Raw genomic sequence first — 60,948 nt, 5'->3', positions numbered from 1 at the left:
AACCCCTTCTTTAAGTTTTGTTTTCATAGTTTTATCTACCATTTTGTCCTTTCTACACCTATATTCTGCCACTCAAATATGGCCATCATTATTTCCATAAAAAGAAATAAATTACATCTAGCAATAAAGTTTGCACGACTTAATACCTCTAGAGAAGACATAAATCACTTATGCAAATCATACAACTAAAGCTAATATTTCAAGGGTTTCAAGACTACACAGAACCATAGACTGTATATGAATATATATTTATTTATAATATTTATATCCAGTCTATGGACAGAACGGACAGTGTGTGTTTGTAACTGTACATTTTCGACGGAAGGGGGCAGCATCCTATAATACAGGCACTCTTCGTCCTAAATCGTAGAAGAAGAGTAAAGAGTTGGGGGGGAAATCGTGCTAGTTAGCGTAAGCCTCACGAAAGGAGAAACTAAAACTAAACTTAAAATGGTAAGTATTATCATGTAGCAAGTTTACGTTGTTTATTACTTTATTACTTAAAAAGGCACATTTACGATTTGCTTTCAAAACTGCGTTAGTAAGTGTGGCGTTGTGGATCAGGCAGCTAGATAGCTAACAAATGTTAGCAGCTTAAGCTAAACATAATTTAGAAAAACTAGAAGCAATGTTTTTATTTAGACTGCAGACGTAACTCGAAATAGAAATGTTGACTACCATTGTGAAGACAATATTGACCTAATACAATCCCAAGTTTTTGTAATTTGTAGTAAGACATTGAATAATTAAAGTAGCGCCTTATTTCAGACACAGGTGAGTTATCTGGTTAGTTGTCTCGTCTTCGTGCCGCTTATCCGGGGTCGGGTCGCGGGCGCAGCAGCCTAAGCAGGGAAGCCCAGACTTCCCTCTCCCCAGCCACATTTGCCAATTCTGCGGGAGGGATCCCGAGGCGTTTCCAGGCCAGCCGAGAGATATAATCCCTCCAGCGTGTCCTGGGTCTTCACCGGGGTCTCTTCCCAGAGGGACGCGCCTGGAACACCTCACCAGGGAGGCGTCCAGGAGGCATCCTAACCAGATGCCCGAGCCACCTCAACTGGTTCCTCTCGATGTGGAGGAGCAGTGGCTCTACTCTGAGCCCCTCCCGGATGACCGAGCTCCTCACCCTATCTCTAAGGGAGAGCCCGGCCACCCTGACTCATTTCAGCCGCCTGTATACGAGATCTTGTTCTTTCGGTTACGACCCACAGCCCATGACCATAGGTGAGGGTAGGAACGTAGATCGACTGGTAAATCGAGAGCTTTGCCTTCTGGCTCAGCTCCTTCTTCACCACGACAGACCGGCGCAGAGTCCGCATTACTGCAGACGCCGCACCGATCCGTCTGTCGATCTCACGCTCCATCCTTCCCTCACTCGTGAACAAGAGCCCGAGATTTTTAAACTCCTCCTCTTGAGGCAGGACCTGACTCCCGACCCGGAGAGGGCAAACCACCCTATTCCGGCTTAGGACCATGGTCTCAGATTTGGAGGTGCTGATTCCCATCCCGGCCGCTTCACACTCGGCCGCGAATCGCTCAAGTGAGAGCTGGAGATCACGACCAGATGAAGCCAACAGGACCATGTCATGTGCAAAAAGCAGGGACCCAATCCTGAGGCCACCGAGCCGGATCCCCTCAACTCCTCGGCTGCATCTAGAAATTCTGTCCATATAAGTTATGAACAGAATCGGTGATAAAGGGCAGCCTTGGCGGAGTCCAATCCTCACCGGAAACGAATCCGACTTACTACCGGCAATGCAGACCAAGCTCTGACACCTGTCGTAAAGGGACCGGACAGCTCGCACAAGGGGGTCCGGTACCCCATACTCCCAGAGTACCCCCCACAGGAGCCCCCGGGGGACACAGTCGAACTCCTTCTCCAGGTCCACAAAGCACATGTAGACGGGTTGGGCAAACTCCCATGCCCCTTCCAGGACCCCAAAGAGGGTATAGAGCTGGTCCACTGTTCCGCAGCCAGGACGAAAACCGCACTGCTCCTCCTCAATCCGAGATTCAACTATCCGGTGGACCCTCCTCTCCAGAACCCCTGAATAGACCTTACCAGGGAGGCTGAGGAGTGTGATTCCCCTGTAATTGGAACACACCCTCCGGTCCCCCTTTTTAAAAAGGGGGACCACCACCCCAGTCTGCCAATCCAGCGGCACTGCCCCCGATGTCCACGCGATGCTGCAGAGGCGTGTCAGCCAGGACAGCCCCACAGCATCCAGAGCCTTAAGGAACTCCGGGCGGATTTCGTCCACCCCCGGGGCCTTGCCGCCAAGGAGCTTTTTGACCACCTCAGTGACTTCAGCCCCAATTATCTGGCCCCAGTTATGGTTAGTTATCTGTGTCTGAAATTTACAAGATGAATTATTCATATGAAATGTGTCTGAAATAGGATATTTGTGTATATATATATAAATATAAAAAAAATTTTAAATTTTTTTTTTTTTTTTTTGTAACAGGTAACTTACAATACTTCTATTCTGCTTTGCAAACCAAATCCAACTGTTGGCTTTTATTTAGGTGAAAGTGTAGATTGCATTTTCTTATGTGTATTCTGTGTTATTTTTCAGCTTCCCCTATCTCTGCTAAAAACTGCCCAGAACCATCCTATGGTGAGAAATCACTCTTAGTTTACACATTTTTTTTTTTTTTTTAAAATACAAATGTGCACTTTCAAGCGAGAGGATGTGTTATAACAACTGTGTCCTTCAGAAGATGAGGAGAAAGTGTACTTGCATTATTTCTTTTTACTCACCTCTGAACTTTCCAATCACATTGACTTTTTCTGTTGCTGGTTATTGCACATCAAAAGTTTTTACTTGTTTCCGTTATCTTTTCTCTGTTTAGCTGGTAGAGCTAAAGAATGGCGAGACATACAACGGGCACCTGGTCAGCTGTGACAACTGGATGAACATAAACTTGAGAGAAGTCATCTGCACCTCCAGGGTAAATCATATCTGCTCTCACTGTTCTGTGAACACTGTAAACATATTTAGGGTGAAAAATACATCTATGGTTACATTTGAGGACCTTCTAAATTTTTTTTTTTTTTTTTTTTAACTCTTGTATCATTTTTCCATCTTTAATTGTCTGGGAAAAAATGTGCGTTCATTGTCCAGATTTACAAGATGCATCAGTCATATGAAAAACTTTGCATTAATTTGATAAAATCTTTATTTGGATACAGCTGTTAATGTGGCTCAGAAAAATCTAAATGGCAGTAAAATCTGAATCTATAATATTAATATTATTATTAAGCTCGAGAGATATTGAAATATAAATCTATTTTTGATTTCTTTTACGGTTTAATCTTTTGAATGCCAGTACTCATGTATAAGTATATGGTACACAAGATGGAGAATAACATGACACTACCTTAAAAATATGAACTTTATATTGTAAAGCAAAAGATGGAAAGTTCAGACTTTAAGGCTTCTGGTACCAACTGGCAAGATGCAACCTGTGGCCAAAACATTGAAGTCTGAAGTTTGCATTTCCTCTACAACAGGTTGATACTTTGTGCTTAAATACATTTTTAAAAAACAGCCCGATGTTCTGTCTGATACATCTGTGATCCTTTCACTCAGAAATAATTTGCAAGTAGTTTTTATTCATGTACGACAGTTCACATTCACATATGATTCACATATATTTTTTAGCGATTTCCATGTAATGTGTGATCAGCTACAGTAAAACATGTCCTAAACCGATTTTAGGACCGATGGTGGAAAAACATGAATCTATCCTGCACTGCTGCTAAAATTAACCACTGGCTGGGCTTGAGGTTGTTGGCCAACAGCACACACAGTGAACACTTTATATCAAATGACTGTGTAACCTAAATCGTAGTTGCATGTGTTTGTTCACACCATGGATCTTTTAGCAGATGCAGAAGAGTAACAGCCTATATCTTCTTTTCTAACCTTTTGTGATGATCATAAATGCCACGTTTGTGTAACCTGTGATGGAGCTGTAATTTGAGACTGTACATGTTGATGCCTAAATGAAACCAAATCAGCCAGTTGCCATAACAGATGAGCTATATTTTTTACGTGAATTATTACCTAGTCTCCAATGATGTGGTAAAATGTGCACATCTTTGGCCATCATCTTTAATATATAGCCAGTGTGATGACTGTCAAATGTTTGTTTGTGTGTGTGTTTTGCTTCATTGTGTGTAAAACAGACATGTTTAAACTAGATGGCGCAGGATGACAATAGATGCTCCAACTTCTTCATTTGGGAACCAACATGAAAAACTTGATGCTGTGCACATGCAGCAAACACATGGAAGAATTTCATGTAGTTCATCTGAAACTATATGAAGGGGGGGGGTTATGGTCATTTGTCAAAATTCATTATATTAGTCATGGGTCGTGTGGAAACACATTCCAACACCACTTAACCAATGGTGTATACATGTTTTTCTGGTCCAATGCTTCCATTAGGCTTTCCTGTACATTGCAGTGTGGTATGAAGAAAATACTACCGGAACTTTATTTATTTGAAAGTTCAATAGAAAGAAAGCATTTTTAACAATGAGAACATTTAGCCGTCACTCTTTAGTGCATGATGTATATATTTTACTCCTGCTTTTATTTAAGCACTTTCTTCAATCAATATGATGAGACACACATCATAAGGTTTCATATCCCACAAGTTTAACCTAAAGTCTAAGTTGTCCTCAAGAAATATCCAAATAAACTTTAAACAGACTGATACCCCTATTGTTAAACTGCAAGTTATTTTTTAATAAATGCATATTTGGGGGGGGGGGGCATACATTTTTTTTGTGAGCCATTTACTTGATTATCTCTGCAGTGATGTTTTTTTCTTCAAGCTTTTTTTTTTTTTTTTTCTTCATATGTCAGTGTTCCTGTGAGACTATCATCATGTTTATACAGACAGAGTGAGTGGTGAGGCAGATGCAATGTGTTTACACAATGGCTGTCTCTCCCCCCCACAGGATGGAGATAAGTTCTGGAGGATGCCAGAATGCTACATCCGAGGAAGTACCATCAAGTACCTGCGAATCCCAGATGAGATCATTGACATGGTGAAGGAGGAGGTGGTGTCAAAGGGCCGCGGACGTGGAGGTTCCCAGCAGAACAAACAGCAGGGAAAGGGAAGAGGAGGAGGAGCAGGCCGAGGTGAGAGGAAGCAGCTTTGTTATATCTGTATGGGGTAGTATATATAAACGTATGTTAGCTCACCTGCTTCGGATTGTTTATAAATTCCTTTCTAGAAATGCGAACTCAGAATATCTAAAAAGTTTTTTTGTTTTTTTAATAAAGTTGTCAATCACTAATGTGAGAGTTGCAATATCCCAACTACATTTAGTTTCAGATTTCTTCCTAATAATAAAGCCAGCAATAATTAGTTAGCAGGGCGAACATGAATCTCCTCTCCTTCTGCGTCTTCTCTGTAGGTCTGTTTGGTGGCCGTGGCAGAGGTTTGTCTGGTCCTGGTCGGGGCCAACAGCAGCCAGATAAGAAACCAGGAAAACCACAGGGGATGAAAAACCAGCACTGACAGCAAGCGTTACACCTTTAACCACACATCTTATTAACAGAGTGATTCCTGCAAATGAAAACTAATCTCTGCTGTGATGTTGAGGACTAATGGTTGCAGAACAACACTGGGATACACAAGAGAAGCTGTGCGTTTGTACAGAATGTTTTTTTCCCTTCTGAAGACATACATTTTACTATTTAGTTTATCTGTTATTTTATGTTTTGTTCTGGAGTTTTTTTTCTGACTTGTTTCCAGTTGTCTGTTTTTTTATATAATCAAGAACATTTTATGTGATTAAAAAGCACCAGGACTCAGCATCTGTTTTCACAAATGTTCGTACACTTATCAATCTTTTGACATTTGCTTCATTACATGAAGTTTTCATGGTGCAGAATTCGCCCAGCTCCCAAATTTTCTCTCATGATTTTTTTTTTAATGCAATTTTTTTTTCTTTACATTATCATTAAAACTTTATATCTGCACTCCTGTGTTTAACCTGATCACAGCAGGTGAACCGCTGTCTTGACAGCTGATAGGATTCAGCCTCTGAACATCTTTTGTTAAAGCATTTGTATGACCAAGCATGATGATTAGTATTTCAGAAAAAAGTCTGAGAGACTTCCATTTGTTTTATTTTTGTAACAAAGACTGTAAGTTATTTCCACAAGAACGTGAGAATAAAAGTTCTTTTGTTTAAGCTGCTGTCTGTCCAGAAACTGCCCACGTGCTTGAAGCGTCGCCTCACTTTGCTGCTCACAAGCCTTGGAAGTTAAGTTGTCATTTTAAGTTGTCTATTTAACAAACCGTCACAAAGTAGCTTGGCTAAAAGGCAAAAACTAGTCTAGTCTAGTGTAGATGGCTAATCATTTTGTCAAACATCTCGAAGTAAAGGAGAGGTCAAGTCTTTAATGGACAGAAGTTTCTTTAATGGAATATTCACAAAGGGGCTGTCAAGTTTTTTTGCTTTACTTTGCTTAAAAAATGTAAACTCACTAAAAGCTGATGGGATTTATCACACAATTTTATAACGATTGCTATTGAGACAGAATTTATTTTTGTCCCAATCGGGTATTTTATTTATCAGCCACATTTTCTATTTAAAAGCTTTGTTTGTTTTTTGTTTTTATAAAGGATTATTGAATTTTTTCCTAAATTCCTCCATATGCACATGCAATGCTTTAGGCCTACTGGAGCATGCTGTATGAAAATCCACGATGCAAAATATCAGGTTATATTTCCTTTAACATATTTTTTCCAGGTAGGAATGTGTCCTCTTTCCTTGTAATCATATACAATGATTAAATGTCCTATCAAATATGAAAAATGAATATGTATCATTTCCATTACAATAAATTTAAAAAGTCCCTTCATGTAACATTTTTAAGGAAATCAAACTTAAACAAATCCACCAGCTTTCAAAGAATTTTATTTTTAAGTGATGCGCACGTTTATGTCTGCATGTAGCCTTACAGGTGCACGCTCATGATGTAGTAAATAATAGTCAAATATAAGAAAACTTAGATTTGTCCTTAAACATAAAATACAATAAAACAAATGTTAAAATTCATCTTTCTGAATAGTTCCTGATATTCTGTTTGACAAAAAGTTGTGTTGTCAGGTTTTACTTTTCCTTCACTTTTATTTTCAGCCAGAAGGTTAATTTTTTATTCTCATAATGCATAATCATAAATAATAAAGCACAAATGTAAAAGTAAAAAGTATGTAAATGTAAAAAGTAATTTGGCTTCTAAAATGATTACCTGATAAACTAAAATCTCCACATTCATTGAGATTGTCTGGCCTAAAATTATTATAAAAAAGTATAAAGAATAATACTTAAATGATCAAAAGGAGGCTTTTATCTATAAAGCTTCTTTTTTTTTTGTTTTGTTATAATAAAAGCTTCTCTTGGCGCAGCAGCCTGACCACCATTCTGCCTGACATGATGCAACCCAAGTCAAAACAAAAAAGTATTTTGACCTGCTCCAGTAGGCCTAAAGCATTGCAATAATCACACAAATAAATGGTCTAAAGAGGGATCTGCTCTATTTTACTTTTATGTCTATTTACTTTGAATTTTTTTTTATTGTAAAGTGAGCTGGGTTATCTGAAAAATGCTCTAAATAATATATATAGACATTCTCAACATTGTAGGTCCTCAAACTAATATAATGAAAATAATATTGAAATTGATGTAAAAAAAAAACAAAAAACAAAACAACTAATTTCTAAATGTATTAAAATCTATTTAAAAGGTAATAACCGAGCAGATCACTTACACTTGATGCAATGCTAACTTTTAACTAGTCTCTCTTTTTTAGCCTCCAGAGCCCTAAGATTCTGTCTTAAACATTTGAGAAAAAAAAACTTAATAAAATCACAAAAAATAAGCAAAATGTTAAAGTAATAAGTTTGAAAATGTCTACACAGAATGAAGAAATCCATCCATTGCTCAGTGTGTCACTACAGACTGCTGGGATCATGTTTGAGCCCAAACATCTCATTCACCAAACGACTCTAGAAATCAGATTGTTGCTCTTTCAACAGACTGACATCATGTTGTAAATGATGGCTGCAAGCAACATATAATGTAATGGAGGCAATAATCATCTTAATTTAGCATTTAAAACACTTCATATTAAAATAGAGTAGAGTATTATATCCATATCCATGTTTTAACTTTAACATTTTAATAACATGATCATAAAGTTGAAATTCCTTTAAAAAGTAGATAATAAAACAAAAAAAAAAACATTTTTCTTCCTATTTTCAACATCTGATGAGAGGCTGAGCGTTAAAATCTCCAAAATAACATCCTGGTCATCCTTCCACCATTAACTCATGTTTGGCAATGATGACATATTTCCAGGTTTCCACAATCTGGGAAAGCTGCAGATTTTCAGGGAAGTGTTCTTCCATGTGAGAAGGCAGCTCCATGTCTTTACACCCCATATAAAGACTCATCCCCTCTTTTATGCTGAGAAAGAAAAGATATAAATTTTAACATGAATAATAGTTTTTTAAATTGACAAAAATTTCCATCCCTGGTTTAAATAGTTCAATTTGTTTGCCATAAACTAAAACAAATAATTAAAACTATACTGAAACTCATACAGTATTTGGGAAGGTAAACCATATTGAGAACATGAGGACATATTAAAATAATCAGCAGAACAGTTGGATCTATAATCTTTAGCACAACATTTCACAAGTAATGAATTACTTTTACCTCCAGAATGGTTTAAAGACATCTGTGGCCTGCAGGCGACCCAGACTCAACAGGAGAAACTCGTGTATCTCCAGCAGACACTGGTCCATGTTACCCCGGGACATGAAGCCTCTCAGTTGGGCCTGGTTGTCCTCTGTCAGCAGCTCCTGGTACTCCGCTGAATACCCTGAAAAAGGTTCCTTTTGAAAAAAACAAAACAAAACATGACAATACTTTATATGTACATGAGTTCATACAGTAAAATAGTAAAAAAAAAAAAAAAAAGTGTGTTGGAAGTTTAAATTAGAATAAGTAAAGATTTAAAAAAGAATTATGACTAAAGGACAGAATCACTTATTGAAAACTGAAAGTTCTATAGCAAAATAAATATAATGACATGAAAACAATGAAGTTTGTGTCTTCTGACGATTGAATTTACCAGTTATAAAATTTACCAGTTATTGAATTTACTGGTATAAATAAAGTATTTTAATTTGATTAAATTTGATTTTCTATCTTCACATTAAAAATGGTTTTAAAGATTGTTAAGCAGTTTTGTTGGTCTTAAAATCTCTTGTGTAAGATGTACAACTATGTACAATTAAATTACAAGATTATCCACAGATATTACTGAACTTAAATCTAAAACACTTTTATTTGAATAATGTAGATTTAAATGCTGTATTAATATTTAACAAGCCCAAAAAGCAACACTGAAAAAAATCACTGCATACCATTTTGAGACGCAGCATGCTTTCGGATTTGAGGGAGGACAGGAGTTGCCAGAGAGAAATGCAATGTGTGAGGGTGCATCTGCCCAAAGCCTGAAACCAAACACACAGTTAGGGAAACATCTGTTCATTAACATTTTAAGTACTAAAGAGAAAATGATCATTTACATTACTTTCTAAATGCATCCATCTATTTGTCCGTGTATCTAAATGATTTTACTCGTACTGACCTGCAGTATATGATCATCAATGTTTTGGCCCATCTTCAAAGTATCCCTGAGATAAACGCTCAGTCGCATACCGGGATCACCTCCAGTCATTGATAGGAAACCCAGGAGAAGCTCCACAATTTGGAGCCCCTCACACACGTCACTGTATGAGTCGAGCTCTCTTGATACAGCGTTCCGGGTCAGAGAGGAAAGCCCAATCTAAGAGATCAAAGAAATATCAGCCGAGCTTTGAGTTACATTGACTTACGGGAACAGCAGTGATAAATAAACAGCATTACTAACAGCTTGTCCATCATTGCATCATGCTGCCGCCAGTAAAATGCTGCCTGTTGTTATAGTTAAGATCACCGCCCCCCCCAGTTTGGGAACCACTGAGCGATGATGATGATGATGATGGGCTAAGGGAGTGTAAAAAATCATGACGAGCCAAAAATTGGCAGACTTGAAAGAATGTGTGCTACCAAACACACATGACAAAGAAACACACATAGTAAGAGTGTTTGTAATTTATTAAATAAAGTTTTCATTTCATTTATTAGTCCTATCAAATAATCTGTTTTTAATTCATCAAGAATTAAGCATTTAGTTTAAAGTAAAAAGGAACATATTTGAACATGAAAAAAAAAAAGCAATAGTTACTGTGACTGAAAAAGTGACTTTCTTAATGCTGAAACTCAGTGACTTTTTGGGAGAAGTAAAAACAAACTAACTAATTACTTCTATTAAAGTGATGTGGTCAAATTATGGTTATAATCTACAGGAAGTGAATTAAATCAAACTGCATAAAATTTCACTGTTTCCTGCTTGACATCATCATTATGAGGGTAATCCAGAGGACGTTCAGAGCTCTAACATTCATTCATTCATTTTCCGAACTGCTTATTCCAATTCAGGGTTGTGGGGAAGCTGGTACACCCTGCCTGTCGCCCAACCACACACGCACTCATTCCTAGGGGCAATTTAGAGTGACCAATTAACCTATCATGCACCTATCTTTGGATGGTGGGAGGAAGCCGGCGTACCTGGGGAGAACCCACGCATACATGGGGAGAACATGCAAACTCCACACAGAAAGGCCACTGACCAAACCAGCCAAGGATTGAACCAGCAACCTTCTTGCTATGAGGCCACAGTGCTAACCACTGCGCCACCATGCAGCCCGCTCTAACACATATTTGATTTGTTAAATTACAGAAAAGAGATAAGCTATATTGTATCCATATTTATTTATTTATTTATTTTTTTACAGAGGAGATATTACTTTTGGTTCATGGATGATAGAGTTTTGTGGGCTCATTCACACCAGGCTTATCCTGGGGATTTTAGACTGGCAGAGGATTCCAAAATGTGCGCGGCTTCATTTAGTTTACTTTGTTTGTACTCTCTGCTCAGTTGGACCAAACTACCTGGACAACATCACACAGTTACAACTTCCTGCTAGGGGCTGTAGTCCCTGACACAAATGGTGACCAACAAGAAATAAATAAATAAAAGGAAATAAGAAATAAAAAGGAAAACTGGCGCCTTGATTGGTCGGACAGAAAATGGCTCGTTCACTGCAAGTAAAGAATGGTGGAACACCAAGTTTCTGCAGTCTTGGGTGACCACTTCAAATTCAGTTTTCACCAGAATCCATCCAGAACGAGCATTAGACATGTTGCCAAATGACACGTTCTACGTCATTTCCTGTCTTTGGTTCACTCAATGGTCCGTTTGCTTTCACACTGCAAGTGAATTGCACCAGGGTTCTCCTGATGTGAACCATGCCCCCAGTTTTCAGGCGGAGCAGTTAGTCTTTTTAGTATGCACTAAGTTCAAATGTGCATCCATATTTTGGATATTACATATCCATAAGTAAATGGTATTATCTGTGGAAGTGGGCAAGTTTTTTTTCTTTTTAAATTATAAAAAAGACCAAATGTGCCAGTGTGAATATGCCCTGAAACCATCGATTATGATTAAATGAAAGAAAAGGTATCTTATATGACTATAGTGTTAGTTACTGTACCTGAGGCACTCTCCTTTTAACAGTTGAGAAAAGGGTTTCATAGTCTCTCTCTTGTGTGTTGACCAGAGTGGGAATTCCCTAAAATAAATAGGGAAACACAAAAAAAACCAAAAACGATTATGAAGTAATATAGATTACAAAGCACATTGGTACTGATAGAAGAGAAAAAAGATTTTGATGATAAAAATTGTTTAATATTCTTAGAAACAAAATAGATCTCCAGGCGACACCGTGAGCCCAATACCAATTAAACTGAGTTATATGAAATCTTGGTTGATGCCACTTGTGTAAAGTCTGTATTACTTTTTGTGCAACATGGTGGAAATTAAATGTGCCGCTGGCCAAGGTTTGGACACAGCTTGTGTTGTAGTTTATGCTCCTTCATTGATTGATATTGACTGAACCAGGCTCTGTGAACTCACTTTGCGGGTGATGAAAGGTTTGCTCTGCAGGAAGCGGGTGAGGATCTGTTGTTGGATGCGTGGCAGGTCGTACTGGGAGATTGTCTCATGACCACGCTCCAAGCTGTACTGGCAGTTGGATAAAACCAAAGGAAGCAGATCCTTCCCCACATCATAGTGGATCACATGTTGCTCCATTAGCTCTGCTATATTCACCTTGTAACTGCTGTAGACAGTTTTTTTTTTTATATCACAAAGAAAAAAAAAAGGCACAGGTAATAAAGAAACAGTGGTTTTAGTTTTATACAGTACAAATACTTTGTGTTGGTGATGAATATGTGTTTCACTCACCTCTTTTAGTATGACACACACCATATATAACATATTTATAGGATTAAAGCTTTTCTAAAACCTACACAAAGAGATCCGTGACACCCAAGAGGATCTCCTTCTTGAGTCCTTCAGATCTCTTTCTGTGTTGCATTTTGTTTTTTATTTTTTTACTCATCTAAATCTTACTCTAAAGTAATGTAAGACTCGTCTATAGTTCAACAAATGTTTTCACCTGCTGTCCTCTCCTGTGTAACTGTCCACAGCATTCACCAGCTCATTCTGCAGGGCTGCAAGGTAACTAACCAGTCCAGTGGCACAAAGCCCTGGACCCTGCCGCCGGGGCAGAAGATACTGCAGGTCACTCTTCAGGTCCAAATCCTCACTGCAAAATTCTTCTGGAATTTTCATCTCATCTATTTTTGGAAATAAAAAGAAAAGGATGTTTCATTGTGATGAAAAACCACATTGACCAAATAGGTCTACTTATAAGTCCACCATGTTTTCACCAGCTACGTTGTATGTGCACAAAACCACAACGCTGCATAATAATCAGCTGTTATGCTTCTGTGTCTTGTGGAGAGAAATGTAAATGTGTTGAACTTACTGCTGGTTACAGACACTCTTAGAAGATTCCAGGTTTGGAGGAAAATGTTAATGTGCTTTTCATACCATGTCCTCATTTCTGAAATTAAAAAAGTCAGAAAACCACTTGAAATAAAAACTAAAACAAACAATGACATGAGAAAATATAAACTTCTTTCAAGCTTTCTTTTTTTCTTGGACTTTTACTTAAATATTGGATTTAGTAAATGTACCTTTTTGTGTTTCTATGAACTCTGCAATGGAACCCACTATCTGTTCAGATGCGTTCTGGTACTTTCTCACCAAACGCTTCTGCAGGATTAGAATGTCTGGTAAAAACTTAATCTGACGAAATTCTTTCTCCTGGGAAGAAAAAAACCCAAAACAGGTGTCAGATATGTACATTTACACAATTGTGCACTTATTTATTAATATACATTCCTAAATTACATGTCTGACTAAAAACTGGTTGTTAAAATGAAATTGACTGGAAGTTTATACAAATATTCTAAGCATGAAATACCTCTAACCATGGTTTTAATATACCAGACTGGTGTTCTACCTTCCCTGACAGGTCAAAGACCTCCAACTTTGATTAAGTGGCTTTTTTTTCTTGAATCATGTTGGTAATAAAGTTGATGCCCTTGTAAAATGTTGTGAAGTGTCCAAAATACAATTCACAATCAGAAAGAACATCGAAGTCATATTCACAAACTCTAATCAGGTAATTATCAGCTTGTGTTGTTCTGGACAAACCTCTGTGTAGAGAGGTAAACTCAAAGGCCTTTTGCCACAAAGCTTTGCACTTTGTATGCTTTTACCTTCTGCAGAAACCTCCAGAGCAACCGCAGCTCCTCTTTTTGATCATTATGCTCTACTGTGTGTGTGAGACTGAGTAATGAGAGCCTCTCCCTGCAGCTCCACACTGCTGAACTGTGGACTTTGGAGTCATGTGGTAGTGATGTCAGGAAAGTACAATCATCCCTCAGGGCCAGCCTCATGATGCAGTTTGAAGCTACACGGGAGTCAGATCTGATGTTTTCTTTCACTTCTTGCAGAAGCTGATCGAGGTCCTTGTCAGAAAAAAATGGAACCAATAGTTACATTTACAATACTGAAAAATATCTTTATTGCTTAACAAAAAAAATGAAAAAATATCCTCAGTAAAGAAAGCAAATGGTAATTAAACTTATTAAGGTGATAAAAAAAAAAGAAGCAGTTTCTTGTTACAAGAAGTAGCAGAATATAAGAAGCTTAATGGTATGGTAAGCAGCTTACATTTTTTGTCAAATATAATAAAAGCCAGCTGTCAAATGTTTTAAGAAAATTACAATAAACAATTACCTTTAACTTTGGTGTAATAACATCTGCAGCCACTGTTGTCTCCCAGTTGTTTCTGGATGCTTTTGTTGAAAGGTGATGATCTATATTAGCTAGACAAAGTCCATTGACATATAATTAAAAATACGCAAAAACTATTACATCATATAAATACATGGTTCTGAAAGTGTATAACCTGAATATATACACATTTGTGTCAAGTATTCCTGGCATATTTCACAGTAGTAATTTTTGAGTATATTTAACAGTCTTAATATGTGTTGAAAATCTCTTCACATATTATAAAAAATACTAGATAAAGTACAATGCAGCTTTTTCAAAGTCTGAACACTCATTGTGGTTTGTGACTAATTGTCTACCTACTTTGATTGATCTGCAGTGGCTCTTGCAGGAATCTGAGTACCAGGTGAACAGTTGTAACGGTGTCATCTGCTCCTTTTCCCAACGCCTGTGTCAGCTGATCCAGATCTTTTATTATGTGTGATCTGAGAAACAAGCAAACATCCTCCACCAGTGGTTGGATGATCTGGTGGACAAACTAAAAAAGATGCCACCATTAGATTTTAATGAATTATCCAAAATGATTAGAAGTCATAATTACAAAGCAAAGTTACCAGTAATTGCATAGAAATTCCTACTAAATGATGTACATTGATACTTGTTTGACTAAGTGATCGTGTTGAAAGTGCTTTATCTACTTTAATGTTGCTCACAAAGCAGTGAAACATCCAAAACCTGCAGTTCAGTAGTCCTTGAAGACCGCATTTTGGACAACTCTGGCAATAGCAATGCAATAAGAACTCATTCATTTTAAAGTATTATTATTGTGTAGCATATTTTTCTTTTGAATTTAAAGGGTGTCAATCCTTAAATTTCTTTTCATGTCATGGTCTTATATGTCTTACTTTACGTACCATGCTTTCTATCCTAATTAAATTTCTCACAGTTATTAGACTTCAGATTTCTGGCTTTCTGATTTATATGGTAGAACTTTTCACCCTGCGTAGATTGTTTAGTTTGTCTTGCTCTTGTTTCTCACCAGGTCTCAGTTTACATTTTCACCCATATAATTTGTCATTATACTTTCTCTTATATACTCCTCTTGTTTTCAAATGCTAAAGCAATTATGAGAAAATGTATTTTCTAATTTTTTTAAAGGGTATTTCTCTTCAGCTGACCTCATGTTTCTCTGAAGCTCCCAGAGACATGGCCAAGTGTGTAATCAGCCTGACCAAAGTAAATGGAGTAAGAGACATGTTTTTGGTGTCAAGGGCGTCTGGGTTGTCTCTCCGCTCAGGGTCTCCCAGGATATGGCCATGTCTTGTTCGGTCCCTGAAACAAATCAGCAGCAGTTGCAAAAATAATATGAGGAGGATTTTTTTTTAAACATGAAACCATACAATATTTTGTAAAAAATAAACATGAGTACACATGGAGTCCACAGTGTCAAATACATCTGGTGAAAGAGAAGAAACGTCATGAACATTAAGATACTGTGTAGGTTATAAAATCACACATAACAGAGATAACATAGCAACTCTGCATTCTCTGATCTGTTCAGTGTTACCATTTTACTATTTTACCATTACAAAATGCTCTTTGTTGCCTTCCTCCCAGAACTTTGATTACCAAAAAATTAATCTTAACAGAGGGAATATTTTTTAAAGTCTGATGTTATTAGAGTGTGGCGGTCCTAATGCTAAAGACACTCACTGCTGTAACTGAATTTGTGTGAATCCATCCAAAGCTTTATGATGTTCCCCACCAACTTCCTCACCACACTCCAGACATCGACCTCTCTCCATGGGCAGGCCACACTGCAGAACAGGATAACAATATTGTTTCCCTGCTTATTGTATTTATTTATTGTGGAAATAAATCAATAGGACTAAAAAAGAATAACTTACCTCATCAACAAAGCATGGATGATTGTTTCGACACACTGTGGGAAAAAAAGAAGAAACCAGATCAAATCGTTTGAAGTCTCTCAGTTATTCCTCAGTTATTCTCTGACATGTGTAATGGTGCAAACTTAGGCAGTAGATGGGGTTCACCATGGGAGGATCACCAGTCCATCACAAGACCAACACAGTGACAAACCAGGCAAACAACTATGCACATGCACTCTCTCTTAGGGTAAGTTTAGTATATGTTTAATCTGCGAAGATATCAGAGAACCTGGTGGGAACTCATGCAAGCACTGGGAGAAAATGCAGGAAACTAGTTTTGATGCATCAGTGCAATCCACCATTCAATGGTGTCGCCCCACATGATCTAAAAGTGTTGTTGACAGTAAGATAAAAACTTACAGTCTAAGAGGAATACTTACCATACCAAGTGAGTTGCCCATAGTCCTGCTGTATGGCCGCTTGTGCAATAGCCACCATGTCATCAGGCATCGTGGGAATAAAAGCTCCCTACCAAAAGAAATAAAATTAAAATGTAGGAGGAGGCAGTTGGCTTACATTAAACCATTTAAACCATTTTTTGGACACCACTGCAGCAATTAGACATTTTTTCTTTTCAACTGTAAGATCCTGATTTTAAAATCCACAGTAGAGTTCATGGTCAGATTGACACAAACATATTTAAGTTTTTTTTATTCAATTTCAGCAGCTAAGTTCTAATTCAGATTTAAAAAAAAAAAAAAAAAATCCAGGAAAAATGGTCAGGGCAGGAAAAAATGAGACATATTTACCTGCATGCTTTCAGGAAACAGACCAAGCTGCTTGAGCGGCATCAGTAGGACATGATTCCCAGTGAGAAGTACAGCTGCCAGATGGATGACCAGCTCAGTGATTGTGTTGTCAAGAATAGTGTGTCCAGGCTGGATGGTCAGGGCTCCCAATCTGTTGTGAACCAAGGCTGATGCAAAGTTTCTCGTTTCTTTTTGATGCAGATACCTTGAGCCCTGAATGAGGTCTCCGAATGCTTGGCATTGCTACAAAGAAAGAAAACAATCAGCAGAAGTCAATAAACAAAGATTTTAAGCAAATGACAGCTTAATATCAGATAAAAATTTATGCTCAGCAGCGTTAGGATTAGCAGTTGTTAAGTAGTGTTGACTGGCCTGCACAGAACGCATTTCCTCCACAAAAGTGTCAGACAAGGATGCAGGTATGTGTTTATTTATTAAATGCATTCATTTGTGGCGCACAGAGGACCAAAATCTATGGATGAGTATTTTCATATTAGTTACATATGGGATACGTTTATCCTTCTTTTATTAAATTATAAGGTTTTATAAAAGAGCATGTGCTCAAATGTTTAATGTTACTTCAGTGTTTAATATTACTGTCCTAGTAAGTCAAATTCTGCACAGGTATATTTGATAATTGGTCATACCTCAGGAGTGGGTTGAAGACCTGCAAATCTATAAAGAGTTGTAAACTCTCGGAAAAGAGCCAGGAGGAGAAACACTGTCCGATTCCTTGGTGAGGTTTTGCATCTCTAAATCCATCAAAAACATAAAAAGTACAATCATGCATCTGGTTTCAGTTCTAAGGAATTACAATGTTCATTTAAATTATCTATATACTAAGTGGGTTTTGCTAGAAAACAGAAATAAGCTGGTGAAAGGTTTAAATAATGGAACATTTACAGTCAAGCAATACCTCGCATGCTTCTTCTATTTGGTCCACATTGCCATCCAGTACTGCCATGGCAACTGCATCCCTGACTGCTTTGTATTCTTCTCCATACACAAGATACTGGTCCATGTGACCTCCACCGTTGTTCTGTTTGGAACATGAATGAGGTTTAAGGTGCAAAAATGTCACAATTATGTTACTGCATTGATATGAATTAAACTGTTAAGATTAGGAAGGACTCTGAAGTCGAGGAGAAAAGGACAATAACTAATTTTGACTGAGATGTTTTATACTAGCAGATGGCCCCACTGTCTGCCTTCTGGAAAACTGGTGACTGGTGTTCTGGTTGTAGACTAGGTAGTTGTGTACCTGTGTCTTGATCTCTTCAGGAAAAAGCCAGCTGAAGTCTGGTTGTTTAACCAGTGTCTGGACCAGCTCCACACCCTGCAATTCACTGATCTTCCGGATCAGGTAAACACGGTACCAGTCATTGCCACCGTCCTCACAGAGTTTAACCACATTGTTTAGAAAGACATCTAATCCATCTGGAACTCTGTTGTCTGAAACAGCAATTTAGTTCAATAAATGTCTTTTTTTTTTTTTTTACTGAAATCCAATGCAAACTGTTTTCATCAATGAAATTGTATCTCACCTGAAAGTTTGTCACTAACGAGCTGGGCACCTAGGCTGAGAGTAAGGCGCAGCTGGGCGATGTGCTGCAGGTGCTGAATAGAGACTGTTGACGGAACAGCAGCAACTTCAGTCAAACAGTCCTGAAGGAATTGTGCTTCTTTGTTGTAAAATGGAAGATCTGCAGCCTTATTGCCTTCCAAAGGCATCTTCTCCCACATTGAGTCCTACAAAGACAGCCATGTCATTGTCTGTTCAATGGACCAATCAGGAGCAATCACAAAATGTCATCAGAGACATATTGTGTATCTACTGTCCAAACTTCTACAGAACCTGCTATCACATTACACATAAACTTGTACTTGGAGATGCTAAAAGCAGAAATGGTTGCTTTTTCATGGTTCAATAACAGCATTTTAAATGCTTTTTCATGGTTCAATAACAGCAGTTAGCAGTTCAGTTTAAAGTAACATTTATTTTGTTACGCTGTTGCTGTGAGTCCAAAACAAAACTGAAATGGTCTTACCTCCAAGCAGTTGATGTATAAGGCATAAAGTTCTGCTTTATCTTCTTCATCCACAAATCTGCTGCTTTCTATGACTGACAAATGCTGCTGCAAATATTCTTTGACTTCATCAAAGCTGAAAGAGTTATGTTAATTGTCACCCGGATGCAGGGAAAGATCTATTTGTAAATGAGCTGCACAAAATCTATACATGTGTGCACAATCAAATAATTTTTTGTTTTAGCGTCACAAAAGTAAAAAAAAATTCTTGGCATAGTATCTACCAGGATGGCACTTATCTCCCAGACAATCTAATTTATGATCATTAATATTCATATTATTGTTCACCTACCTGAACTTCAGGAGCAACTTGAGGATCACAGATCGCACAACTGGGTTTTTATCAGGTGACTCATCAAAAGGTGACAGAGCTTTAGTGTGAATTTTTTCATGCTCTAATTTCAGGAAAAAAGAAGTTTAAAAAACTTGCCAGCAGACTGAACACGTGTAGCATTTAAAATGAAAAAGTATAATAATTTTGCAAATAGAAGCTATTTAAAAAGGATTGACTATTTTGATAAAAGGAACCAACTTGCATTATCACACAGTAAAAAAGGAACCAGTAATATGAGAGTGTGTACAATGTCTTTACAACTGGCATATGGAGTGTAAGAAAAAATTAGCACCATTTCTCTTGATGCTTTCTTGTCAAGGAGCTATACCTGTCTCAATCTTCAGGTAGGAAAGCAGTTGTATGATGACGTCACGGCTCGGTGGCTTGTTGTCCTTGAAGCAGACAGTTGAGAGCAAATCAATGAAGAAACCATTGCAACGTCGCCTGAAATCTCCATTTTTCTTGAGAGATGCTCTGTAGTCATGAAAAAAATGCAGTATAAAAAGAAATGAACATTGCAAGTAAAAATTTACAGTGCAGATTTAGTCTAAAAGACACTATTTCCTAACTTTGTAAAGATAATGTTGCTGATTCAAAATTGAAACAGGATGGGTGTGTGCAATGCACAATTACTGCCGCAAAGCTCTGAACAATGCCAGAAACAAATTCTTGCACACTTGACCCTGGTAGTGATGGGATTAATGAAGGTCATGGCATGTAAATCTCTTATCCAGAGCATAACCTGGTCCTGGGCTGGTTAGCTATTCAGTATATGTTGCCATGGTGATTTAACCCGGTAAGAAGTGAACCAGTTCTGTTGTGATGTCACCTCAGATTTGATGCTTATTTTGTTTCACTTAAAGGTTTTTACTGATTTCAACATTGAGCCACATCTGAAAATTGTCACCTTATATCTTCAGAGACATTTGGCTGAAAATCATTTGGTAATGGTTGCCTGCAGCTGGGACAGGATGTCTGCGCTCCATCAAGGCTTGTTTTGATGCACAGAAAGCAAAAGATGTGATGGCATGGCAGCCCTATAGGGTCCTCGGCTTCTCTCATGCACACTCCACACTGAAATCCATACCTTTGAAAAGGTGGCCAGCATTTATTAAAGTTGAACATTTAAAGACTGAAATATCAATTAAAAGTTAAACAAAGGGATCACCTGAAAAGTTCATCAACGGCTCCTTGTTTACAAGACTTTAGTTTCTCAATGACAGCTTCAAAGGCCTTCTTGGATTTTACATCCGAGTTTCCCTCAAGAACCTTGAAATAAGGTTTTAAAAAAAAAGCATATTATATATGTATATATATATATATATATATATATATATATATATATATATATATATATATATATATATATATATATATATATATATATACATATTTATATATATCAATGATAACAATAACAATAGTTATTAGTGTTTTTTCCCTTCTTTCATTATTTTGTTAAAACAGAGTAAGGGCATTGGTAAAGGTGCTACAACATTTTTATATATAAAATGAAATTATCCACAAGGGAAATACAGGAGAAACTGAAGATAGCAAAGGACATTAAGTTAATAACTTTAGAGATGTTGGTATATGTTTGTAGTGGAAAACAGTGGTCACAATATATGTACTAACCTTGCTTAAGGTGTTCATGTGTTTCAGCACAAGTGATTTGAGCTTTTTGTCTTCACTTTGGAAACCCACCAGCATGTGTTCCACGAACAATGAAAGGATGTGGATGCGTTTCCAGCCATGACTACAAAACATAGCAGATGATCCCAATATTAAATATATCTCCACACATCATCTTTTTTTTTTTTTTTTTTTTTAAATTGTTAAAGTGATTCTTAGTTTGAGTAAAGTCAAATCAGAAGAAAAGTCTGCAAATCAGCCATGGTTTGAGGTATGTAAGGAAGTATATTTCATCATATTATGTTGTTTTAAATGTACTGTCTGTGTTCATGTTGGTGATCTCAACATGGTTGAATACTTATTCAGTCTTTGAATAAAAGGCATTAAAAATGCACCACTACTCCTGTTCATACAAACGATTTATTTTCTTTGTTTGGATAAGTTCCAAGCATCTTTTGAAGGTAGTGAATAGCTGACATGATGTCATCTGCTTTGAGCAGCCAGTCTGATGCCTATGGTAGACAAACTTATATGTTCAAGTGAGCACTTCATATGCCTACACCACTTTACGGGCATTTATTTTTCCCACTACTTCATCTCTGAAAATTTTTCAGAATAAGAAGATAATTTTTTGTGTCAGCTTCATGCATCAGTATGGTACCTGATTTCGCGGATTACTTCCTTGCATCGCTCTCCATATGGATGGATGCCAGTTTGGGAGCAAATCAACTCCAAAGATGCCTGCAGTCTTTTCACTTTTCTCAACCAGCCCAGACAGAGAGCATCGGAATCCATGTTTGGAGGTTCCAGGGTTTCAACACATGCCTTTGCTGCATAGACGTCCAAAACCTGAAGAATTACAAATGTTCGGATTTAGCATTTTTGTGGTTATTCCATAATGTGGAGCACAAAAAAATAATAAAAGATGTCACAATATGAGAATAAATCAACAGTGAATTTTGTTTAACTTGTCAAATTCTGGGGTAATTAGCATTTATTTAATAATCAAAACATCATATTAATAACTTCACTCAACTGCAATAAAAAAAACATGCCCTTGACATTTTTGTATATAGTCACTGTACAACAATTTCTACAGTCTTTCTTACAGTACATTAGAACACATAGATAGTTCAGTAAAGTAAAAAGTCTCTTCAGCACATGTTTTAAAAAATGTAGAAATGATTTTACCATCTCAGGGGAATGTTTCATATGCAGATTTCTTCTTCGCAACAAGAAAACAACTTCAGAGTGAAGAGAAATCATCCGCAAGAGATTCTGAAGACGGCTCTGATAAAAGTGAAATGCAATGTGTATGTGCAGGAGAGAAAGCTCTTCCCGGTTTCGTTCTTGTGTCCGTACTTCATCAACACAGCTGGCCAGGGCTTCGACCAAGATCTGGCAACAAAATGCATGATTGATGATGCAGCATTTGCTGCAGTAAATGCCACTATCAAAAAGTGGGATACAAACGTTTTTAAAGAGAGTTATATACATTTACATTATACACATATATACATACATTTTTTCGGACAGTTTTAGTAACATGTAATATCAAAGTATTATTTTAATGCTCAATAGTTTACATTTTTCTTTTCTAATTCTTTTAAACAGTACAGGCACTAAACAGTATAATCCCTGATTAGCACAGAGATTCATAAGCAACACATACCCACAAACACACACACACACACACACACACACACACACACACACACACACACACACACACACACACACACACACACACACATAACATTCATTCATTTATTCAATTATTATCCGAACCACTTAGTCCGATTAAGGGTCGTGGGGAAGCTGGAGAACACAAAGAGACAAACAACCACTCACATGCACTCCCATGGCCAATTTATGGAAAGCGATTAACCGAGCATGCGTGTTTTTGGACGGTGGGAGGAAGCCGGAGTACCCGGAGAGAACCCTCACATACACGGGGAGAACATGCACATACATAACTTGACATCTAATATTTTGCTTGGAGACACTAAAGATGAAACCAAATACCAACAAACTATTACACAAACAAGTGCTCTTAAGTAAACGTACATATGAGAAAAGTTAGTAATTACATCACACTTAATGATACAGTCTTTCAGCACTTAACTGACTCTCACCTGTAGTTCGTCATCTGACGCTACTTTCATCGTCATGGAAACAAAATCCTGCAGGTATCTGTCGAAGAATTCTTTCTTCATTTTGTCATTTACATTTTGGGCCATGTAAAGACCGATTGGAGTGTTCAAGTACAACTCGTGGAAATGACGTGAGAGACCTGCAGAAGTAGTTGAGAATGCCACTAACATGTTAGTCAGTCTAAAATAGCAAGGTCTTTTAGCTGTAATGTTATTATTTTTTTATATAATTTTATCACCAAACTGTTATCTAAGTTACTAATCAGTTTATTTACTTTTGTGTCTGAGTGTTTGCATCATAATTCCATCCAAGAAATCTTTGATCCACCAGCTGAAGGGCATGAGGCAGCGCATGGTGTTTTCGCCCATGGTATGGTTTTGTACTGTTAATACCCTGGAGATGTACAGGAGAAAGAACAGAAATTACATGAATAATTTGTAGATTTAACATTGTTGGATAAATAAATGACTAATTTCATCCTGTTTTAAAGAGTTTTAGTTGAAAATTGACAACATATATTAAAATCAAGAGATACTAACTTGTTTTCTCTCACATGCGGTACACTGAGCATTTCTTTGCTGGCAAATATCTTAAGCCACAAGTTCCTGACTTCTTCCTCTCTATCCAGCAGAAGCTCCAAATTACAGTCTCTGTCAATGACGGAGACCAAGTTGGCAAGAAGTGGAGTGACAACTGCTTGGATTTTCTTCCACAGTGTGTGACTATAAATAATAACCACATGGTTAAAATCAAACTTACCGTTGAGGACTTGTATAAAAACTAAAATCTCAGAAAAAACATATAAGATAACAATTTTGTTGTAGTGGTTCATAGCTAAATGACTTGTTATAACTGCAAATCAGAAAAAGTTAGGATTGTGTACAAAATGCTCTGACATAATAACCGTTAAAAAAACAACAACAAAAAAAAGCTAAACTGAACTTAACTGTGAACCCAAATTATCAAAAGCTTTCTCTCATTAAATATGCCCTAATTCCTTTAATCTGTTTCACAACATATGAATACTAACAATGTTCTGATAGGGGCCCTAATTTAATTTAATTTAATTTAATTTTTTGGACTGTGTAGCAAGACTAAACTGCATAAATACTAACAAAAAATATAATAGATGAGGCTAATGAGACAAATCAGGAAAAATTCTTGGTTCAGATGATCAGCAATGAAGGTCAAATGAACTCCTCAATGCCTGTTGAGACAAACCATATTTTAATCTTATTTATTCATTTGCTTTTAGTCTATTTAATTCTGCATTTAATTTTTTTATTTTTTTATTTATTTATGTTTATTTATGCAATTCTAATTAAATTATGCTCTTATGAGGTTAATTGCAATTATTTTTTGTTTTTGTTTTTATTTTTATTTTCCACTCTGTTTCAACATTTTCTGATTTCGGATTGAACACTGATGTTCACACTGATCGGAACAACAGCATATTTATTAATAAATAATGAATAAATACCATGAACTGAAGTCATAAAAAAGAGAATTCCATGTGGAAGAATTAGGAAAATGTCACATAAATGAGAACTTACAGGAATGTTCCTCCCTCTTGGAGTGCACTGACATTAGACGCCACATTAAGAATCCAGTTTTTGGGATTTGGGATGCTGGATTCGTATTCTTTTAACAAGTAGTGGAGACGCTTCCTCACAGTGTTTGCAAAGACACCTTAAAAAAAATTTTTTTTTTTTCATTTATATTTTTTTATCTGTGCTCATTTGCTTAATGTGTATACAACAACTGTATCATATAAACGAGTGACTGTTATTCTGACCTTGTGACTGACTTTCATCCAGAAGTGTTAGCAGGTTCTCAACTCTCCTTGTGCTCAGTTCTCCGCCCTCTGCAGCATCTCTGAGCATGCCAACAGCACTTTGCACACAGCTCCTCACTAGATCTGCTGTATCAAAAGCGTCTCCCAAAACCTAAAATGTCATGGGATATTAAGGAACTTAAAAGCAACTTTGCATCTCAATAAGGAAAACTGTCAAACATCTCAATCCCATTTCAAATAATGTTTGTTTTTAGTTATTAAATATAGAAGTTAATTTATAAAAAACATAGTCAGAAAACCCAGCTGCTTATACGGGATATATTAAAGGCCACAAGACTTAGATAACTCATGTTTTGCTAATTAAACATGACTTGAAAAAACATTACATGTTAAAAGAAGTCATGTTGCCTGAATTAAGAGTAGGAAATTACATAATACAACTGACACTTCACAATTATTCATTAGTGGGGGAGTCGGCAGGGGCGATGGGGTCCTCCCACGCGCCTATTTCTGGGGCTTTGCCGGGGGGTTCGGGCGGGGGAGGTGCTGTCTGGTAGACCTGGGCCTGGGTTGGCTTGGCTGAGGGAGGGCGCTGCTGGCTCTGGCGGGTGCTGGGTCAGCTGCATTGGTGGGGGGTTGGGGGGTTGGGGGGGGGGGGGGGGGGGGGGGGGGGGGGGTGCAGGGAGTAGTGGGCATGGAGGCCTTGATCGGGGTCTACCTGCCCTCTACCCCCAAGGACATCTCACATGGGGCAAGGACAGATGAGGGTGAGTGGGAGTGAATGGATGAAGTTGTGAATGAAAGGTGAGAGGTGTGTGTGTGTGTGTGTGTGTGTGTGTGTGTGCACAAGTGTGTGGGTGTGTGTGTACATGGGCCTGTGGGAATGGATGGCAAGGGGGGTCTTGGTGCTCGGGGAGAGCAACTGGTGCGCTGGGGTGCGGCCTGGCTGCTGCTTGGTGGTGGGGCCCATGCTCTGTCTGCCTTGGATAGGTGGGGCCAAGCTTTGCCGGTCCATGCCCGCTCGGGGCCTGTTCCCTCTGACTGTGGGGGACTCTGGCTGCCCCCCCCCCTGCCACCTCCTGGGTGGGTGCATGGCCCGCTTCATACCGGGGCGATTTGAGTCTGTGCTTGGGGACAGCTGCTAGCTGTCCGGGTCTCGGGGTTCTATTGGCCTGCCTGTAGCCTTTGTGTGGGCAGGGCCACATTGGCATGATCATTTCTCTAAACACATTCCACTCTGTATGCTCTGCATGTGACACAGTCACCGAGTCGTCTGCAGGTTTATCCACTAACAGCAGCTTGCTTTCTTTCTGTGTGTCTGATTTAGCTTGTGAGTTCTAGGTTCTCCTGACAGTTGATGGCTTCACCCTCCCGCAGGGGGAACATGACTCCAATGTGTATGGGTGTATGTATATGTGTATATATAGACGGGTGCGTATTGATGCTTATGTATATGCATACATATGTAGGTTGTTCTCTCTCTCATTCTTTCTATTTTTCTCTCTGTGAGGTGTTTTTCTGTTTTCTCTTCTTCTGGATTCTCTTTCTGTCCCTCTTCTATCCTCTCCGGTCCAGCAACACAAACTTTGTAATACAAACAATTATGCAAAATAAAGAAGAAAATAAAATAAGAATCCAGAATATCAAAGGAAGGATTATATCTATAATGCTCCTCTAGGCAAAGTAATTTTGCCCAGCAGAACACAGCTTCCAGATAATCATTCTATTTGCTTAAATGCTGGACAAGACAAAAAAAAAAAAAAAAGAGTAGGAAATCAGATCTATTCTGTTTGGACTGACTGGTGATTATGATGATATTCCTTCAGGTTTGTGACAGTGAGAGGAAAATATCACTCACAGCATTGTCATTATTTTGTGGCACTCCGACATGGTCTTCAATCTCCATGGCTTACATAGAAAGAACAAAAGGTAAACGTGTTAACATGACATACATAATTTTCAGTTAAATAATGAAAATATAGTACTTACCTTCGTCAGGATCTTCAAACAGATCACTGATGCATAGATTTTTCATGGAATGAACATCAGAGACAAACTCTTTTGATCTTCTAAGATCATCAATGTGAACAGACCTCCAAGGCCCTGGAAAATTCAAGTTTTTTTTTTTAACTGCAACCTCTTTTATCTGCAGCTTTTGCTTTTAATTTGAAGATATTGTACTGCACAACATTCTGCACATGAAATGTCAGATAATTCATTTTAAAACCATTATACAAATGGTTAACTTTATTTATTTTTTTGCTTTTCAAGCACATTGTGATAAAGTCACTGTACAATTGTATATTTTAGAGTAGGACTCACCACCATGAAATCCAACGTAGGTGGTGCCCCCTTCCATTCGAGGAAGTTTGGTAACAAAGTACACAAACATCTTTGTGTCATTGTTAGTGTTGGACTTGTTTATTTCGTTGATGCATGCATACCTTAGAGAAAGAATATTTCAACTAAATAAAACAAGGAACCAAATGGAAAAATTTGCAGAATTTGGGCAAAATATGAAAACGGAAACTGTAATATAATTATCTTCACACTCACTTGGCCGAAGAATGAATATTTCGTAGGCGAAAGTCTTCCCCATGCTCTGTTTGGACAATGAGGGCTTTGTCTTTATGTGTTGACTCAAGAAATTCCCTAAAACCAAAACGGTCATGACGTATTTAGGTAGGGAGACTTGAACGTAAAGCACAAAGTTCTACGTACATTTCTATAACAGAATGGACAATATCACATTTTTCTCAAACAAAGAACTAAATAGAAACAGAAGAAAAAAACACAAAGGATTTAGTTTGTTAGGCTCGATTAAAATAATCACCCAAGGACTTTACATTCTTAACACGAAACTTCCACACCTTATTTTCTTGAGGAAAGAATATTCTGTGTCAAACTGTTGCAGAGACAGCAGACTGATAGCATCAAGTTTTGTCACATCATACAGTTGGCGAATGTCTGCTTCAGTCAGGAGCCTGGAAAATGTTGTGACCTTCAAAGACAAAAACAACAATTTATTTTAAACTTATTATTAGTTTTCTAAAAGAACATGCCGTATATGGTTATATAGTCTATGTGTCAAAATAAATTTTAATGAAATAACCAGTTTAATTTTTTTTAAATATAATTTCATTCTATTTTATTATCTTATTTCCATTAATGTTCTCATTTATGAGAACATTAATGGAAACATATTAACATTACATTGATCTCTTAATATTTTAAGATAAGGAAAATATCCAGTTGTATATATAGGTATGTATATATATATATATATATATATATTTTTTTTTTTTTTTTTATATATATATATTTTGTTTTAATGAATAATTACCTCATTGAATGAAGGATGTGGCTGTTCTGATTGCTTCATCTGATAGACAATGTAGTCTCCCAGTGAACTGTGTATTTTCTCTTTCACAAATTCCTCCTTTAGATGTTCTTTTTCCTCATCAGACAGTCTGGATTTGTCCAAACGAACAACCGAGTCAGGAGTAGCGCAGTTGAGCAGAATTGTCTTAGCTTTGTTCAAAGTGACTTGAGCATCTGTATCCGCATTTTGATTCTCTGTAACTTGCAGGACTACAGAGGAACATGTGTCAGAGTGGAAGCCAATGAAGACGTCAATTGGAACGTACTGCTTTTTTGTTAAATGTTGCCCACTAAGGGAAACAAAATCCTTGACCCAATCCTGGAGTTGTCTGGCAATGTCCTTCTGGTCATTGTTGAGGACAGTGTTGATGTCCAGGTAGTGCTTCTCCAACCTGTTAATGAGTGGGATTGGAAACTGCTCATAGACCACTTCTTTTTCTTCAATGACAATGAGCCTGAATTTTTTGTGAACTCTGCATTTCACACGATGTGTGCCCAATCCAAGATCAACATATTTTTGGCCCCCTAATGTTACATAGTATTGGTTGAGAGCGTCATATAGACTTTCATACAGATTCTGTAGGTTCAGAAGAACAACTGTCTGCCCGGTCTCCATGCAAACCTTGACACGATTGATGTTCCTGCAAATCTGCATGTACTCTTGATCCTTTGGGAAGCTGGACCCAAAGATGATTTCTGGGTGGATCTGCTGAGACAAGAATATTTGCTGGAGAATCTGAAGCGCTGCGTAGTTTTTAGTGAGGATTAGAAGGTAACGGTTTTCTTCTGTCTGGGAGTCTGGAGAGATGCTTTGTTTGACCATGTCAATGGTAGTGATACTTGCACTGGTGAAGGTATCACTTAGTTCTTTACTGAAAATGCCAATCACATCCACATCATCTTTTCCGCTGAAGTTTCTGAGGACTGCTCCAGTGATCTCATCTCTAGTAGGACACTCATCAGTCGTTTTTGTGATGGAAAATATCATCTTTATCAGACTGTAAAAATCTCGCAGCCCAAAAAAGCCTTTGCCTTCTTTGCATACTGTCCTGTACGCTTTAGCAAAGGGTGGAAAGAGGTGTTGGATCTTCTTAAGATTAATTTTTTCAGATGAGCATATTCCTCTGGCACTTTTGATGAGCTCTTGCTCATTTAGATCTCCACGAGAAACAAAAATCCCTCGATTCATCTTGGCAGGGTCCAGAGCCCAGTTGGAAATTCCAATGAACCCAACTCTTTTATGAGGTTGAGGCTCATCATCAACACAGCCCTCTTCCAATAATGGGTGCAGTGCTTTCAGTGGCATTTTCGGGGAATCCTCAGCCAATCCAATCTCATCAAGAACGACTACTGAGATGTATTCATCCAAGTTTTTGCTTTCTTGGAAGCGGGCACATTGCTTGAATGTGTTGATGATTCCTTCCGGAGTTGAATGGGGGCTACACTGGAAAGACACCAGATGTATCTGCTTCAGCCTCTTGAACAAGTCAGAGTGAGAGGTAGGCCCTTGCATTGCATCTGCAATTAGAGTTTTAGACAGTGATTTGGAGCTTCCTGGTTTTCCAACAATGAACAAAGGGATTCTCAGCTCAATGCAGACCACCATCATGAAGAAGTTCTCTTTCAAAGCCTCATTCCTGGCTATTGTCTCACCCATAGGTACACCACTGAGGAGGAGGTCCTGCATGAGTTGGAGTTCTTGCACCATTCTCTGCGGTGTGTAGTCACGAGGAAGAATCTGACTAATAGTTTTCTGATACTGCCCTTTGCTCTCCAAACATGACTGGTAGCAGATTCCAGTAGCCATCAAGAGTGACCAGATTTCTCTGTCACTAGCAGGTGAAAACTGCTGTGCGTTTATCTTCTGAGATTGTTTATTGAAAAAGGCTTTGAGCTCTTTTGCCAGCATTGGGTAATTTCTGTAGAACCACACCAACACTTGAATGCAACGTTCAACATCCCTCAAACTGACAAAGCTGCATTCATCATTCCTCTCCCTCATGAACTTTTGTGATGATGATAATACTTGAGTGATAGTTGGAATGTGATGTTCTGCAATCAAGTTAGCTTTCACCTCTCTTTGTACTATTTGTTCAATGTAAGCATGCTCTGTTGAGTCGCTGAGCTGCCCAAAATCCCAAACAAGAGGCATCATGCTGGGTGGTAAAACATGAACACGGTACACCAACTGGCGAAGAGGAATGGAGCCAAGCTTTTCTTCAGTGTCCTGAACCCGGACCCGGTATCCCAATCCTGAGGACTCTAACCTCTCAATCATCTCATCTGTATGCTTCCTGTAAGGATTGCAGGCAGCAATAATCTGTAGACCTGTTTGAGAGCCAAGCTCTTGTCCCTGCACTGAGTTGTCACAAATGATTTCCTTGATAGTACTGATAGCTTCTGTGGTGTTTGCCTCGTCAAAGAAAAGAACAGAGTCAAGTTCATGATTCTCTTTGTTGTGCTTTGCAATAATCTCGGCTTCCTTCACTTTACCATGAATCATCTTTGATGTAGTTCCTCCATGAACCTTGACCAGCATCATGTTTTCTGCTTGTGCTCCACATCTTCTCAATTCACACATGAACTTTATGAGTCTTGTCTTGCCACATCCTGTCTCACCCATTATGATGACTGGGATGCCACACCTGAATCGCATGTGTATTGCCATCATTTTGAGGATATTGTCTGTGGTCAGTTCATAAGTTTCATCAGGATTTGTTGGCCACTTGATTCCAAGCACACTGCACAGATGTTCAATCTTCTCAGCTTTGGAAAGCTGATCAAAGTCTTTATTAAAAGGGACCCTTTGAACTTTTAAGCCAGTGTACAGATGTCGAGACATGATGTTTTTCTTAATCACTTCTCCTGTTGAGGGATTTATGGCATCAACTCCATTCTGGTCATTGAGCTTCAGATGGAATCCAATGAAAGTCATTGAAGCGTGGTCATCATTAAAGAAGATGTATGGATGAGGCTCTGTTTCCCACCGTTTTCGAATGAGGAATGGAGCCAAGTCTTTTTCATTTAGCCCGGTGATGTCGATTTGTTGCCTCCCAGGGCTCTGGTCAGTGATGCATAGTGATGGGGTTGCAAAGTCTTTGGACATCAAGATCATGAACTCAACCACAAAGTTTTTGAACCCACAAAGAGTGTCGCCAACAAACTCATATTTGCAGAAGTCTGAATTCTCACAGTCTTGCAACTGAAGATTAAGGAACCAGACAAAATTACGTATCTCTGCCCATGACGGATCTATTATGCCACAGTAGATTAAGAGTATCTGAAGACACTACATGAGTTCCTTCAATGCCTTGGTAAGTGAAGTTGTCAAGATTCTCTTTGTTGTGAAAACGTGTGAGGTACTGGTATGGTCTTTGAAACGCTTCACTCCTGAAACACTCATCATCCATTAGGGGGTCCTCACTTTCAATGTTAGAATCTTCCTCTCTCTGCATTTCCAAAGACATGACCTCTTTTGGAGGACGGCATAGCACCTTTGGGAAAACATCTGAGAACGCAAAGTTTTCCTTTTGTCCCTAAAGAATGTAAACACATACATACATATACAGAAGTTTAAATCAACAAAAAGGTATAATACAACAGAGCCTTATTCATATACTACAGAATTTGTTCATACAGCTCAAGTCATATCCTCAAAATTTAATTTTGTCAAAACCTTACACAATATTTGTATAAACAACAAAAGGAAGTCAATAAAATTTGGTAGTATGATTTTAATAGATGTAGATTGCACAAAAGGTGAATGTACACTTACCGCTCCTGTGGTATATCTGGGCTGCTCATTTGTGACTTCCATTAATTCCATGATATAGAAGTGTTTGTGGCTGCAGTGCCACATCTGTCCATCAGAATCCATCAGATACCGTAAAAAGAAAAACTTGAACAAGAATTCATTCAGACCCTTTTGTACCTGGAAATAATAATTTTAAAATGAGAAAAAAAACATTGGTGTTAATAATTGAAGTAAACTGTGAACATCTTGACAATTTTGTCAAACGTTGAAAAATATATCAAAATGCGTTATCATAATAATAATGTAAAATCTACTTACTGAGGATGTGACATCAAAGTGGAACACCAAAAGATCTTTTTGTGTCGGAGTTTCAAACAACGACTGGAGAACCTTGTGGTCATCAATCTCTCGCTCGTTTAAACAAATGCGCTTTTTATATGCACTTCCCTCTTCAACACTTTTCTCCAGTTTTTCAAACAATCTCTTGACATACAATGACTTGCCTGAGTGATGGAAGAACAAAGCATTACCTGGCTGTATGAAATTATGGTATCAATAAAGTAAAGGAATAATGGAATCAAAAAGTAAACTATCTACCACTAATAATTATTCATCATAAATTATTGTACACATAGGACTTACCAACTCCTGCTCGATGCGATGCAACAATGCCAACAGTATGCCCACCTTTGAACACAGCATCCTTGTGGTCTGTGGGGACAGTTAAATGCCTGGACAAGTACTTCTGAATCTTCTCCAATGGCTCTTGCGGCACAAAGTCTCTTTTGTACTGATTGAATGCAGTGGGAATGTAAGTGTGCTCTCTTTCAGAACTGCAAAACATTACGAGTTTGTAGTCACGTTTAGTGGAACAAAGTTTCTGGAAACATTTCTCCATTGCGTAGCTGACATCATAGGTAAGCTGGTCAACCCAAAGCATTGTGTAAATTTTCTGGCCAATTTCACCGGGTGAAAGACATCTTCTCAGGAAAAGCTCCACCTGCTCAGACGATGTTGATGGTGTACACAAGAGAACTTCGTCATAGCTCGGTAGTGGCTCATATTCACTGGTCATGTACACGCAGATACTTGAAGTCAGGACCTGGTTGTGTGGGCAGATCAAGAGATTTGGCTGTTCTGATTTAAGGCCTTTTGGCAGACATCTTCTGAGGGACTTGTCTTGTGTCTCAGAAAGCCGTAGCTCTTCACATTCGTTCTCATTTTGATTTTCTGTCATCATTTGTAACAGACTCCCTAAACACTGTATGTCCAAAATGCCATGGAAAAACATTTCCTCATTCAACATGTAGGTATTCCACAACTCTTCGAGTTCCTTCAAACCAATGGTCTGGCTTGCGTCATCTGCTTGGTCGTCATGTGTAAAATGACTTTCTCTGGCTGTGCTTATGTCATCATCTCTACTCATTTTGTTGGGTTCATATTGGTTGCCAAGCCTTTGCCATGATCTCCAGACATCTGATGACGTGCATTGCGGTTTGATGAAAGACAACATCATCAACGCTTTCTCCTCTATTTCTGCATTCACATTTGATGGAGTAAAAACACTGCACAGGTAGAATATTTGTTCTGCTGTAAAGTAGTTTAAGTGGTAGCAATCTGATCTCTGTTGGTTCACGAAGTTTTGCCAGTCATTAAGAAATGACTCCATCTTTTTGGAAAGCGATGTAAGTTGCTCAGCTACATCTCCATGCACTTGAAAGCAATACAGAGTGTTGCAAAAGTTGATTTCCATAATGATGCAGGGGTCACTATGAGGTTTGCAATAAATCTTGGCTTCCCAAAACCTGAAGAGGGGGTTTCCTGCAGTGTGAAGATCTACAAAGGCTTTGGCAAGCCTTTGGACATTTTCAAATACCTGGATGTGAAGAAGAAGTAAGATTACAACTTGACAGACAGATGGACTAGACAGACAGACAGATAGATAGATAGATAGATAGATAGATAGATAGATAGATAGATAGATAGATAGATAGATAGATAGATAGATAGATAGATAGATAGACAGATAGACAGATAGATAGATAGATAGATAGATTCCTCACCACAGTGAATGTTTCCACTTCCGTCTGACTTTGTTGCCCTCTTCCAGACATAAGCATAAGCTTGTTTTGCAGCTCTTTTAGGTCTTCATAGGAACATGTCATTTTTTGTTCTTGTCCGTCTTGAATTTGCAGTGTCAGGGAAGTTTCTAGATTGAGCTACAAGAAGAAATTAGACACAATGACAAAACTTTGTTGTTCCATAGTAATACACTGTCACAAACAAAGAACAAATATATTAAATGTAATTTGGTTAAACACAAGTTTAAAAAAATCTTTGTAACACAAAGCCATTTCATTCACAAACACAAAATAACATTCAAACTGGATAAATAAATAAATTAAACATTTCAAGCATTCTTGGACTGTTTCTTTTCTTTTTCTTTTTTTTTTAAATTTTTAAATCAGACATGAGCTTTAATTCTTTCATTCAGTCATTTTTATCCAAAGCAACTTGCATATGAAAAGCGATCAACTAACCACAGCAATCAACTTAACTAAACGCACATCTTGTGGGGAAGAGAAAGCGTATCTGGAGAGAACCAGCATGGGGAGAACATGCAACTGGGCCACTGTTTATATGCCATTTGTGTTTTCTCTGCTTTGTGTTTGAACTCTGACTCATAATGCTTTACACACAACATGCATTTCATCATACCTGTTTCTGGGTTTGGGCTTTGATGGTATAGACTCCCTTCTGATTAATGGATGTTGCCATGGACAGAGATGAAAATTCAACAGATCCATGGCTTTCCCGCACAGTCTTTAACCATTCCAAAAGGCGTGCTGAATCACCCTGAAATAAGACAACAACTGCTAACAACTTATCTATAAATAATTAACATAGCTGATCGTTTAAAATTAAATTTTCAGTCTGATAATTTCATCTAAACAAATTCTAACAACTGGTTGCAAAGTTGTTCTCACTAAATTAGTTGCAATGTCACATAAATGTCAAAACCTCACCAGCTTCTTTGGTAATGTGCTGTCATTTTCAATCGCTTTCCACAATGTGGGCAGCAAATTCTCAAACTTTTTAAAATCGGAGTCTGGTTTCAGACCATACAGCAAAGAGGAGTATCCAAGCACAGCATCATGGAAACAGGCAACTCGATCCACATCCAGGTCATTTTCTCCAGCAGAGATTGATGCCAGGTCTACAAACACTTTCAGCTCATTGATACCTGGAATTTTAACTTTGGTTTAGCTATTGATGAAATATTGTATTCATTTTTGGCAAATAAAAGGTGCATTTACTGTACCTTGAAGTTCTTTTTTAACCCACTCGACAAACAATTTACTGTGACAATTTACTGTGAGTACTTCAAGACAGTTTTTGTGTTCCCCATTGATGTCTTTCAGAATATCTTTTGCATTGATGAGGTCCTTATCAATACAGTTCAGCTTGTTTGTCTTGACGTTGACATCACTCTGAAAAACAAGGATTTAGAGTGAAAAACTCATTGATCAATGGCAGATTTATAAGAGTGCCTTGTCACAAATACATTTGTGTTTTAAAGCAAATTGTTGAAAATGTAAACATTTGTAAAACCCTAACTGTGAAATTTCAGTTATGTACTTTTTGAGCTTAAGTTAGTTTTTCACAGTAAGTATACAAAGATGATCATTCAATAATGATTTATTAGATCAATAAATGGCTGCATACTAAACTAAACACACTGGATTTTGTTTTTCTTTTTCAATATTTTTCAGCCGGTTTTTGCATCACATTAGCCTACAACACATGCAGATAAGATATATTTTTCTGGTGTTAAACAGTTACACATTTATATTTACATCATTGTTATAAATTAAACCTTCTTTTGATGAAGATTTTTCTTTAAAAGCTCTTTATAAAACATGCCATAAAACATGCCTTTATTGCATAGTATAAGTAATGAGGAAACGTACCATTTGCAGCAATTTTTCCAGTAGGTTAAAGTCTCCTTCTGGACATAGTAGATTCCTGATGTCCATGATGATTTTAGAAGTCTCAATTGCTAAATCAAGATCCTGGTAATGTCTTATCTGATTTATTCTTTCTTTAATCCAATTTCTGTTATCAGTGGGATTAATTCGACACATGATGCCAAAGTCCTTCTGCATTTCTTTGTACCTTCCTTTATAGAGATCAAATATGCTGTCTACTTCCTGCAGTGACAGTTCCCCATTCTTCAGACTGTCATACAGCGTTTCATATTTTTCGAAGCTGCTCTGGAATATTTTGCTGTAGATGAGATCGAAAGTGTAGATTTCTTCATTTCCTTCACAGTCACCACTCTGATCTTTCTCAACCTGCTCTCTCGACAGTTCTTCCACTTGGTTCGTCCAGCACATCTTGAAGATCGAGCTGTCTTTGATGTCATTAAGTTTTGAAGCCATCTCATAGGTTGTTTTACAAAGGTTGAAATAATTGGCCTTGAGTGTCTGAGTGGTTGGTTTGTCAAATGTGCGCACTTCCACCAGTTTATTCAGATTCATTGTCTCAATGTTCTGTTGTAGCTTTTCATCCAACCCCTGGAAGTCAACTGTAGAAAAAGATCTCATATTTATTAAAAAAAATAAATAAATAAATAAGAAAGAAAGAAAGAAAATTTGAGATAAATTGGAATCCAAGACTTTCTGACTAAATGCCATTTTAATTACAGGGATAGCAATTTGATGTTAAAAATATTTTTCAGATGGTTTTTTACTTGTTGGAAACTTGGCTGTGTCTGTTATCAGGGCAAATATAAAAACTCCTATCACTAATTAACCTTACATGCATGTTTTTGAAGTAGGTAGCCTACTTAGAGAGACTACATGCATACACATGTAAACTATATAAATATATATGTGTGGGAGTTTTATATCATTTGAAGAGAGTTGGAGCCTGGTTGGTGTTCTGAAACTGTTTTTCCCTTTGCAAGTACAAAGAGTAAAACTGTGTCTCGCTCGCTTCTTAACTTGTTTGCGGTTTAGCAACCTTCTTCCTGTTTAGAGAAATATACTTCTGTCCATTTTGCAAGCTTTGTGTCATGTTGTGGTGTTAAAGATGACATACTAAAGATGATTACAAGGAGAACTCTAAGTTACTACAGGAGCTGCAGTGTGATATAAAAACAGAACAACATATCTTTTTAAAAAGTGTGTAAGTGTAGACCTCTAACGTGTCTAAAAACTATAAAATATTGTTGTGATCAGTTCATGATAAATATTAATTTTATTTTCATGAACCAGAAATATATCAGGAACAGAAAAATAAATAGTTTAGAATAGGGGAAATAAAAATAAAATGCCCACCCTTAGCACGTTCTGGAAGCTCCTGGCAGATTTGTAGGAGACCCCTGACAAGTTCTCTTTCAGTCTTAACTGCATCTGCTTCCTCTTGCCGTAGATTCAGTAACCTTCTCATACCTCTGTCATCTTCACAGCGATCATCATCATGGAGGACATCTACAAAAACATTTTCATGAAAACAAATATAGAAGCAAAATTGCCACAAATAACAAAGAAAAACTTTATTTTTGTCTGTAAAGCATTAACTTCTTCGTCTAGCCACCCATCTGTTGATCCATTTTTTCCACTTGTCTGATGTTGGGCAGAGACAACAGGTCCATCAGGTAAACCCAGACATACCCCTCCCTAGTGACACTCTCCAGCCACTCTTGGGAATCCCAAGACATTCCCATGCCACATGTTGAAGTGTATATTACCCTTTGGTCTGAGTCTGTCCTGCCCTCATAGTTAAATATTTCTGAAAATCCTCCAAAGGGAGGTAATCAGGAATCTTTATTTTTGCAGAGGAGGAGTAGCTCCACTCTCCACTTTGCTCTGATGTTTCAGTCCTCCTCCATCTTTAAGGCTAAACCCAGCCTGCCATTTGTATCTGAAAAGTAATTCTTTCTCTCACTACCTGACTCTCATGTCCATACGTGAGGGCTGGGATGAAGATGGAACAGGAATTTAGAAGCTTCACTTGGAACAAAACTGATCTAATGCAATCTGAAGGTTATTACTTTTAGAAACCAACAGACCTACATCCTTTGCAAACAGCAAAGATGCAAACCTGAGGTTTCCAAACCAAAAACTCTCTTCTCACCAAATATACCTTGAACTCCTGCCCATGGAGACCACCAAGATAACTGAGACCAACACACACCATGCAGCAGGAGTGTCAACTCCTGTCCTTGTTGGCCGCTATTTTGCAGGTTTTGGTTGTTGCTGCTCCAACACACTTAATTCAAATCAAATGGGTCCAACAGCATCTTGTCAGCTTCTTCAAAAAGAGCCTTTATTTTAGTAAGCTGTGTTGGAGTAGGAAAACAACAAAAACCTGAAGGACAGTGGCTGTTAGGGACCAGAGTTTTACACAAGTGCAGTAAAAAAAAAAAACCACAGCCAGTAAATATGTTAGCCTCATAGTTGATCAAATAATCCAGCCCTCTTTTTTACAAATATGTATCGCTACCCAACCTGCCACTCCTCATGCTTTGTCCAAGTCCTCCATTTAAGATTGAAGAGGAATGTCAAACAAGACAGCCCACAAGTGAGCATATACATATAGTTATTGACTCCAATGTTATATATTAATAACATTTCACTTGATTCCCAAAGGACAAAAAATGCTTTATACTTCAAGGATAATATGGCTTATGTAAATGAAATACTAATAAAACTAACAACAGGTGAAAAGAGGCAACTTCCACAGTAATAAAAATAGAAATGAGCAAAATAAAAGACTATTCAAGAGAGTTGGAAGGTAAAGATAAACCATGTATTCTGATTTACCCATTTTCAGCAACTCAAGAAAGTCACTTCCTTTCTTGAGAATTTGGTTCAGAGACTTCATTTGGATGTTTCCGTTGAGAAATTTTTCTGAGATAGACTTGAATGCTGAAGTTGCCACAGACATCCTGATCTGTGCTTCATCTGAGAGTTTGTCAATCAGTTTTCCTCTTGTTCCTAGAAAGCAATGCAAAATTAAAAGCGTTAAGCCAATTGATATGAGAGTAATCAATTAATATAAGCTCAAAGCCCAAAGTAACCCAATACCAGCTAGCAAAGCTTGACATCAAACTCTGCACAAGTCTGCTAATTACCCACTGATTTGAGTCAGATGTGTTGCAGCAGGGAAACTCCTAACATCTGCAGGACCAGGACCCCCTTCTTTAAGGGGATCACACAGTCTGGATCTTGAGGACTATTGTCCTGCAGGTTTTAGACAGTAATGGAGGAAGTACTTGTATACTGAATTTTAGTATAGATACCTAAAAACATATTTATGTAATGTAACAAAGTATATTTGTACTTCATAACTTTCCATAACTGATTTTAGATGTTTTCCTGTTGCAGCAAAAACAATTTAAATTAAGTGGTTCAACAATTTGTCCATTTCTGAACAAGCCTCTTAATGAGAGATTAACTTCAGTACACTCAGTTTTAATGTTAAAAATCATGACAGAGACATTTGTGAATAGAAGAATCTCAGTCCTTGTCATCCTTGTTAGATTTACCTGTAATTGTGAAGATCGTTTTTGCCAATGACCAGTTCAAAAGGTGCTGAAACGTCAATTCTTCACCTTCAATGTAAGCACCACTGGGATCTGTGGGCCATGACTTCAGTATAACCACTGACATCAGCTTTCCAAACTTTGTGATGTCATGTTTCTTCAACAGATCTGACATGGTTAAACCAGATTTATTCTAAAGAGAAAAAATAAATATATATAAATATAATGGAAGACAGTTACAAAAATCAAGTACAACCTCAATCTGGACAAATGCAGGTACATTTTTAGGACTAACAAAAAACTTCTGCATAAGGATTTGACATTTGTCACACAGGAAGATGCCAAGGATATCTTTTCCAACACTTATCTGTGTTTTTAATCAAATATCAAGTGTCCATTTTTTTTTACTGTACTTTCCAAAATGCAAGATGTCAAATAAATAGCAATGAACAAATAAAGGGATGAAAAAGTTTTTGTTTTTTAACTGTGAATGCTTCATAGGAGGACCTTTAATTTCCAATGAATGAACACAAATTCATATTCTTGAGGGCGATCTTTACATATGATTCTTTCAAGTTGAAAAGTAGTCTTACCTGGCAAACACCTGCTAACGCCTCCAAAGCACATTCTTCCATTGTGCTGCATAGCAACGGGCTTTCCTTGCCCATTTCTTTCATCATCTTACAGTATATCCCAATTTGATTAAATGGGTGTTCCTGGCACACAGACAAAAAGCTTCAGATGTGTGTCTTTAAATGAGAGAGCAAACCCTGAAAATGCAAATATAAATCGACCTCACCTGTTTTAATCTTCCTTCAAAATCCTTTTGAAATGTTTCTCTCCAGAGTGAAGTGTGTCCCTCATGACTGAAGGATATGGAGAGCACTTTTTTCCATACCTAAAGAGGAGACGTAGATTTTAATAGATAAGCTACATCACAGCTGGAATAATACACACAGTATGAAATTACTTTATTACTGTTTTCATCATTCATTCATTCATTCATTCATTCATTCATTCATTCATTCATTCATTCTTACCTTCATTTCTTGGGGGAAATTTAAATTACCCCATGAATCAAAGAGCTTGTTTTTGAAGGTCTTTCTCCTCCAATCTTGTATTGTTTCTAATGTCTCTCCAAATGAGTCTTCAAGGACTCTTTCTCTGGTCTGTAAAAACAGATGTAAAGCTATCAAGTTAACTTGGATTATCTTAGTGAAATTATTTTTTTATATAAGCCCACAATTCAGGAATATTGGATATTGGCTTTTTTACCGATATCCAATATACCGATGATACCAATACCATGCTGCCAATATTTTTTAAACGAGTTTTGCCAAACAAACAAAATTATCTGGAAAACCATAGCCTACATGACATGTCTTGTATTTTCTCATTTTTGAGTTGGAGGAGACTCAACTGGAGAGTTTGATATATATGTGCATGCTGTGTCAAAGTTATGTCATTTAACAAAAAGCAAGATACAGATAATATCCAATATAGCAATTTAATGTTGATAACTTCATGCCAATAATATCAGATATCTCTTCTAAATTTATGCTTCCTCCATTTAATAAAAGTGTGTGCAAATGTGTGTGTTTTCAGTTGTTCAGACAATAAAAACACCCAAAAAGTTGTTATCCACAACCCATTATCAATACAAGATCAAACTGAATAAAAAGGAAATGACTATTCATATATATGAATCCGAACCTGGGAGTCAGTGGCATATGATTTTCCAATGAGACACACCAGATCGAGAAACTGAAGAGGAATATCACAGTGGTCTGGATTTGTTATCGCCTGGCTGACAGAGCCAAGCAGCGTGACTGCAGTTTTGAGGCAACACTCTCCATATTTGTCATCAAATCTATGAAGAAAAAAAAATACATGGTACCTTTATATGCATAAAGTTGGCTATCAATATTACACTGAAATAATTCTGCTCTTGACATTGATATAGTTTTAAATTAACAGGAATAATGCTGATCATCTTTTTTCTTACTTTTTATCACGATGGCGTTCCCTGTTGATGAGATAAGATGCTATCTCCTGCAGCGCCTGTTGTCAGTATAACAAAACATACATTTATATAGTCATCAAACCATGGGAAAATAAGTTTTTTAATTAGTTCTCACATTCTTGTCATTATTATTGGTATTGTAACTATTATTAAATGGTATTTACGTATAATAAAACCTATTATAATAACTGAATCAATACATACCGTGGCAGGGATGTTAGTCATGTCAGATTTTATGCTGATCTGCAAATATTGAAGGATGTGAAGGAGCTCGACTGACATGTTGGACATGAACCTCATTGCATCGTTTAAACGCAGCAGAGACATCCAAGATTGCACAAGAAGACGATCGATCTCCACAAGGTATTTATATTCATACATGATCTGACTCCTAATTAAAATTCAGTTATTATTGCAGTGACCAGAACATACAAATACATAATAAAAATAGGTTTTTCTTCATACCTGTTACTGGCATTCTTGCGGAAGTGTGTGCCTTTATTTTCCCTCACATCTGACCAGAAGTCAAATTGTGGATTCAAGACAGGAGCAACAGGTTCAAATGGCTTGCTTTGTCCTCTAAGGAAATGAATCAAAGGGACGACTTTGATCCACTGCTCAGTATGATGTCTAGCTTTGTGGCAAAGCATCTCAACAGCATCTGCAACTCTTTACCAGCAGAAAAAAAGAGAAAAGTTCAGTTTTATTATCATTCAAATTTATCTAGATATATGCATTATTTGCGATGTTTTTAGCTGCAAAACTTCACGCTTCCACAAAAATAATGCCAGTCAGTCATTAGCTGAAACCCACTAAAATTGTGTTGTGTAAAAATCTGTTCAGTAATTTTATTAATTTATTCACCAGTTTTTATTTCTGACAGTTAATAGTTATTGTAATTCATATTTATTGCTCGAACATTAAGTCTGGATTATGTCTGGACAACTAAGGATTTTTAAATACGCCTGAGTAATAAACTTTGCCTTGACATTTTATGATAAACACGGCTTCCTGAAATGAGCACATAATAAAATAATAATATGAAATGCTATAAATATATTTACTTCTCTTTATCTTCCAAAGGGTCTGCAAAGTCTTTCCAGAAACAGAGGAACTCAATCTTTGGCATTTTAGGCAGGCAAAGAAGATCACAGAGGCTAGACAGCTGAGTTGTCATGTCATTGTTTAGATATTTGTTGGAGATAAGTAAACCAACAACTCCTGCATGCAGGGGCGGCAGGAACCTTTCCTTGTTCGGGTTGTGGGGCTTGGGATAAATGTTTTCATTTAGGAAATCTCTGAGCAGTTCTTGGACCTGAATAAAATGAAAAAAGGTTTTTGCAGTCATTACCAAACATTAGCAAATTAAAACTTTCTGAAGTAATAAATGTTTGTGAAAACAGTGAAAACATTTTCAATCTGAAACATATCAAGGCAACATTATGGATGCACATATGAACCACTGGATCAAACTTCCGGAACTGATATTTACCTGACTTGGACCGTATGATAACAGCCACCGCCGTAGTTTGCCATCATGAAGTAAAGGACAACTGTATTCATGAAAGAACTGTTGTAACAGGATAAAGAAATTGCCCACATTTTGTTTATTCCATGACGTCAGAAGATCAAAGATTATTTTCAGCATTTCTTTGCCAGCTAGATTTCTTTCTTCAATCACGCTCAAAGAAGTCCATTGCCAGAATCTCGTCTTAAGCTCAAGATGGATGACATCGTCATACTGGTGCCATGCTCCTTTAAATTCAGAGCATAAAATCAGCAGGAATACTTTAGATACTACACTTTATATGGTCTGCTTAGTACTAAACAGTTTTACTCTGCAATTAGTCAATAAAATAGTATAATTAAACAAATTCTGAGTTTATATTCAACACATATCAAGAGGCATAGTTTATTACACAGCTGATTACATGCAAAGAAACATACAACTAGGTTCACTGGTCATACAACACATTTTGACCATTATCTCCTGCACTAATGCCTAGAATTGACACTACAAGGTGTCTGAGTTTTGGTTTTTTTTTTTTTTTTGCATTTTGTTAAATGGCCAAATAAAAGCCTTCATATAAAAAATGGACTTTTCTTATCATTTTTATTGGTCAGGCTTTAAAGGGGTATTCTCAAAATTATGTATTGGCAAATGTATGTTAAAAAATTTAAAACAAGCTAATAATAAACTGACTTCCAATATAAACCCAGGAACTGGTCTGTAAACGTGAGTAAAAGCTGTTATAAATGAGAGAAGACAAATAAATGTACCTTCATGACTCAAAAACTCCTCTTTGATTGTGAGGCATCTGTTCACATATTCATTTTTGTCCTCCTGGTAGATGGCCTCATAGGTTTCTTTCATATAATTTCCACTATGCTTGAAGATCAAGTACTTGTAAGGAATGTTCTCCTGAATTGCATCTTTAGGAATCATAGCATGTCCTTCAACAAGATATCGTTTGTCCCCTAGAGACCTATGAAATAAATACGCATTATCAGAAAGGGAACGAGCAAATAAATGATAAACTGCAGAACATAGTAGAAATGTTCTCTTACAAAAGAGTGAAAATGTAGAAAAATGATAAAATAAAAAAATATATTGATAAATTAGAAATAAGATGCAGCAAAGTCTGATTTCACAGTTTCATTTAGTGGGCAATTCACAAATCTGATGCCTATTGTCATCATTTTCAGTTTTTATGAATGTGAGCCATACCTGGAAAATGTCATTGGAATACCAATTTGATTCCAGGATTCAAAGATCTTTTCAGACATTAAGAAAATTGCATCCTTCTTGGGATTCAGGTGGGAATCTTTGGAAGTGACAGCATGAAAGTACACATGCACCCATTCACTGTTTGGTAAAAAAAAAAAAAAAAATAAATCAAATAAAATCAATAAAACAGAAGTTAACTTCATATTTCATAAATATTGTTTGCTGTATTTTCATGGTAAATAGCAACAGTTTATAATAAATAAAAATACATTTAAATTCAGACTAAATTCTAGTCATAACACTAGATACATGTTTTACACATGACTAACCCACAGCTGTTCTGCTGGGAAGATATAATTAAACAGCTTACTCTGAAGAATGAGGTGAAGCATCAAGACAGTCCTGCCTGGAAACATCTTCATCTCTTATGCCAGATTGTCCCTGAATCTGTGGCTGGTGTGTGATTGTTTTAACGTCTGGCTGAACATCAGCAGTCTTTGAAAGAAATTTAAAAATTGGGTTAAAAAGTGAAATCTTGATGTCCACTAATGTATGACACAAAAAATTCAAAGTCATAATGTTAAATTCATTTCATTATTAGCCAATAACCCTAACAGTAACAATAATAATGATACCAATCATCATCATAGTTTGCTTAACTGCCACAGGTGATGTTGCAGTTACCTTTCTTGCTGGACATGAATCAGTGGAATTCTCTGTGTTTTTGTCTTTTCCATCAGAGAAACCAGCTTTGTCTTCTCTGCTGCCAGCCTGCTTAATGGATTTTTCTTGATCAGTGTTCACGTGAACAACAAGCTCATTTGTTTCATGGAATGCTTTTTTATTATGTTTAGCTGTATGCTGTGTGACTGTGTTGCTTTCTTGGGGTGTTTGTTCAGGTGTTTCAGGTGCGTCTGGACTAGTTTCTGGTGATGATGTAAATGTTGATGCAGCAATTGACATTTGCCCAAAAATGTTACCATCCTTTTCAGAAATCAGCGATGCAATTTGATAGTCTACTGTACTCAGTTCTGATGGACCTTTTGCTTTTTGCTCTGTCTGTGTCGTATTGGCAGGACTGGGAGAGGACTGAGCTGTACAGGCAGCCAGGTTGGATTCCTGTGTCACATCATTGGATGGTTGAGAGTGCTTCTGAGAAGCTGTTAAAGATGGATTATTTTCCTTTCTAACTTGTAGAATAGCATTCAGTTTGTCATCTGATGGTGTTTTCTGGAGGGATGAGTCCCTAGTTTTGGCTTCTGAACAGGTAGCATCATGTAAGGGGCTATTTGTTGTAGTGTTGTCTGTGGATTGTTCTGTTGGTGGCTCTGTGGATTGGCCTGTGGATGGTTTGGGGGATGGTTCTGTGGATTGTCCTGTGGATTGTTCTGTTGGTGGCTCTGTGGATTGCTCTACGGATGGTGCTGTGGATAGTTCTGTGCATGGCTCTGTGGATTGGCCTGTGGATGGTTTGGGGGATTGTTCTGTGGATTGTCCTGTGGATGGTTCTGTGGATATTTTGGGGGATGGTTCTGTGGATGGTTTGGGGGGTGGTCCTGTGGATTTTCCTGTGGATGGTTCTGTGGATATTTTGGGGGATGGTTCTGTGGATGGTTTGGGGGGTGGTCCTGTGGATTTTCCTGTGGATGGTTCTGTGGATATTTTGGGGGATGGTTCTGTGGATGGTTTGGGGGGTGGTTCTGTGGATTGTCCTGTAGATGGCTCTGTGGATGGTTCTGTAGATGGTTCTGTGGATGTTTTGGGGGATGGTTCTGTGGATGGCTCTGTGGATGGTTTGGGGGATGATTCTGTGGATTGCCCTGTGGATGGATCTGTAGATGGTTCTGTGGATGGTTTGGGGGATGGTTCTATGGATTGTCCTATGGGTGGTTCTGTAGGTTGCTCTGTGGATGGTTTGGGGGGTGGTCCTGTGGATTTTCCTGTGGATGGTTCTGTGGATATTTTGGGGGGTGGTTCTGTGGATGGTTTGGGGGGTGGTTCTGTGGATTGTCCTGTAGATGGCTCTGTGGATGGTTCTGTAGATGGTTCTGTGGATGTTTTGGGGGATGGTTCTGTGGATGGCTCTGTGGATGGTTTGGGGGATGATTCTGTGGATTGCCCTGTGGATGGATCTGTAGATGGTTCTGTGGATGGTTTGGGGGATGGTTCTATGGATTGTCCTATGGGTGGTTCTGTAGGTTGCTCTGTGGATGATTTGCAGGGTGGTTCTGTGGATTGTCCTGTAGATGGCTCTGTTGGTGGTTCTGTAGATGGCTCTGTGGATGGTTTGGGGGATGGCCCTGTGTCAGATGTAGTCAGCTGAACCTGAAAGAACATTTTTAAACCTTAGTCAATGATACAATCATTTTAATGAGTTATGGAGGGACTGTTTCCCAGTAGGAACTTTCTGTGTGGCTGATACTGAGAAAAATACACATTGTTTATGAGTGAAACATGACTAAATCCAACAATTACATGATCCTGACTTGTCACCTTGCAGGATAAAATATAGTGTGAAGAAACATGTTGCCATGTTGTGATCAACATAATAACGTTTTTTTTAAACAACTTGTGTTGTTTAATTGGGTTATTAGTTGTAGTTAATATTACACTGATAAAATTGTCTATACAAAGGTGTAACCATAGACTGTGTATAAAAAGATGGACGGAGCCTTTGTGACGTCACCCATAGGTTTCTGAAGAGCTGAATTAAAGCTCGGTGGGCGGCTTCTACCATCGCCATCTTGGCAGAGGCATGCCTGTCGTCTCGCCCGTAAAACACAAATTCGGGCAAAGAGGTGAAGCTGAGAGAGGTGGCTGTGAGCGTCATGGTGGATGATTGACATCGAACTCTGAGCTGTCTGTAGCTATGAGCTAACCGACCTAACCTGGAGATAACAGGAGCTAACCAGCTAATGGAGGAAAGCGGGTTACAGCTAAGTCACGATGTTAAAAAAAAAAAAAAAAAAAAACGCGGTTGTTTTACGTTTTTCTTACTCTAAGTGGGAGATCGGGTACCTGTCAATAAAAAAGGACACGCCCCTCAATATGCCAAATTTCGAGATTAAATTACCATTAAACGTCTGAGGTAGAATAAAATCTCCCCTCAGTTGTTATTAAGGTAAACCTGACCTATTAAACCAAAAATGGATTTTTGAACCAGGCTGTAAACATTTCTATTTCTGCCGTGAAGTTGGCCTTTTTAACATGGGAGTCTATGGGAATTCACTCTGTTTTGCAGTCAACCCCTAGTGGATGAAGGGGGAACTGCAGCTTTATGCACTTCTGCATAGGCTTCACTTTTAACCACCGGAGGTAGCCGCTTGGGTGTAACAGGATGAAAAACTCTTTACACAACTGTTGTACAAAATATTACATTGTTAGTATATATTGTAGTTTCGCATTGCTGTACTAATTTAATTTCCAGGTTTAAAGTCTATATATTCGACCGATGAGTGCCTTCATTGATCTGAGTTACAACTGTTGTATTTTCATCTTGCAGGTGAAACTACAAACTCTGTAAAACTATGTGATGGATCCTTTGTTTGTTGGACTGTTTGTTCGCTACTTTCACTTACAGAAGAAAGCTGTGCTGTAGAGACAGACAAGTCTGATCCAGGATGATCTTGATCCTCCTCTTGGGACTCTTGCTTGGGGACCGAGGGTTGATGTGCTGATATGACATCATCTGTTCATCAATAAATATGGAAAATGTTGCTTACATACTTATATTCACTTTTTTATTTTTACCATAACAAAGAGATAAGACAACACACCAATACACTGCAACATGAAGGTCTAAAAAACTGCTTGCAGATAGGCTATCATGTAGCTTATTAAGAAAAGAAAAAAAGTGTGCTATGACTAATTTCCGTGCTATTTAGAGCACCTGATCATAATCTGCGCCATGTATAAGGGTGCAGCTGCTGTATTTCCTTTTACAGGTAGATCATTCATCTTTAAACTTGAAAGCTGCATCATAAACATACCTTTGTGCATTTTCTATGATGAGGGTGTGTACATGAAGCACAAAATGACTCGTTAGCCCATAAAAAATCAGAAATTAGCCACATTATTGTTTAAGCAACAGGATTTAAATCATAATTTTATTTAAATTTACAGCACAGAACTCTGATTTCAGATATAACTTTTAATACAGATCAAACTTTCACCTGCGATATAATTTTATTGTTACACATAATCTGTTTTAACAGAGTTGAGATTGAAAAGAAGGTTTTTATCAGTGTATTTATAGGTTAAACAATTACTAAATTGATCTGGACATAAACTGTAGCTTTAACTGTAATCTCACATGAGTATCACAAAAAACAAAAAGCAAATGTTCATATATAGAAGGTTTTCTAAGAAATTTACCTTTGACCTCTTTTTGAGCCAAGAGAAATAACTTGTAGCCGCACTCTGGACAGAATCTATATGATCTTTCCACTTCATTTCCGCACTCAGGACAAAACATTGTGTCCCTGTTTCAACAGACAACATAAACAGCTGCTTTGTATTATACATATTAAACATAAGAATCAAAAAAAGTAATGATTACTCTTGGTTTTCTTTTAGCTATGCCCCAGTACATTTAAGCTTTTGTCATGTCAACATTTAAAATATATTTGTTCTTCCTCATTGAGTTTTTAAAAAATCTTTAAATCAGAAAGCAGAACAGGGTGATTAAAGCAACACTCATATGCAAAACCGAGTTTGAACCTGATTATCAACAGCAAATTCTTCTTTTATACAGAAAGACATTTAAAGGAAATGACATTTTTAGTTAAATTATATTTCTATCTAAGACCAAACATATATAAAATAATCAAAATAATTTTGTAAATGTATCTGTTGTGTTGTAATCAACAAATCTAGTGGGTGAAATAGATGAATTTGTCAAGTAACCTACCTTGTTTGCTTCTAACATGGTTGAAAATGATAGTCTGAAAAACAACTTCTGGTCTATAGCTCACTGGATGTCAAAAACTGACTTTCATTTTCATTTATAATAATAGGCGTGGCTGCTGTTTTGCAATACTTACCAATCTATTAATAGTCAGAATTCTTTCCACTTGCTGTGAAATTGATAAATGAATTAAAGTGACTACATTTTTTCATTTGTGATGTTTGACATAAAGGGAACAATGAAAGGTTGAATCATTCAGTAAAGCACTTTCTAGTTCATTTTCTGATGACACTTTTCAGTGCAAACCCCGGCAAACTGGTTTCACTTAGAGAAAAACAAGATCATAAAGTGTCTGACACACTGATGCACTCGGATTGACATGAAATACACTTATCATCTGTGGCCATAAGGTGGCGATATTGAATAATGTAAAACACTCCCCCTACCTACATTGTTCCCCATTAGCTGCTGTAGAAGTATGCTACAATCAATTTCTTTTTATAGGAGACATTTTGATCATAGCAGGAAATGAACAAGTGCATCAACGATGGGAGCACTTTCCTTGGGCAAAGATCCTGGTGTTCCATTTGTTGTTTCATTTTCAAGGCTTACTGAAGCAGAAAAATGATTAATGATTAATGTGGTAATTCTACCTTTGGTTTTTTTTATATGCAAAATGACAAAAATCTTGCTTTAAAGATTAAAATGAAAAACAAAAAGGATATTTATTCAGATAAATAAATCAATGTAGTACCTGAAATTATTAGCAGAAAAGAAAAATAAGGTGGAGCTGCACTGTTTGACTAACATGATGTGTACAGAGCAATTAAATGTGTGTTACTGTCAAAGAGCAAAAGAATATCAGTTGTGATAATAAACATGATGCTGCAAAGTCCATAGTATTCATCATCTCATGGTTCCAGACACTGTAAGCCTTACCAGTGTGGTGCAATTTGAGGCTAGTTGTACTTTTTCACATTGACGAGTAAATAGGAATATAATAAAGAAATTCAAAAGGTCATATCTTTTAAAACATTGGTGTAACTCTGAAATTTGGTTGACCAATTCAAAGGAAATTATTACAAAAAATACTTTGAAAAAATAAAAAAAAACATGAAAAGGTTTTATACTTGTCCGTGGCAATCGTTGTAGGCTGTGAACAGCATTTTTTAAAATCACAGAAAATAAGACAAATTAACAGGCACTTTTTTCTAATCACCATAATATCTTTCACACCTATCCATCTATGGAATAAAATTAAATAAGACATATGCTGAAAGGATGTAGAATTTGATTAAAGGGGACAATCTTTGAAATGTCGTTTAGGCTTTGAAAAAGCTGTTAATTTTCCACAAAAGTACATTTCAGTACCACTGAAAATGAATTTCATGTTTCTTTGAATTGATGTGGAGAATATTTCCTCTCAAAATGCCTGCATGCATATCCAAAATGGCATTAAAAAGGGAGGAAAATAACACTATATTTCACTGGCTCTGAAGTCTCTGCTTGAGAACCATGCAAAATCAGATCATTTCATTGCTGGGCTGAACTGTTAACCATGCTAACAGGATTGGACGGTGTGTGTCAGTGTGTGTTGCAGTGTGGGGGCTAATCTCAGTGTTGGACTGTTCAGTTTTCCTCCTCTTCTCTGCCACCCACACATCTCTCCCATACGCACACACCACTGCAGTTGGCAGCCAATCGCTACCTCCCTTCCTTTCTACTGCCTTTACCTGCGTCACTCTGCATATGTTGCCATGGTGATCACTGATGCTCCCCCCACACCTCGTCTCGGCTCTTCCACTGCGAGAACGAAGCTGATTTGTAGCTGCTGATGCAGGCAGGCTGCGGACGTCATCACCTCCCTTGGGAAGAAGGCCTATTTTTACCAGTGGGCACAAAGTATACCAAGCTGCCAAACATATTTATGGAAACTCATTTAATCCCTGCCTGCCAGGAAACATCTCTCACCATGCTCTGCACCTCTCTTTCCATTCATTTCTCAGAAATGCTGTTCCCTACAAGGCATATTTTTGTGTGAACTTGTTTTAGGATCTGTGATGCTTTATCTGTTTTGTTCCAGCCCCCACAGGGGAAGATATCACACACTACCCAGCCTCCGTAAAAATGTCAGAACTCACAATCAATGAAGGAAAACCAACCTCTGGCTCTGGTTAAGAGGAAGTTCTTTTGACTGTATTTGCCAACTTGATGTGCCAGAAAGATAATTGTGAAAGAAGTCAGAATGACATTGCTGCAGGCAACTGAACGGTCATTACAAAGTCAGGAGACAGTGCATGTTACAGTGTGATAGAGTCTAGAGGCAATACTGACAATAAAGAGAGGAAGAAATAAAAACAGCTCAGCAGGTGATAGTGAATAAAGCTCAAAAATGGAGAGCTGGATACAAAAAGACACAACTTTTTTTTTTTTTTTTTTTTTTTTTTTTAACTTTTTAAATCATTTTTTTAAATCAGGTTGTTGTTGTTTTTTTGTTTTTTTTTTAGTTATTGTGTCTAACAAAAAGAATCAGAAAATTTGAATTATATTATTAAAAACTATACTTGTATTAAAATGTAACTGCTTTGCTAAACTAATTGTTGTTTACCTTACACTGATGTACTCTCTCTGGTCACTTTATTAGGTAAACCTTTTTGACTGCTTGTGCAGATGAGTTGTTGCTCACAGGTTAAACAATGACGTCACATCAGGAATCCGAAACCACATGTTTATTTTGAAAAATTGTATGAAGGGTAAAGTTAATGCATACATACAACAGAATTAGCAATATAAATTCAAAAAGTGACTTGCAATTTTGAAAATATGAAGTATTTTATCCATGATGCACATCCCAACAAAGCAATATGACAATTATTTTAAATAATATTCTAGGTGAAAAATGTAGTGTTTGCAGGCCCACTTGAGTGTAATTCTTCTTCCAAACATGTAAATATGAATATTGCAGGGTCGGCTGACTATTTAAAATGTTTATTTCACAATATTAGTTAAAAGTCCATTAATAAAAGAAGAATCACAGTATCTTTACACAGTCAGAGAGTAGCACTGGGTCTATATGTCTCCTGCAGCTAGTTTGAGGAGAACAACTGTTTTATTAATATAATAATAACAATAATAATAATAACAACAACAGCCAAATGGCTAATTAAACTGTTTATTGAATGTAGCACATTGTCCAGTGATTTCAAGTAACATACTGGACCTACATTATTCCTGTTTTTATTGTATAATTAATATTGTTTGTGATGAAAATTGTTAATTACCATGCTATGAAATTAAAGTAAATATAAGACATTTTATTTTTGCATTGTAAACCAATTAATATGGAGTATGAATATAATCTATCATAAACAAACAAGATATAACTCAACATAGTAACCAAATTTACAGGATCTTCAGGATCTAAACTTTGTTCCTATACACTGTTAAGAGTCAGAGGACACTGTCATGGGTAGAGGACAAAATGCCTTTACAGAACTCAAATGTATAATTAAATCTTAAATCAATGTGAAAAGACCAAATGGTTCTGGGTTTGATCCCTATGGCATTCTTATACATTGTAATAAAACTGGAAATATAAGCCCACCTCATTGTACTTGTACAAAAAAAAAATTACAAAAAGAGCAAAAAAGATTTTCTTCTCTGTCCATATTTGCACGTAATATCTGTGACATAGTTTATACAAGTGGTTACGATAACCAGATTAGCATTCTATGGACTGTCAACAAAATCTGGGGGCTCAACGGAAACCGACATGACAAACGGAAATGATCACATCAAATATTTATAACCAGTACCTTCTTGCTGTGGGATAGCAGGATCAACCACTGAGCCACTGCACCAAGCAGCAGCAGTTAAGTTTCTGTTCGGATGTGGCAGTTCAACCCTGTTGTTCTCCCACGTTCTCTTCAAAGCCTTTGTCTATCTTCTAACACAATCAAGACCTGTAATCACACACACACAAACATTCACACACACACACACAAACATGCACACAGGTGTATATAAAAAACAGATGCAGGAGCCTGTGGCTGTCATATTAAATTTGATGTTGGTAGCCTTCGTGAAAATATGTGGACAGTGTAGAAAACCAAGTACTCTGTGTTGGTAGGACTCTTATCAGTTATTCCATCCAGTATCATTTGCATTTTTTCAGTTTCACATTGGAAGTGGAAATTCGATGGAAACCTTTACCTAATATTTATGAGACACTTTGCTTCACTAGCAACAAACTTTCACTCAGTATGGGGTCAGACAGACAAGTTTGGTATAAACGGGGATGGCGGGTTTTTTTAAAAAAAAAGAAAAAAGTATTTTAATAATATTATTGATTACATAGGACTGTTAAAGCATTGTAGCAGCTAAGAGTCTTCTCTCAAATGTAAACTTTTAGCTGATAAAACGAAGAGAATACGATGCATTCATTTGAATTAAAAATGGGAAATCTACGTATTGACAGAGAAATAAAAGAAAATCTTGAAAGATGCGTTGAAGTGGGCTGAACTCAATAATGAAAACAACTAAGTTTATAAATATGGGATAATGTGACAGTATGAACTACCCAAAAACTATAAAATAGATACTGTAAGAGTAACATTTACGTATTGGAAAGGAATATTAATCAGACACTGCATGCCTTTGTTTTTCTACAAAAGCTACGGTACAACCATGAGAGGGTGTAGGCCTGAGGTTTTGTGGTTTAGAATCTGAAATTGTCAAGTGTGTATTTGTGTGTGTACATGTGTGCTTTGTGAAAACCAGCAGTGCACGCACTCACATATATTTCTGTCACATACGGGTTTTCTACATCCTCTGTCAGAGTGGAACTTCACCCACACTTTGAAACTACGTCATGAAGCCCAGTGGAGAAGCTTAGTGGGACTCACAAACCAACACACCTATTTTCAATGGGACTGTTAACCAGTTCATTTACTGCTGAATATATAGTGCAATGCAAACAATCAATAAAAAAAGGCCAACTGAACTTAAAATAGCACTCCCTTTTCTTTAACTATGATCTCGTTTTCTTTAAAGATGAAAGAAACTGAAGTGGTTAACTATACAGAGCTTTAAAAACAAATGAAAGAAGGTTGAATCCCACGGCCTTGTCGCTGTATGAACATTTGCATTTCATCAGCATTTTTTGGAAAGTTGTAAAAGCCATGACCCAATTTGGAAATCTGCATCTGCAATCGTTTTCGGATCACCACTGTTGCATTTTGGAGCCATGCAAACTTCTGAGGTTTGATCTTTTTTTAAATATAATTTAAATTTGCTTTTATTACATACAAAATACCCCGCAACCCTTCATTGGATTAAGTGGTTATGATAATGAATGAATGATTTGTAAAAAATACAACATGGACTTACACCACAACCGTTAAGGGAATCTCCCACCAGATCCATGGTTAAGTGCTCTCCTGAGGCACCACCTTTGGGTAGTCTGTTCTTTCAGAACATCTGGAACAGTGTACTGTTTACCATGAGAGAATGCCTCACTTACAATGGATTCAAGATTCAATTTAAATCAAATCAACATTATGTTCATTCGAACTTGCAGGTTTCCTGATGTGTGATGCCTGTTTTCTACCATGTTCCAGTATCATCTAAAAGCTGCGCTTCGTTAACAAGAGGTGCTTTAACCATGTAAATAACTGTTTCATCTTCATTATAATCACATTTTCTCTATTTTTGAGCTGCATAACAACCTGCCCATGCCCCGGTGTTGTCTTTCCCTGTAAATATTGCATTGTGTAAAATGTCGTTTACTGTCTAAACTTATGTACTTTTATTTATGTCATCATTGCCCAGATACAACAGTTGAAATTAACTCTAGAGCTAAAACTTGCACATTCACAGTAATGTTCATCAATAAATATTGTCCTTTTTGAATAAACTAATAAAATAAATTAATAAATTTGGCAGAGAACTTACTGGTACTACACTTGCAGTTTGTCGAATGTTTCCTTTTTTATTACAACACTGTAACAATCAATGGAAAATTAACATTTCTAAACATAAAATTATGGCTGCAAAGGTATAACATCTAAGATGAGATTTTAGTTGTAATTTTAGAAGAATTGCCCAAACAGCATCATAACTTTTGAATGGTAAGTATCTGTTGAACTACCCTTTAAAACTTCCTCCAAGATATTTATCTGGGACATCTCATAAGTGTCCAGGGTGTCCCAATTATGTGCTTAAAGGCCACTGTCCTGGAGGTTTTAGATGTTCCTCCTGCAGCACAGTCATCTTGCCCGGGCAGCACTCAACAACAAGCTATATAGGATGACCATGTTACGTGCATCATCAAACTTGTCATCCCTGTTATCTCCAGGTGGTTCTAAGTAGCTGAAGTGGAGATCTGCCTAGCCTGGGATCTATTGGCTGGTTCGAAATTCAGATGCACCAATCAGCATCAAAGATCACCCTTTAAAAGAGCAGCACCTGGAGGCCATCAGGCTCTTCCTTCTTTTGCTTGTGTCTGTTAATGGCATGGTGGAACAGGTATGTGGGGGGGCATGAGGACCAGGTAAGTTGGGGCGCCCTTTACATTTCCACATGTAGAAAACAATGTATAGACACACTAGGGCTAGAGGCTGTTGCCACCCCTTGTAAATGTTTTGGCCAATCTGGTTTTTAGATCAGTTAGATAGGAGTTTATTTGGTTTTCATTTTGGTTTACAGATACAGTCTGAGTTAGGCCTCGTTTTGTTTTATTGTTTTCTTTGATTTTGGCACAGCCTAAATGTCCCATCCTCTCCCACAGGTTCCACAATCCTGCCATATCCAAGACCTGTAAATAAACGTGTCAACCCTCTATATTGGTCTTGTCTTCCTCTGTGGTTGTCGGGTTGCACCCCTCCCAGGGGCCGTAACAAGTGGGGGCTCGTCCGGGATACTTTTTCCGTGGAGCTGTTGACAACCATAGAGTGGACAGGTCATATTACTGATGAATCGGTCATCTGAATATTTTCAACAATGGTTTTTGTCTTACAGGAATTTATTGACCATCCCAGTTTGGAGAAGATTGAGGCATGCCGCAAGGATGATTTGTTGTGTATTGCAGCGCATTTTGATATTTCTGTGCCCGAACATGGCCTCAAAAGGGAAATTAAGGAGGCACTCTTACTAAACCTTTTAGAATTAAAGGTTTTGGTAGATGCCACACCTCCTGATTTTGGGGTTTTTTCTGACCGTGTTTCTTCACCCAAAGAACCTGATTCTCCTGTGGTGGAGAGCAAAGATGCTCCCCAGGCCATTACTCCAGGAAACCCGCTGGAGCTCAAAGCCAATCCTGGAACTTTGCCCCGTTTTGAGCCTGTGTCTCCTGAACTCCATAGTTCTAGCATGGATGCCAGGCTCCAGGTTCGTCTGGCTCGCCTCCGGTTAGAGGCTGAGGAAAAGGCAAAAGAGCGTAAAGCTGAATTTGACCTAAGACTGCAAATTCGCAGATTGGAAATAGAAGCTGAAAAAGAAATTAAATTAAAACAGCTTGATGTAGAAGCCATGAAACTTTCCTTAGCAAAAGCATCAGTTCAAAGCAGTCCAGACTCTGCATCTCTAAACTCCTCACAGGTGTTACCTGAGAAAAGAGGATTTGATGTCAGTAGAAATATTGCCTTGGTGCCAACCTTTCGTGAGACAGAGGTTGACTCTTACTTCAGTGCCTTTGAAAGGATCGCTACGGCACTAGACTGGCCCAAGGATATGTGGTCAATCTTGCTTCAATGTAAGTTAGTCGGTAAAGCACAGGAAGTTGTGTCCTCTCTTTCTGTTGCAGAGAGTTTACAGTATAAAACTCTCAAGGAGTCCATTTTGCGTGCCTATGAACTTGTGCCAGAGGCTTATAGGCAAAAGTTCAGGAACCATAGAAAGTCTGGAAACCAAACATTTGTAGAGTTTGCAAGAGAGAAAAGCGTTCTTTTTGACAAATGGTGTTCTGCTAGTGATGTTAAATGTGATTTTGAATCACTTCGTCAGTTAATCCTTTTGGAGGATTTTAAGAGTGCATTGCCAGAAAAGATGGTGGTCTTTTTAAATGAGCAAAAGGTGACTTCATTGTCAAAGGCAGCTATAATGGCTGATGAGTTTATATTGACCCATAAAAATGTGTTTTTGCCTTCTCACTCTGATAAGATGTCTGTGTCACGTTCCGTGAGACCAGAATCCAGACTTTCTCCTGTGGAAAAGGCCAAGGGTCCTCCATCTCCCCCTCGTGAGGCACGTGAGTGCTTCTATTGTCATAAAAGGGGCCATGTCATTGCAGATTGTCTTGCTTTAAGGCGTAAATCGGCTTCTTCCACTGCGCTGCAGCCAAAAGGCATGGGTTTGATTGAGAGCGTAAGTCTGCCAGGCCTGGAGCAAACTCAACATGATTCCTGTTTTAAGCCCTTCATTTCACAGGGATTTGTCTCGTTAGATGGGGATCCAATCCGTCAGCAGCTTGTGACCATACTCAGAGACACAGGGGGCTCGCAGTCCATTATTCGGAATGGTATTTTACCATTATCCCAGACATCTTCCTGTAACTCGAGTGCAGTTGTTCAGGGTATTGGGATGAAATGTGTTTCTGCTCCCTTGCATCATATTCACATACGGTCAGCCCTCGTTAGTGGCTTTTATAAAGTTGCTGTTCTTCCTGTCTTGCCAATTAAAGGTGTGGACCTTATTTTGGGTAATGATCTAGCAGGTGGAGTGGTTGTGCCTGTCCCAGAGGTGTTGGACAAACCCATCTTGAGCTCAGAGTCTGAAAGACCACAGACCTTTCCTGTGATTTTTCCAGCTTGCGTGGTTACAAGAGCTCAGACCAAGAAATATGGTCTTGATCTGTCTGACTCATTTCTGGTCGCGCATGATCCCGAAACAGACAGGCCTGACAGCCAGCCTGAGGTAAAGTCTGGGAATGTAACTGCATCTCCTAGTTCAGGGATTGTTAATCTTCCAGCTTCGAGAGGAGAGTTTCTTGAAGCCCAAAACAAGGATGCATCTCTTTCAAAATGCTATGCTTCTGTTCTTTCTCGGGCTGAAGCTAAAGACCAAAGCGTGGCTTATATCCTTGATGATGGTTTGTTGATGCGACGCTGGGCTGGTGGGGACCCAAAGGATGAGTGGGCTGCCGTTTATCAGGTTGTTGTGCCCAAGGTTTTCCGTTCTCAGGTGCTTACTTTGGCTCATGACCATCCTTGGTCAGGACACATGGGGATCACAAAAACTTATGATAGAATCCTCAAACATTTCTTCTGGCCAGGTCTCAAATCAGATGTTGCTTATCATTGCCGCTCTTGCCATATCTGCCAAGTAGCAGGCAAACCAAATCAAGCAATTCCTCCGGCTCCTCTCTCTCCCATACCAGTGATGGGTGAACCATTTGAGAGGGTGATTGTTGACTGTGTGGGACCATTGCCTAAAACCAGATCGGGAAATCAATTCTTATTAACCATCATGTGTGTTTCTACTAGGTTTCCAGAAGCTGTCCCACTAAGGAAAATAACAGCACCTGTCATCACCAAGGCTCTGGTAAAGTTTTTCTCAACATTTGGTATTCCAAAAGTTATCCAAACAGACCAAGGGACAAATTTTACATCAAAAATCTTTGCTCAAGTTCTTAAAACACTAGGCGTTAATCATGTTACTTCCAGTTCTTACCATCCTGAGAGTCAAGGGGCTTTAGAGAGATTTCATCAGACCTTGAAATCCATGTTGTGCAAGCACTGTCAGTCCTCTGAGAAGGACTGGGATGACAGTATTCCATTCTTACTGTTTGCTGCACGTGAGGCAGTTCAAGAATCACTCGGCTTTAGTCCAGCAGAACTTGTTTTTGGACATGACGTTAGGGGTCCATTGAAGATTCTTAAAGAGCAGCTATTTGTACCGGAGAAGACTGTGACAAATATTCCTGAGTATGTTGTTAAAATGAGAGAACAACTTCAAAAAGCTTGTTCTCTGGCAAAACATGCTCTGGCCTCTTCCCAGCTAAAAATGAAGAAATGCTATGATAAAAAAGCAGTTGCCCGATCATTTCAGGCAGGTGATAACGTTTTAGTCCTTTTACCTGTCCTCGGCTCTGCACTGTCAACAAAATTTTCTGGTCCGTACATTGTTGAGAAGAAACTCAGTGAGACCAACTATGTGATTCAAACTCCTGACCGCAGACGAAAAAGTAGGATTTGTCACATTAACATGATGAAACTTTACTGCTCACGAGAATCTACTGAGGCGGCGCCCAGAGCAGATGTTGCTGAAACCATCTCTCCTGTAGCATCCATATCAGTAGTGGATGATCAAGGCGACAGCTTGATGATGTGCAAAGCTCTGCCACATGGAGTCAGGCTTCATAATACAGAGATCTTATCTGATATTTCTCAGTATTTGTCCCATCTCCCTGTTGGCCAGAAAGAGGATGTCATGAAACTCATCTCAGACTTCCCAAATCTCTTTCGTGATGTACCCTCCCAAACCAATGTTGTGTGTCATGATATTACTCTGTCAAATCCAAAACCTATCAAACAGCATGCATATAGGGTAAGCCCAGCAAAACGGGAACTGATTAAAAAGGAAGTGGACTATCTTGTTGAAAACGGATTGGCATTTCAGAGCGTTAGTCCTTGGAGTTCTCCTTATTTGTTGGACACAAAATCAGATGGTAGTCCAAGATTTTGTACTGATTTTCGGAAGGTGAATGCTATTACGGTACCAGATGCACATCCATTACCTCTCATTGATGATTGTATCGATGAAATTGGTCCAGCAACATATATCAGTAAACTTGACATGCTAAAAGGTTATTGGCAAGTGCCACTAACTGCCAAAGCCTCAGAAATCTCTGCTTTTGTGACTCCTGACCATTTTCTCCAATATACAGTTATGCCATTTGGCTTATGTAATGCTCCTGCAACCTTTCAGAGGCTTGTTAATAAGGTACTTGGTGACGTACCAAATTGCAGAGCATACTTGGACGACATTGTGGTGTATTCTGACAGCTGGGCCAACCATATTTCTGTCTTAAGAGAAGTTTTTGTACGCCTTTCGGCTGCTTCTCTAACATTGAACCTCGCAAAATGCGAGTTTGGAAAAGGTACTATTCTCTATCTTGGCCAGCAAGTGGGTGGAGGACGTGTGTGTCCTGCAGATGTTAAGATATCGACTATTACTGCCTTTCCTGTCCCTAAAAGCAGAAGAGAACTTCGGCGTTTCTTTGGGATGGCTGGATACTACCGCAGATTCTGTAGAAACTTTTCATCTGTAGCTTCTCCACTGACTGCTTTGACTAGCCCGTCCAAGCCTTTCGTTTGGTCAGACGAGTGTAAAAAGTCATTTGACAGTCTCAAGGCTATGCTTTGTTGTTCCCCTATTTTGTCTGCCCCAAACTTTGCATTGCCATTTAAGCTTGAAGTTGATGCCAGTGCTGTTGGGGCTGGAGCTGTCCTCCTGCAGGAGGATGAGTGTGGAATAGACCACCCAGTGAGCTACTTTTCAAGAAAGTTCAATAACCATCAACTGAAATATTCCACTATCGAAAAAGAGGCTCTTGCA

General features: G+C 37.9%; 2 protein-coding genes across 2 annotated transcripts; one reads left to right on the top strand and one right to left on the bottom strand.

The window, feature by feature from the left end:
- Positions 1-367: 367 nt before the first annotated feature.
- Positions 368-6,440, top strand: lsm4 (LSM4 homolog, U6 small nuclear RNA and mRNA degradation associated). The gene is made up of 5 exons (XM_079245283.1): positions 368-453; positions 2,574-2,615; positions 2,851-2,949; positions 4,970-5,153; positions 5,432-6,440. Exons 1-5 carry the CDS (start codon positions 451-453, stop codon positions 5,533-5,535), a joined length of 432 nt encoding a protein of 143 aa, XP_079101409.1. The 5' UTR covers positions 368-450; the 3' UTR covers positions 5,536-6,440.
- Positions 6,441-8,337: 1,897 nt separating this feature from the next.
- Positions 8,338-44,207, bottom strand: LOC306759534 (E3 ubiquitin-protein ligase rnf213-alpha-like; the record flags this gene model as incomplete). Its single annotated transcript, XM_079245202.1, is given in 58 exon segments — positions 8,338-8,494; positions 8,747-8,925; positions 9,460-9,549; positions 9,687-9,884; positions 11,695-11,772; positions 12,117-12,321; positions 12,661-12,841; positions 13,033-13,110; positions 13,244-13,373; positions 13,832-14,083; positions 14,355-14,443; positions 14,715-14,889; positions 15,530-15,683; positions 16,065-16,168; positions 16,259-16,293; positions 16,681-16,768; positions 17,050-17,292; positions 17,697-17,801; positions 17,966-18,088; positions 18,311-18,501; positions 18,594-18,798; positions 19,098-19,212; positions 19,429-19,531; positions 19,799-19,944; positions 20,378-20,557; positions 20,639-20,739; positions 21,106-21,226; positions 21,764-21,951; positions 22,294-22,500; positions 23,238-23,395; positions 23,531-23,649; positions 23,796-23,978; positions 24,810-24,945; positions 25,052-25,202; positions 26,910-26,959; positions 27,041-27,154; positions 27,374-27,495; positions 27,608-27,703; positions 27,922-28,052; positions 28,395-31,722; positions 31,724-31,968; positions 32,208-32,363; positions 32,505-32,689; positions 32,829-34,062; positions 34,250-34,405; positions 34,905-35,042; positions 35,213-35,430; positions 35,509-35,677; positions 36,158-36,774; positions 39,017-39,190; positions 39,808-39,931; positions 40,332-40,454; positions 40,538-40,636; positions 41,452-41,608; positions 42,227-42,430; positions 42,826-43,076; positions 43,254-43,516; positions 44,042-44,207. Coding segments are annotated over 58 exon segments (13,488 nt in total).
- Positions 44,208-60,948: the final 16,741 nt, after the last annotated feature.

The sequence above is a fragment of the Telmatherina bonti genome, assembly GCF_933228915.1.
Source record: "Telmatherina bonti genome assembly, chromosome: 8".
Lineage (NCBI taxonomy): Eukaryota > Metazoa > Chordata > Actinopteri > Atheriniformes > Telmatherinidae > Telmatherina > Telmatherina bonti.
The sequence above is the reverse complement of the archived record's forward strand: the minus strand, read 5'-3'. Positions and strand labels throughout refer to the sequence as shown.

Bases quoted from the DNA above. Each gene is read 5' to 3' on its own strand.
- lsm4 (XM_079245283.1), top strand. The intron at 2,616-2,850 runs GTGAGAAATCAC...TTCTCTGTTTAG, and splicing joins CTGCCCAGAACCATCCTATG to CTGGTAGAGCTAAAGAATGG. The intron at 5,154-5,431 runs GTGAGAGGAAGC...TCTTCTCTGTAG, and splicing joins AGGAGGAGGAGCAGGCCGAG to GTCTGTTTGGTGGCCGTGGC.